The 72,089-nt window shown below is 44.3% G+C and overlaps 2 protein-coding genes across 2 annotated transcripts; one reads left to right on the forward strand and one right to left on the reverse strand.

Annotated features, from left to right (window-relative positions):
* Nucleotides 1–2,405: 2,405 nt before the first annotated feature.
* On the forward strand, nt 2,406–47,420 carry LOC143152626 (zwei Ig domain protein zig-8). Its single transcript, XM_076322947.1, has 5 exons — nt 2,406–3,386; nt 33,370–33,521; nt 43,214–43,424; nt 44,394–44,690; nt 47,232–47,420. Exons 1-5 carry the CDS (start codon nt 3,317–3,319, stop codon nt 47,414–47,416), a joined length of 915 nt encoding a protein of 304 aa, XP_076179062.1. The 5' UTR covers nt 2,406–3,316; the 3' UTR covers nt 47,417–47,420.
* Nucleotides 47,421–56,898: 9,478 nt separating this feature from the next.
* Kdsr (3-ketodihydrosphingosine reductase) lies at nt 56,899–58,853 on the reverse strand. Its single transcript, XM_076323073.1, has 4 exons — nt 58,355–58,853; nt 57,561–57,990; nt 57,235–57,476; nt 56,899–57,164 (listed from the first exon to the last, which is right to left on the reverse strand). The coding sequence occupies exons 1-4, from the start codon at nt 58,463–58,465 to the stop codon at nt 56,952–56,954; spliced, it is 996 nt and encodes a 331-aa protein (XP_076179188.1). The 5' UTR covers nt 58,466–58,853; the 3' UTR covers nt 56,899–56,951.
* Between the last annotated feature and the right edge of the window lie 13,236 nt (nt 58,854–72,089).

Genomic DNA, 72,089 nt, shown 5'->3' on the forward strand with positions numbered 1-72,089 from the left:
CGACGTTACCATTTCGATCGTCGCTTTCCACGCAATAAAATCCCAGAGACGAGCGATAATTAATAAAATATGTTTTACAATTTCTTTGCAACGACGTCGTGCTTTGATCGTAATAAGATTCCAGAGACGAGCAATAATTAATGAAATGTGTTTCTCAATTTCTTGTTTCTTTATTTTTTTTTTTGGATCGACGACGCACTTTGAACGTAATGAGATTCCAGGGGGACGAGGAATAATTAATCGAATAAAAATGTTGAAAATTTCCACAATCGTGATACACTCTCGTGTACGTTTCCGTTTATCACCAGAGAAATAATTGCATCGGATGGAACGGAGCGTTTATATATATTATACATTTTTTTTTTTAAATTAGGAAGAACGTAATAAAATTGTAAAAGTATGAAACATCTCCGGGCGAAACGCCCGAGGCGCCCCCCACGGTACAGGAACGTCGCGGAAACATCGGTATAAACAACCGAAGGAATCTTTCATAATCGACGAAAAAATGGACGCGAAATTCGCGAAACAACGGGACAAAGAGGAGTATTAAATTAGTTTCCGGGCGCGCGATCGCCGATAAAAGATCCCGGTATAACGAGATCCGACTTTTATTACGACGAAAATTAATTCGAATTCTGTTCCGGGGAAAGACCCGGCGATTAATCACGGCCGACTTTGAAACGTAAAACGTATCCCCGAATTCTAATCGATGAGGATCAATTAAATCCGTTAGCGAGGTATCTAATTCCGTTGGGGCGATCCGGTTCCAGTTGAATAAGATTAACGTCAAGGGAGAGGGGGACCGGGGGGTCTGGCCGGGGGGATGCCTTGGGAATCTACGACCGAGGAACACGCCACCGTCGTCCCTGCTGTCGGTCGCTGGGAAAAGAAGAAAGGAAAGGAAAGAAAAGAAAAGAAGAAGAGGAATCAGATGAGGAGGAAGAAGAAGAAGAAGAAGTCGAAGAAGAATAAAACAAAAAAAAAAAAAAAGGAAAAGAATGCAATAATCGTAAGCGACCCGAAAGACGACAAAGGGAAATAACAGGGACAAAGCGAACGGTAATCACGAGAGACGAAAGAGAACGAAAGAAGTAGGGAAGCGACAGCGCGGTAGACGGAAATAGGTCGAAACAATCCTGAGGAGAGTTCATTACGCTTCTGCTCTCCCCTCTTCTCTCTCTTTCTTTCTCTCTCTCGTTGCGAAGGTCGTCCGCTAGATAATCAGCGAATGATAAAAACAACGCCGTACACTCCCCGCGTCCGTGGAAGTCTGGGCGGGGACGCGCGTTTATTTTCGGAAAAATGGAATTCCAACGATCGCCACCGCCCTCCGTACCCCCACCAGCCGGGTGATCCAATCGGAGTTCCGCGTTTCCCTAATCGGGAAGTTGAGACGATACGAGAAAGGGGTGGGCGCGAGTCCGCGAATAAACGAAAGAGATTGCGGGACCGCGGGAAAGGAATCCTTCGACGGACGTAGGGCGGGGATGAGCGACGAAGGGTGTAGTTGCGAAAACGGGACGAAAGAGCGGTCCGGACGGGGTATTAAAAGCGCCCGGGTACAGTAATCAAACGAGCAGAATTAAGAATCGTAAACACACCGGGCTCCGTGGAGACCAAAGCGAAAGCTGATTAAAAGTCTTCCCCGCTCTGCTCCCTCTCGAGGAAGAAACACCGCGAGGGGGTGGGACGAGGGGCACACACAGTCGATTCGAATGGTCGTCGTCGAATCCGTTCAGACGTCCGTGTTCTAATTGGACCACCGGTTGGCGTCGATCGACGAACCGCAAATTTACAAATCGGTCCTGGGACCGCGTCGGTGACTCTCCCACCGTGCAGTCTAAGACCAACAAGGACGCCTTTGGGGATCCCGGGATCGCTTCTCGGGGTATCCACCACGGTGTCGAATACCCCGTTCGGTACAGTGGCGACGGATACGAAGGTTAACATCGTAAGAAGCGTAAAATTTGTACAGAGGGGGACCCTCGAAAGACGTGGTGCGCGGGTTGAAAGAGCAAGAGGCGTACAAGACGCTAAAGCAACCGGCAGGGTCGTCGGTGGTAGTAACACCGTGAACACCAGCAGCAGCAGCAGCAGCAGAAGCAGCAGCAGAAGCAGCAGAAGCAGCAGCAGCCAGCCAGCCAGCCAGCCAGCCAGCCAGCAGCAGCAGCCAGCAGCAGCAGCCAGCAGCCAGTGGTGACGACGACGACAACGACACCGACAACGACGATCCAAGCGGGTTGACGGTGGTGGTGGTAGCCCAGGCGCTGGTAGTGGTAATCGTGGAAGAAGACCGAGACGGAGAAAGGGGTAAGGAACGGAGGAGGAGGACGGAGCGAGAGCCGGAGGCCTGGAGGAAGGAGGAGGCTGACTGATCGGCAGAGTAGAGGAGAAAGAGCACGCCTGCGCGGAATCCCCGGGCGGGCGCGGGCAGTGCCACTGGAGGCCCGGCGGTTTCAGAGCTTCGCCCGGGACGACGAACCGCAGACGACCCGTACGCAAAACTCGGTCGTAGTTAGCCGTGTCGAAGGATCCGTCGGGATTGAAAAAGGGGGCCAAACCGCGCGACGGCACGAGCCCCGATCGGTGACGCGGTATACGGCCGGTGCGTACGCGAGCGGACTTCTTTTTTTTTTTTTTACACTATTCGTCGAGAACCACGTCGTCGACGTCGCGACGAACGTAGCGACCGCGAGGGAAACCAACGGGGACCCGGAGAGAGAGAGGTGACGGAGACACACGCCGTGGAACTGGAGGCGCACGTCTCGTGAGAAACCGAGGAGAGAGAGAGAGAGTGGGCGAGTGCACCGAGTGCACGGGAATCCCCCGTTTGGAAGACAGTTCGTTCCTCGGCTACGGGAGAATATATTATGTGACCAGTGAGACACCGTGGTTCTGTGTCCGATGTACGTATACGCGTACACGTAGATTACAAAATTAAAAGGAAACGTGCGCGACAACACCGACCCAGGGGGCCGATAGGTGACAACCCCGGTGAACGGGAGAGAAATCGAGAAAGAGAGAGAAGTAAGAGAGAGAGAAGAAGAGGAGAGGTGTGCTATGCACGAGGTCTGGTAGCACGGTGCCAAAAGGAAGGGTGAACCAACGGTGATGACGGAGGACCGGGAGTGAGAAGGTGCACCCCCGTGGCCGGAGTGTGTGCTCGGACCCCCGTGTTCCTTGAGATGTCAGTGGACCCGTCGAAGGCAACCGCGTCGTCGTCCCCGTCGTCGTCGTCGTCGTTACCATCGTCGTCGTCGTCGTCGTCGTCATCGTCGCCGTCGTCGTCGTTCTCACCGTCACCGTCTCCGTCATCATGAGGAGATCCTCTTACGTGAACTACTACGTCTTGTGCCTCGTGTGCTGGATTCTCCTAGGCATCACCGGTAAGAGCAATCCGCGGGCTACCCAGCGCCCCGTGTCGTCGACGCGCGCGTGACATATGGTTCCTCGACACCTGCCCGCGTGCTTGCATCTCGTGACGTGTTCCTCGCGCGATCCACGATCGATCTATCGCGATACCTGGACGGACGGATCAGATAGAGAAAACGTAAGAGAGGGAGAGAGAGTACACGCGTGAAGAGTGGTGTTGCGCATCGTGGTGCTACCGGTACGATCGGTGGAACGAAAGGCTATCCGGCCTCAAGGTGGTTACTTTTTTCTTTTTTTTTTTTTTTTTGGTTTCCTAATCGGTACCCTTTTCTTTGTTCTTTCTCATTCGAATTCGACGAAGAACCGTGAGTCTCGTGGTGCCGTAGATCCGGGTTCCCGGTTGACTGTCGACTCTCACTCCCAGCCTACCGTGGATAGAAAAGGGGGCGGCAAGGGGGTGTACTGGCAAAAGGATGGGGATGCGAGTGACGTGACAAAGGGGGAGGGGGGAGGCGGGGCTGTGGGGATACTTGTACTGCGGATGGATCGATCAGATTTTGGGGTGTAACTGTGCGTGCGTGAATTTTGCACGCGTGCAAAGTCCGCGGGCAGCGCAAACGTGGCTACGGGCTCCTACGGGTATCCCGACCCCGTTCGGAATCAGGCGGCGGCCGACGATCGTCCGTGAGACTCTTCCCCCCTCTCGAGCAACCGCTGTGAACGATCGATCGATCGTTCGCGAACCGTCCCGTCGCCTTGGATCCAGAATACAACCGACCGGAGGGAAAAAGCTGGACCAACGGGAAGATATTTCACCGACCGGGTGGAGGGTTAGGTGGTGTGCCGTAGAGGGGGCATAGAACTGCCTCCGGACCCTCGGAGGTCCAGGGCCGTATCTCGAACGGGGTGGCCTTGTTTGTCGCGCCGACGGTATTGTATTCTCACCCTGGTTCGTTCCTCGCTCCGATTCGTCGGTTCTTCTCTCCGGTGTCGTGCGTCCTCGTCGGGTCACCGTGTCGACTCGATGATTCCGTCATCGAGGGACGAGGAGAGAAGGACCGAGGAGAAAGAGAGGGGAGCGAAGAGCGTGTCGGTGGCCGAAGCCAGGAGGGTAGCCGCGTGTGTTTCCCTCGCGTCTTCGCTCTGACGTCGTTCAGGGACGTGTCTATCGATCTCATCTTCTCGAGCGGCTGTCCCGACGACGACACGGACCACGATACGCGGAGCTTTTCATACGAACGTCCTTCGTAACCGGTCCGGTTCGTTGTTTCCAACCCCCGCCTGGATCACGGTTCGTTCAACGACGCCGAAGCTCGGAAAAAGAGGGTATAGCGGGCGCACCGGACCGGCGAAGATAGAGATCCTCTCCCGTGGTATCTCGAGTCTCGCGGCTCTTTTCGACGACGGCTCGAGAGACTTTGAACTTAATTATATCGTTCCATTGGGAGACAGGGGGGGGGGGGGGGGCGCACGGAGGACCCCTTCCTCGCGAGCTGGCTATTCAGTTTTACCGCTCGCGCCTCGTTCACCGGGTGCTTCCGCGCCGCTATCAAAAACTCCGTTAGATAAAGGTGTTTTTCGCGCTCTTAAACGGCTCGCAACGCGATATCATCCCCAGGCAATTACCTGGCCCCGAAAACGGGGGGAGTGTCTTGGTAGAACGAGGCATCAATTTCACAGCTTACGTAACCCCCGACTCCCCACCCCGGGCTCGTGGGTGTAATACTTGTTGGGTGCAACCGTCCCTCCTCTCCCCACCTCTCACGATCCGTGAGTAATTACTCCTGTTTTCTTTGGCCCTGCCAACCCCGTTTGGCCGACTGTGCGCAACTCTTTCCGCTGATACGTTCGGAGGGTACGTCGAGTCACGGATCGTTGCTCGAGACACGTTCTATCACGACGATCTCCGATCACGATCGACCGTTTCCTTTTTTCGAGGATCGCGACGGTGCGTAGGGGTAGAGAAACGCGAACCTTCGTCCACGGAGAGTTTCGTCTCGTCACGGGGCTCTGGTGTCCCAACGCGAACCCAGTCGCGGGAAACGTACTCGTCGACTTCGATTCGTCGCCGAGCGTCCTCCCCCCACCACCGCGTCCACTCTACGGTCCCCGTGGTGGAGGGGAGAGACGGCCCCTTACGCGTCGTCCGATGATTTCTTTCGTCTCGTCTCGGGACTCTCGTCTCGTCGCGCGAACCCGGCCGAGCGAAAGGGATTTATTAACTTCGATTCGACGTCCAGCACCACCATACCCCTCGCTACGTTCCTCGCTAGGTCCCCCGTGGTGTCTCGGGCACCAGGATCGTTTTCCTTATCGATCCCGTGGAGCGTACGGGCGGCGAGCTTCCGGGGAAAAACGTTTCGGCATGCAAAGTAGACATCGACGGTATCGTCGATCGAGTCGTTCGTTGTCCGTGTCGCTCCTCGCAAAGACTTCCCGGCTAACCGTCGGTGCCGCTGTTATCGAGCGCGTTTTCCAACACGGGGTAGGCAGAGGGGGGACTGTAAAATACACACGAGGGTGCCTGCCAAACCGCGAACTAAACGACACTCGTAGAACTTTCGACGGAGCGCGAACCCGATGCCATTAGCGCAACTAACGTTAGCGCTACGGTAATTTTGTTAAATAATTTACCGAATTCCGGCGCACCGATTTCGGCCGAAACCTGTCCACCGCGACCATTTCGTCCCACCTCGTCCTCTTCCTCTTCCTCTTCCTCTGGAAGCACACTCTTAATTGATACCAACTACGCGGCCGGCCGCGTCATTCGGATCCGCAACGCGAAAACAATTTCTGCATCGGCGCGAATGCATTATGCACTTTCCCAGCCGTAACGTAATCGCGGCTCCCAGCCGCTGATTATACCGCACGGTGATTAACCGACCGACGTAGTTACCCCCAGGAACACGGAGATTTCGGGGTTCACGGCGACCACTTACACGGGGAAATCGTTTTCCTGGGACAACGGGTGGCCGAAGGGGGACTCTACGTCCGACCGCGTATCGCGAGGAAATTGTTAACGATAGTGGGTTCGATTGCTCGTTGGTTTGGTTACTCGTTCGTTCGATCGTGGACCATCGCTCAAAACATTAACCTCGATCTCTCTGGTTCTGCACGCACGAATCAGAGCTGGAAAATTCTCATTGAATTGGGAAACTTTTTTGGGAAAAGAGGGGACCCATGTATTCGACATGGACAAATTGCGATAGATAGCTTTTTAAATATATTAGTTTCGATGTGGATGAATCTACACGCACCAGTCAAACGTGGAAAATTCTCATTGAATTGGGAAACTTTTTTGGGAAAAGAGGGGACCCATGTATTCGACATGGACAAATTGCGATAGATGGCTTTTTAAATATATTAGTTTCGATCTGGATGAATCTGTACTAGTCAACGGTGGAAAATTTTCATTGATTTGGGAAACTTTTTTGGGAAAAGAGGGGACCCATATATTCGACATGGGCAAATTGCAATAAATAGTTATTTAAATATATCAGTTTCGATCTCGATGAATCTACACACGCCAGTCAATGGTGAAAAATTCTCATTGAATTGGGAAACTTTTTTGGGAAAAGAAGGCCCCCATGTATTCGACATGGGCAAATTGCAATAAATGGTTATTTAAATATATTAGTTTCGATCTCGATGAATCTACACACACCAGTCAATGGTGGAAAATTCTCATCGAATCGGGAAACTTTTTTGCGAAAAGAAGGAGCAAGGGGGCCCATGTATCCGACGTGTACAAATTGCGACACACACGCTACATGGTTTTTTAACAATATTAGCTTCGATCTCGCTGAATCTGCAGCGATCTCGCGCGAATCGAGGGTGGAAAATTCTCACCGAATTGGGAAACATTTTTGAGAGACGGGGCCACGCGTGTGTGACACGTATTGTTCTGGGGAATTGTTAACGATATTGGTTTCGGTTACTCGTTGGATTGGTTTTTTATTGTTCGGCACACTCGCTGCACGGTTTCTCAAAATCGAGGGTAGAACGTTCACACCGACACGTGACCATCGCTTGAGAAAATCGCTTTTTGTCGAGCAGGAGGACAAAAGGGTCCTTGTCTGAAGCGTATGGCGGGAAAATTATTAACAAAATTGAATTCGTCTTACATTAGTTTAGTATCTCGTTCTTTGATACAACTTCTCCGTGATTTCTCCAAATATCACATCCTGGTGGATCAATTCGAGTCTAGGAGAGAATATTCTTACTGAATAGAGAAACTTTTTCGCATAAAGAGGGTGCAAAAGGGCCCACGTATCGCCGAGAAAATTTCGATACACCCACTACGTGGTTTGTTAAACTATTAACCGCGTTCTCGTGCGAGTCGAAGGTGGACCATTCTCGCTAAATCGAGGAACATTTCCGTGATGTTGGGAGGACCAAGAGGGCCCGTGTCTAACGCGTATCACGGTTAAATCGTTAACGATATCGGTTTCGTGTCTCGTTGATTCGGTTTCTCGTCGTTTGACCCACACTCTGCCCCGTTTCTCAAAATATTCGATTCGATCTCGCGAATCGAGGGTAGAATATTCGCATCGAAACGTGACCACCGTTTGGTAAAATCGTTTTCGTCCAACCGGGTGTCAAGAGGGTGTCCATCTACAACTCTTATCGGAGGAAAATTGTTAACGAAATTGGTTTCCGTGCTCGTTGGCTCAGTTTCTCAACGTTCGACACGTTTAAAACGATGTAACGGGGATTTGATACACCCCATCCCCGGTATCGTTTTTTTTTTTTAATATATTCGCTTCGATCTCGCGAATCGAGGGTGGAACGTTCTCATTGAAACGTCACCACCGTACACCGGAAAATCACTTTCGTTGGATAGCGAGCCAAGGGGGCCCGTGTCTGACGCCTATCGCGGGAAAATTGTTAACGAAATTGGTTTCGTTGCTCGTTGGTTCGGTTTCTCGTCGTACCGTACACCCTCTTGCATCGTTTCTTAAAATATACGCTTCGATCCCGCGAGTCGAGGGTGGAATATTTTCACCGAAACGTGACCACCACTCCAGAGAATCGGTTTCCATCGATTAGGTGGGACAAGAAGGGCCCGTACCTAACACTTATCGCGGCAAATTGTATACGATATTAACCCTTCGTCGACCGTCGCTCCTAGCGGCCGTCGGCCATTACGCTTGGGTCAATAAAGACTCGGCTCTACTTCTTTTTTTTTCTGTTCTATCATTCTATCGATCATTTTCTCAGTTCTGAAGCGAATGACTCTCGGTTTGAATTATTCGTACCCGAGTCGAGGATATCTATGAAGTTTTCGCAGGCGTGGGTCAAAACAGACCCACGCTCTACAGAAAACAGATTAATTTCGTCTTTGGCGCGTTGCTGGCTCAGTTTCTCGTCGTATAGATGTTTTACCAAATTTTTGCAAACCATCCCCCCCTGGATTCTTTTCCAAAATGTACTCTCCGATCTCGCTGATTCTGCTCGCGAGTCGAGGTTAGTTTACTCTCGCCGTAACGAGTCGAGGGTAGAATATTCTCACTGAAACGTAACGAGTCGAGGGCAGAACGTTCTCACCGGAACGTGACCACCGGTTACAGGAAAATCGTTTTTGTCCGCGAAGGGAGAGCACAAGGGGCCCCACATGTCTCACGTGTATCGCGGACAAATTGTTAACGATATTAGTTTCGTTGCTCGCGCGTCGCTGGCTCAGTTTCTCGTCGTTTGATACACCGACCATCGTTCCTTCGATCTCGGTGGATCCACTTTGCTGGTCGAGGGTAGAATATTCTCGCTCGAATGTAACGAGTAGGGGACGGAATATTCTCACCGAAACGTAACGAATTGGGGATGAATATTCTCACTGGGACGTGATCACTGCTTACAAAACAATCGTATTTATCGTCCAAAGGAGGCCGTAAGGGACCCGTGTACCTTGAATGCACCTCGAGCCAATTGTTAACCGTATTAATTTCGTTTCTCAGTTTCCATTTGTTCGGTACGCTTCCTACATTGTCTCTACGATCTCGGTGGGTTCGCTCGCAAGTCGAGATTAGTATGTTTCTGAGAAAAGTAGAATATTCCCACTGTAACGAAACCAGTTTACAATATTTCCGTTGGAGCGAGTCGAAGGTAAAATATTTTCACTGAAACGTGACCACCGCTCACAAGACGATCGTTTTTATCGACCAAAGGAAATACTTAGGGGGCCCATGTGTATTAAATGCATCTCGAGCAAATTGTTAACGATATTAATTTCTCGTTGTTCGATATATTCTCTATACACTTCCTTCGATCTCGATGGATTTGCTCGCGAATCTAGATCGGAATATTCTCATTTTTCGGAAACAGAATATTCCCATTTTGACTCAACGAGTCGAGGATCCAATGTTTCTACTTTAATCGCTTAAACTTACAATATTCCCACTGTAACGAATCGAGCTTAGAATATACCGACCGAAAGCGAACAGAAATAATCGCTATCGTTGCGTTCGAGCAGCCCTGTTCCCTCGATCTCGCTCGATCGAACGAAACCGTGTAAACGGTAACCGTGAAAAAGCGTCGCGGAATCCGAGAAGCCCGCGGATGGAAGTAGTCGAACGTAAATGTTTGATGAACTGGTAAGACAGAAAATCGCGTTAGTCCCGCAAGGGACGCGAAGAAAAGCGATCCACCGTCGCCGAGTCGGCGTGGCGTGGCGTGGGCGTCTGAAAATCCAGATTTATGTCCGAGTTTAGCGTCCGATGACGTCGTAAAATTACATCGAACGCTCGTACGTGTCGTTCTAATAAAGCGGGGGTTGGAGAAGAGAAGCGCGCCCCTGCCGACGCTCGACTTTCCGCATCGACCGACGCCGTCTCTCCGGGGAAATATACGTCAGAAATCCTCTTTTTCGTTCCGAGGAATTTATTTCCACTTTCACCCGTTTCTTCCGCGGAATTTGCGATTTTCTCCCCCCCTCCCCTCTCTGTCTGTCTATCTATTTATCTGTTCATCTATTTCTCTATTTATCCATTTATCTATCTATCGATCTAGCTCTCTATCTGTCCACTGTCCATCCATCTATTTATATTTCTATCTATCTATTTATTTATCTATCTATCTATCTATCTATCTATCTATCTATCTATCTATCTATCTATCTATCTATCTATCTATCTATCTATCTATCTATCTATCTATCTATCTATCTATCTATCTATCTATCTATCTATCTATCTATCTATCTATCTATCTATCTATCTATCTATCTATCTATCTATCTATCTATCTATCTACCTATCTACCTATTTATCTATTTATCTATCCATCTATTTATCTATTTATCTATCTATCTATTTCTCTATTTATCCATTCATTTATCTATCTATCTAGCTCTCTATCTGTCCATCCATCTATTTATATTTCTATCTATCTATTTATCTATTTATCTAGCTCTCTATCTGTCCATCCATCTATTTATATTTCTATCTATCTATTTATGTATTTATCTAGCTCTCTATCTGTCCATCCATCTATTTATATTTCTATCTATTTATTTATCTGTCTATCTATTTATCTATCTACCTATCTATCTGTTTAGATATCTATCTATCTATTTATCTACCTATCCATTTACATATCTATCTATCTACCAATCTATCTATCTATCTATTTATCTATCTACCTATCCATCTATTTATCTATTTATCTATTTATCTATCTATTAATTTTTTTACTTCCCCGCACGGAGGATTTCATTCGATTGCGCAACGCCCCGGGTCCACCGAAACGCGTTCCCGTTTACACGTAATTATTCCTCGGTTAATATTCCATACGCGCACCTGGTTCCCCTTGCGCTCGAACGCACGACAAGCGTATTAACGATAATCAGAGGAGTGGGGAGGGGGGCACTAGAGGGGCACCAGGGGGTGGAGCGAGGTGAGAGGCGCAAGGAGCATATTTTGATTACACAGCAATTGACCCGTGACTTTATCAATTCGTGATTAGCTCGAATCGGGGTATAATTGCACTCCGCTTCGAACTAGCGTTCGGATCGTGTAAAACGGAGATACTTACGCCGGGACTTCGTTACCCTCGATGTTGCGTTTAAACGCGAACGTCGATCGTGGAAACGTCGATTAGGATTTTTGCATTATGGAATGGTTTTCTATATTTCCGCGAAACCGATCCCCTTGAGCACAACTCGCATCGGGTTTTATCGAATATTTAAAAAAAGAACACGGTGTACAATAATACGCCGGAAGATCCCGTTTTCCGAATAGTCTACACGATTATGTGCGTGATACAACTGTCGGAATAAATCGTAATAAATGTTTGAAATATTTAAACGAGCTGTTCATTCTCTTCGTTTCTGTCCGAATGAAGTTTAATACGAAGAAATGATTGTTTTATCATTCAAACACCCTGTATTAAATTTGATATCGATCTAAAGTGAGTATCGATGTAAAGAAACACCGGGATAATTTCTAACAAATTTTTCTCCTAGCCCAACTACGATCTTATCGTTGAATTATAAAAATCGTTGATGAAACGTACGTTCGTTACAAAATTTGTAACATAGGTGTCTACGAAAAGAACGTACGTTACGTTACGTTTCTGTCGTTGCGTTACAAACATCGTTAATCAAACGTAATCGCTGTGTGTTTGATTCGGAATTTGATCGTGTAACGCTTACGAAATTGTACAGGGAAATTTAAATCCAATTCATCGTTCGTTGTAGCAATCGGAGAAACGAATTACGCAACGCGCGCTCTTTTTCCGCTTCGAAATACAATTAATAATCCAATAAAGGGGAAAACAATTTATGAAAATTATCCTCGTTTCGCGAAGAAACGAATTTCGAAAAATGTTCAACGCCGATTCTCCATTCGCATACGCGCTCGTTAAATCGTTAAATGTGCACGACTTGTAGCGAGGATCCTTTAACCGGTTTAAGTGAAAAAGCGGGGTCGAGGAAAGCCTCGAAGACCCCATTTCTCCTTTATAGTTCTGGGAACAATATACGTCCAGATAGATATATAGATAGATGGATTTATTGGTCTGGGACGGTGTCCCTTAAGGACGTAAAATAATAACAAGACACAACAGCGAAACAACGTACACGGCGTGCACGGTGACAGGGGTAATACGAACTTAATAAATTAACCTCGACAGAGATTATAGGATAAAGACCAGCTTGATAACAATAATAATATCACGGCGGAACAAAGCACGAAGCAGCAACGGTGCGGTTTGATTACAATTTCAGAACGTACGGCAAGCGTGTAAGTTAAATTCAACTTGTTTCGCGTAATTAATATAATTTTCACATGGTCGAAAATAACCGGTGCCGCGATTTATAGCTTCGGGATTACAGCGGGCCGTTTCGGCAAGTATGGACGCGACCAGGCCGATGTGTTCGGCGTACGAAAGTGATAAAAAAAGTTTATGCGGACGTTTGTCCTGCCTGGCCTTGTTTCCGAGTTACAGATGTTTTTCTGTCCCAGTAGTTGTTCACTTGTCCCCGTAGAAAGCGTAGTTAGAAATTATCGACAGATACTGCGCTCTTATCGCTCGAACTTATTGAACTGTTTCATAGAGCATTGTGAATGTATTTACAAATAGTCGACAAAAGCGTGTACCGGGCATACATAATGCATGTAACGGTGATTACAAAACGGTCGAGGGAAATCGTTTCGCTCGAATATACAAGGAGAACGATCGAAAACTATGTAGATAGACATAATGTTTATAGATATTTTCTTTTACTTTTTATTTTTTTTTTTTTCTTTTATATTCGTGCACATGGCTCGGAATCGTAAAGTTTATCTCTCGTCGAATTTAGATTAAACGATAGAGCGAATTTATTTGATTTGTTTCTCTCAGATGCACACGTTTCTTAGTCAAACGTTCCCATGGCGAAATGTGTGCATCTTCGATGTTGCATCGTCTCGTGATGTTATTATAGTTGCAACGATGGCCTTCTTGCGCGAGTACAATAAAGTACATATTATATTAGAGAGTTATTGCACAATGTGTAAAGGCGAGGTTCAGACAAAGGCTCCTATAAACCTAACCTCAATTAAACCTAACCTCGTCGCTTGTTCGATGGCAACCAATAGCTAATATCAGTAGCACATGCGATAACAGGGTTAATTCTGATAGTAATAAACAAGCACTGACATCGTATTATGTTACACTAGACGTTATATCGGCAATCTGTATCGAAATTTGCTATGCTAAATTTCAATTAAGCGCACGCGCAAGCGATTGATTTTCAATGTCGTCCTATCACGAACGAACGAGGCTTCCCGCGCGAAAAATTTATTCCATAGTTTCGATTTCTTCTCGTTAGCGGTATCTCTTTGATTGTACGTTGTATATTTTGGTCAAATGTATCTCTCGCGATAGAAAACTGGACTCGAAGAAACATTTTAGAATCGATTTTCAACGTCTCTCTTTTGCGAGACAAAAATTTATTTCATAGTATTCGTTATTTTCAAAGTAAATCTCCACGATTGTACACTGTATCTTTTGACCCAATTTATCTCTCCAGATATGAAATCGGATTCGAAGAAAGTATCGTAGACAAATTTGAAAATTTACAGACAATTTTTGGACACGATCGGTCCTAGACTAAGTTTATACTCGTCGTCGTTTAAATTTCGAGCCTGGACCGGTCTAACTATCCATTCAGTGCGTACACGCGTCGCATATTCGCGACATAACAATTCTCGGGCCGAATCAACGTCACGTACACGTGTCGGCAATAATTTTGCATTCCGCAACGTTAAAACAAACGAGACCAGGAAGTACTTTTTTTACATTTATTCGGTGTGCGTCAGTTTCGAACGGATGTCGGTTGTACAACAGAAGTGATTTCGAATGCAATGCGTTGCACGAAATATCAAAATGATATTGTTTTTAAATATCACCGACGATATGTAGCCAGGTGTATCGATACAATTCGTTTCCATCATCAACATTTTTCGTTACCAGAAGGAAAAATAAAAATGTCGCGCGCGTATACACACGTCAGGTGGACAAAAATCAAATTACCGCCCGGTGCGAAACGCTGGAATTATTTACACAGCGATACGTTCGATTTTTGCGTAATTTCGTATCGTAACACGAACGATCATAAAAATTGGAAATAAATATTTATACGAGGGGGATATCGCGTCAACGTCGTCGCGTTGTTGATGGAAACCGCGAGATTGATAACTGGACGAATTTTTGTGCGTTTCGAAGAAAATAATTTGTCCGCGAAAAAAATTTAACGCGTCGTGCAATTTTAACGAATCTGGTAACGTGCGTGTAACATTTCCCGACTTAAAATCCAAACTACACGACCACGCGAAATTCTTGCTTCGGGGTAGAGTTTTGGACGAGTTCACCGACCATAAAATATACGAAATCTAGCTTACCGTTGCTTTTGCAACGAAGCCCTCCGGTAACGAAAGTTGTTGCAAACTGAATCCGTAAACTTTTCTGCTTCGCGCAAATTTTTAATAGAATCGTCGTTAATGGACGTATCGACCACCATTTGCTGCTTTTAACAACTCGGAACGGCAGATAGCGGCTGCACGGTTGCACCGTTCCGTGCGTTTATTTCGGTAAAATAAAGCGAAAAATATTGTACACCAGGTGGCGTTAACATAATTTTTGCATAATTTAACATAACTACACGGAAGAGCGCCGGATAACTCAGCCGGTATTACATAAACAAGGAAGAAATTATGATACGCTCGTGAAACAGCTCATTGAAAACACCCTGTTGACCTCTGCATTACACCCTTCTGTACCTAATTAAATACGTGCATCGTCTTGAATAAAGCTACTTAACTTCTATAGGTCGTAATCCCGGTTTCTCGGTAAATTGACTCGGTATTCTCTCGAGTTACACGACGCGATGCAATTAGGCTTGTTATACCGGCCGAAAATGTCGCCTAACTACTTCATTTAACGGGGAACTTCCAATGGGGAGGACCAATTTCGCGTACAGGGAAACCATTGATTAATCTCGAGGAAAAATTCTAACGATATTTAAGGAAACAGAACTACTTCGTTTTATTTCAAATCTTTTTTTATAGGGTCGTTCGAAAAGATTGACAATAGTTCTACGGTTGTTCTAAAATTATTTTCTCCCTTATTCTTGCAACGAGATGCAACCGACGTGGAAAATTAACGAGAAAAATTGAATATTGAAAACTTGTTGACATTTTTCAAAGGTACGAAAATTTAAACGCGCAAAGATTAGCAAAACTCAATTATAGAATATTTAATTCTTTCCAATCCCTGCCACGTACCGTTGTCTGATGAAAAAATTTTCCAAACCGGGCTCGAAAAAATTTTCCAAAACGGTGCAATCGTGGGCATTATTTCCACACACGAGAGAATGTCCCCTGCGTATACAGAGGTCTAGGATTAATCACGGAACGTTTCAGCCCTTCTGTTTACCTTCACGCCACTCGTCGTCGGCGTCGTCCCTGAAATTTACAAACGATATTTCACCGGCTGAAATCGTCCGTAAACACCGCGTTACATCAGCCGCGGGGATGTTTGTTCCCCGTTCCGTGACAAATCCTGCTCTTGAAAACCTAATGTTTCTTGTTCGGACCCGAGCCGCGCGAATCGAACGTATCCCGTCCGATGTAATAATCGACACGTGACAATTACAAATCGCTCTCGCACACGAACGGACGAAAACATTTCTAACGATGAAGGTGTAAAGGTATCGTTCGAGTGGTGAATCGATCGGCGTTTCGCAGAATTTTTAAACCACCGGAAGCCATTCGTTTCGCGTGAAATCTAGCTCCGGAGAATCGCGCGTTTCTTCTTCTCGATACGACTCGATCGTATAGAATACATCCCGTACAATCTGATAATCGACACGTGACGATTACAAATCGTTCTCGAACGCGAGAAGACGAAAACATTTCCAACGATAAAGGTGCAAAGGTATCGCTCGAGTGGAGAATCGATCGGCGTTTCGGCAACGGTAAATTCGTAAACGGTTAAAGCGAGTGGGAAAAACGTGTTGTAACACCGAATCGGGCGCGATCTGTCGTTGTTTATACCGTACGGAGCATCTCCGGTGCGAGCGGATAAAACTTGGTCCGTTCCCCTCGTCGAAAATTGAAACCCGATTTCCGTCACAGATACGCGACACTGGGCCCTGGATAGCACTTCATCGGTTCGCGTATGCGCGACACGTGTTAGCGTACGCGTTAAGCAAAACTCGCGAAGAGATTAAACACGAAGATACACGGCGGTCGCGCGAGGGAATTGGATCTCCGAAGGTCTATTAAGGTCGATGGTTATCGAGGAACGTCGAGGAAGAAACTCCGACGGTGATCTCGTAGATTTTGTATCATTGCCCGTGAACGATCATCGACGCGTACCGCGCGTCCAATTAATCGAACGAGGAAGCGCGAAATTGCTAGTGATCCGTCGCGACAACGACTCGACGAAACTCGACGGAAATTCAAAGAAAACTCGCGAACGGAGTAACGAAAGCGAGCGAATCGGAACTTCCAGTGTGTTAGGGTCGAGCTGTGAATGTCTGTGATTTCGTAGATGTTGCATCTTTGCTCTGGTAGTTTCTAATCAGTAGAGGAGTAAGAGCCAATAAGAACAGAATTTGTAGTGGTACAGGATTGGATGTTTACGAAAATATAGAAACTGTGAAACGAAATTGTGGAAGTGTCGTAATATTAACCAAAAGCAACGTCACGAAACGGGAGAAGAGATGTAGAAAATCGTTGGAATATATTGGAAGGAAAACGGACAAGGTTTCCAGCCACCTTCTGAAGATACTCTCATAGTTTACGTAACCGTGTTATCGCCGAATAACGCGAAACTAATGCGAACAAAATTGAAAATGATTCGTAAAGTATCGAACGTTCGAAAAAATATAAAAACTACAGAAAGAAGTCTCGAGAACCGTGTCAATTTCATCCAAAGAAACTTAAGGAACAAGTGATCGAGCAAAAGGACACTAAACGCTAAAAAAAAGCATAGAAAATTCCAAAATGGTCCAAACGACGTTTCTTAATTCACCATCCTCGACCAAGTGTAAAAACCATCGAATCGCTGTCGTCTTCGATACGAAGCAAGTCTGATTCTACGCATCTCCAAGTGTGCTCCGAAACGCGTTCGCACACCTAGAATTTGCAACGCAACGTTCCTTCAACGACCTTTTCTCGCGTTCCAGCTCTAAATCGTAGCTGCGGCTAATCCAGCCGTGAAATACGATTTGCAGGATAATCGTGGCCACGAACGGCGATAATAACGCACCGCCGTGGTCCTCGTAGACGGTGAGGAAGAAGAAAAAAGAGAAGAAGAAACGGCGAAGTCGTTGGTCGGTCGTGCGCAGCCACCGTTGATATTCTCGAGCGATTATGGTCGTTCGGTGCGTCGAGTCGGAGGCGGCGCTGTGTACTGGGTGTCGGCGTTGGCGCTCGTCGCTCGATATTTTGCATCCCTCAAGGATCCTTTTGTCCGGAAGATCGAGTGTCCTGGGAGAGGGAGGGCTTTGATTGGTCGCGCACGTCCCCGGTGCACGCGATACCGGGTCGGCGCGCACTGATTGCCAATCCAATTCGCGCCGTCTGAACGGAAACGCGTTGGCAAATCGATTCATCGAGCGTGGAACGATTGGCCGAGATACGGCTAAAAGGATATCGGCCCGGGGGCCGGGAATTAACGGGATACGATCGACTGGAAGCGTTTGTTAATCGATGGTCGAGCGACACCGTCTCTCTCGTCTTTCTTCCGCGTGCCCGCGATTATTGAGCTCGGTCGCGAACCAAGGGTGCTGTGGTGTGGGTGTGTGAGTGTGTGGGGGAAAACGAGGATACGAAACCCACGCGGTTTCGAATATTAGTTTATCGAGAACGACCGACAGATACGGGATTCGCGGTGTAAACCGGGTCAGGGAGATTTCGGTGGCTCGAAGTAAGTCGAGGATCGGGAACGAAATTACACCAGGCCAGGTTGCGCGTCTGCTTGCGGAATAAATAATTGTACCGCGTCGTGAACCTTGCGCGAGGGTTTGGGAACACTTGAAATATCACAGGATCAGTGGGTCCGCGTCAGAACACAGACACTGCGGATTCAACGATCCTGGTAAATCGATCGTAAATTAGAAGGGTTCCACGTTGAAATCTTCTCTGTTTTTTACCATCCAATATTTTATATAATTTTCTTTACCTTCTCGCTCGTGTATCGCTTTTTCTGGCCTTCCTCTCGCGTCTTATATCACTTTCACAACTCCATTTTACGTTCTTTATATTTTTCTATACATCCAAACCTACACACTTTCAATTTTCATACGATCGGTTTCGACTCTTCCAGCTATTAGAAGCTACGAGAGTTTGTCTCCTTAACAAATATACGAAATCTCACCTTCGAAGATCTACCTTCGTCAGTACTCCACAACCGTCTACCTTCTCAGACTTTCGCAGCTCGATCCTAACGAACTGGAAGTTCCGATTCGCTCGCTTTCGTTACTCCGTTCGCGAGTTTTCTTTGAATTTCCGTCGAGTTTCGTCGAGTCGTTGTCGCGACGGATCACTAGCAATTTCGCGCTTCCTCGTTCGATTAATTGGACGCGCGATACGCGTCGATGATCGTTCACGGGCAATGATACAAAATCTACGAGATCACCGTCGGAGTTTCTTCCTCGACGTTCCTCGATAACCATCGACCTTAATAGACCTTCGGAGATCCAATTCCCTCGCGCGACCGCCGTGTATCTTCGTGTTTAATCTCTTCGCGAGTTTTGCTTAACGCGTACGCTAACACGTGTCGCGCATACGAGAACCGGTGAAGTGCTATCCAGGGCCCAGTGTCGCGTATCTGTGACGGAAATCGGGTTTCAATTTTCGACGAGGGGAACGGACCAAGTTTTATCCGCTCGCACCGGAGATGCTCCGTACGGTATAAACAACGACAGATCGCGCCCGATTCGGTGTTACAACACGTTTTTCCCACTCGCTTTAACCGTTTACGAATTTACCGTTGCCGAAACGCCGATCGATTCTCCACTCGAGCGATACCTTTGCACCTTTATCGTTGGAAATGTTTTCGTCTTCTCGCGTTCGAGAACGATTTGTAATTGTCACGTGTCGATTATCAGATCGTACGGGATGTATTCTATACGATCGAGTCGTATCGAGAAGAAGAAACGCGCGATCCTCCGGAGCTAGATTTCACGCGAAACGAATGGCTTCCGGTGGTTTAAAAATTCTGCGAAACAGAGTGCCTGTATCCTGGTACAGTGTCGATTTTATTACGTATTTCAAGCGATTCCAAATGCGTTCACCGGTATCCGATTTGTTAACTGACAATGGACGTTATGGATTTTACTGTGGACGTTTAGAGTAGTTTCTACACACTTGGACACATTTTTGAAGATGTACTATTACACGTGCGTAAATTTGGTTCCTTTAAATATCTTCGAGGCAGTGTTAGAAATATATCTATGTAACGTTTCGTAGGAATTTATTAAAAGATTTAAGAAAGTACACTTAGAAGACGTGAATTGCAGTCTCTCAAAGTGAACGCTTCAAAAACGAGAGACACTATTTAACGTTACTTTTAATGACACGTTAGTAAGTATCGATAGCCCTAAAATCGTGTAGAAAAATTGTCGTAAGAGGAGTCCGTAGTATGCATAAACCTAGTCATTAGATGTACTCGAGCGATTTTCGAGTGCATTTTTCTCGGATAGGATGCATTCCACGCAGTCTCGTTATTCTCGATTATCGTCTCCCTGACCTCGTTTGTACCGTGAATTGCGAACCACCCTGTATAAACGGAGATTCTTCGAACGACTGTGCACTTCGTGTGTACGAGTATGATCACGAGCCATTAGATTAGATATCGTAGTCCGATCTGAAAGAATCTCGTGGCAGTACTCGCCTAGGAGAGAGTCGGAAACCTCACGTCGACGCACGCTGCATAAAAATATCGATTACGTACAGTGGCTGCCAAGAAAGTTCATGCTACGTAATCTGTGAACCACCCTGTACATTTATCGTGTGAAATGGAAAAAGCTCTTGGTATCGACGTCTTGCAAATAAGAAAGACTGATTACGTGCGTTTAACGCGATAGAGAAAAATTCGTGAAAATGCTCGAGCAGATATACAACGCGGTATAATTAATTAGAAATTTTTCCCTCCATTGTCTCGTAAAATATTCACGTCCTTCGCTACCGTCGATATCAATTTACCAAATCAATTCGATACGTTATCGATACTCGATTCTTTTAAACTCGATTTCTAACGTTTCTTCCGTCGCCGTGTTCTTAAATTTATTATACAAAGCGCAACGAAGATCAATTTTCTTTAAATTCACAACGCGTGGAATATTCGAGCAAATTGTCCCGATGGTTTAACAGCAATTGCAGCTGGATATGCGCGCCATCTGTTCGCGATATTCATTTGGCGCATTGTTGCGTCATCCGTAACGGATGCCAATAAGGTGTTAACACCGATAACACACACCTCGCGTTAAAAAATATTCAATCGTCGAGTACAGGTTAAGAAACACTCTCGAGGAGACACGTCGATACTTCGTATCTCAACCTATATTCCAGAGAGAGAGAAAGATCGGACCGAGATGAAAATTACGAGTCGTATTGGGTCAGACACGTTGGTCTGACCAAAAGAAATCGCACTGTCCATATTCTACTTACCCGTGAAAATACATTTGGTTTAAATAGAAACTGATCTTTCGTTCTCCTTAAAATAGAGGGTCTTTCGTAATCCATGGAACGTATTTCAGCAACGAAGACTGTACGAAAGAATAATATAAAAAATTATATTAATATAAATATAAATTCTCTAGTTGACTTTGTTCTCGAATAATAACCATTTCTGAACTTCGTTAATTTAATGCCAAGCTGAGCTGATACAACTTTATTCTCCCATTAGGATCTGTTTCTTCCAATAGAAAATGATCAATTTCTCGAGTAATCGAACTATGAAAATATTCTCACTCGATGTTGTTCTCGAACAACGAAACTCTCCAAATGAAATTATTAAGTCTTCGGTTTACTCGTTTCGTACATCGTCCAAGTCGTTTCATACATCGTCGAAGTGGATTCCAAGTGCTATAAAACACTCTATATACTCCCACGTTACTATTTAAATATATTCAATCACGACCAATGGTAAATCGGATTCGTACGGCACCGTACGGTGCTCTCGCTTCGTCCAGTATCGAAGATATCGTTGCGAAATCGGTGAGAAATCGCGAGAGAAATCGCCACAGCATCGGATCACGATTCTGTGCCGCAACAACGATTCTCTATGCTCGAGAGGGTAAAGTGTAGTCGGGTGGTATTTCTGTCCCCAAGGTCCACGCGATGCTCCTTCAAGCTTCTCGTTCTTGAGCGCTCTATAAAACCTTATCTCCGAAGCGCCTCAGCTTACGCGACATTTCTGGGACTCGATCCCGCTTAGCAGTGTTGCACCTCGAGTTGTCTCGAGTTCGTAACCGAGCCGCGACAACTCGAAGGACAATGGGGATTGAAATTTTCAATTGTTCGCTAATTTTTCGGGAACATTCTCAACATAGACGGTGCTTCGAATATCAATCGCGTACTTCGATCGATTGCCACTTTGAAACAATGCAGTTTTTATTTTATAATTACGAAACGGATACACGAAAGATTTGTCATAGAGCGTCGCTCAATTTCAGAACGTGCATTTATCGTGGAGACTTCTATTGTAAATGGATATTCGCTTAAGTGTGTAAGAAAATTTAGGCGAAAAATTCTGACTACACAAGATTTGTTTTTTGGAAGGTTTCTCGAAGTGTCTGCCGAAACGATATGAAAACTCTGGGACAATTAAAGGGGAAGATGAAAATTAGAAAAACTTTCCTGGAAAGCTTCAGAAATGTGCAAAATGCACTCCAAAAGGTTCGAATTTTATTTTCGAATATCGTTTTCAATGTTTGATTCCCAGCTTCGATGAATAATATACGTGTACATTCAATAGGTTTCTTTACTTCTTTTAGAAGTTATTTAGAAGCAAAATATTGGGAGTAACGTTTAGGTGGTCGTGTACAATGGAATGTCCTCTGTCGTGGAAAGAATTAACGATTCTTAACGCAAAATAAAATGTCTGAGAAAGACATTTTATAATGTCGATTCGTTCATTCTTCACATTCGCGAAAGGTTCGTTTTCGCGTGATATGCAGTCGCGACATTTGTCATAGTGAAAACTTAAATGTCACCTTGTCGCGACATTCCGCTCGCGGATATCGCGTTGTCCATTTACCATGTTACTCTCTGTGTAAATAATTTCTGTCGAAACGGTAAGAGCCGTTAAAAACACATCGGTCAACATCGTGCTGATACTATCGATAAACGTCATTGTGCAATAGTGTGCACTGTCGTGACTTCGCGTCGCGTGAAAACGGATCTTAACGCGTTAAGCTCCGTGTCGATCACCGACGATGAACTTTATGTTTGAACCGAGTCCGTCTATGAAACGTAAGAAACGACATCTTGATACTAGAAATAGAAATTTCAAGACAACGGAGAAAGAAGAACGTGGTTAAATATTACTTTCATTAATATCGATAAATACGTTACAATTTGATAAATTTAACGATCCTTTTAATATAATTCGTAAATGTGATTTTCGTAGTGCAATTTCTGCCGTTTTGCATCGTCTAACATTTCTTCAAAAACTTTCTGACTTTTCATACTTTTCCACTTTTTTCTCTACAGTGTGCCATGTAACGTTCGAAGCTTATCGTAGTACCGAGTTCCACTTAAGATATCTCTATGTCGATAATCTATAAAGTGAATAGTTAATGTCTACATTTCTAAATAAAATGTGAACATTTGAATCAGAAGTGTTCCGTAGAAGATTAAAAACTTTCGTTAAGTGTTCAGTGACTTGTATAGGACGATCTCGAGGGAGAAACAGGATCACTGTGAGTAGATTCCAAGAAAGTAAAAGACGTCACCAAGCACAGTACTGTATAAAGAATTGAAAAATCACTTCTTCGAAAAGTTTCGTCTCGTTCTGGATCAAACGTTCCAAGTCATCCTTTACAATCCCCAATCGAATATTACACTATTCACTCTACTCACTCCTGACCTCGCACTCCTTCACAACCACGAACTGACATCTCGTTCACCCTGCTGCAATCGACATAAAAATACTGTAAAAAGAAAAGTTACTTTTTCGAAAAAATCCATCTTCTTCTGGACGAAACGTTCCATCCTTTACAATCCCCAATCAAAGATTACACTATTCACACTCTACTCACTCGTGACCTCGCACTCTTCACAACCACGAACTGACATCTCGTTCTCCCTGCTGCAATCGACATAAAAATACTGTACAAAGAAAAGTCACTTTTTCGAAAAATTCCATCTTCTTCTGGACGAAACGTTCCATCCTTTACAATCCCCAATCAAAGATTACACTATTCACACTCTACTCACTCGTGACCTCGCACTCTTCACAACCACAAACTGACATCTCGTTCACTCTGCTGCAATCGACATAAAAATACTGTACAAAGAAAAGTCACTTTTTCGAAAAATTCCATCTTCTTCTGGACGAAACGTTCCATCCTTTACAATCCCCAATCAAAGATTACACTATTCACACTCTACTCACACCTGACCTCGCACTCTTCACAACCACAAACTGACATCTCGTTCCCCTGCTGCAATCGACATAAAAATACTGTACAAAGAAAAGTCACTTTTTCGAAAAATTCCATCTTCTTCTGGACGAAACGTTCCATCCTTTACAATCCCCAATCAAAGATAACACTATTCACACTCTACTCACACCTGACCCTGTGTTCCCTCTATCCCCGACACCGATCTCTCTTTCTCCCCGCTGCACTTCGTATCTCTTCAACCGGTCGTACATAAACGTAGTTTATTCCCCGCTGTACAACGTCCTCGAATCCTCGGTAGCGGAGAGTAGCAGTTTTCGCAAGCGTGAAGTCGCAGTCGAAGACACGGTGAGTACTTAGCACCGTCGACGAGCGTAATCGCTTTCCCGTTACCGCACGGCCGTTAAAACCTGAAAGTACTTCGAAGTCGTAGGTGTGCACCTTCCATCGCGGAGTGTTCCACGCTCTTGGTGTGTTCGTGTACGCATTCGTTCGTTCGTGCGTGCGTATACGTGCCCACCAGGGAAGCTAAGTGTTCCTACCTAGAAAATGGTGCCGTATAGCACCGCGGTGAAATTACACCGGACAATTACAGATATCGCTGGGCGTTCTCCAGACGCAACTCACGGGCACACGGCCCGACGAGCGTAACGACAAAACCCTCGAGCAGCGTTTGTCTCGGCCAGCCGATCCCAATAATGCAATAATCCGTGGCACTCTAAATGTTATGAATACCGGGGCGTTATTGAAAGGGCGTGGATTTATCTGGCCGAGATATTATTTGCCAATGCGGACGTTCGATTTTTGTCCGCCACAGCGGCGCGCACACGGTGCCCGGTGCCGCGTTTCGTTATCGATCGGGCGTTGCGGAATTTTCGATGATTCCGTAAACAGCATTAATTAAGTACCGTTTCGCAATTAGCCGGTTCCTCCTACATAGAATCTCGCGGACCGGTCACACGGAGGCTTTTTCCATTGTGTGTTCGCGATTACGTAAACCACGGCCCGATCGAGAGAGAGAATTTAATCGACGACGTTCAAATTGAACGCGGTCGAAAGAAAATATCGAAAATACGTGTGTATATGTGTGTGTGTATATATATATAAATATATATACAGAGAGATTTATATATTTTACAGGTATGTATGTACACATTGTCGACAATTTCGTACCGACGAATAATGCACCCCCGATTGAAAACCATTATCGTGTCCCTCCTTCCACTGATCGATCAAGAATTACGAAAATAACCTGGGGGGTTAAGTTGGATCGAGTTTGATGTTCCACACCGGGAACGAATCAATTAATTTTATATGCAAGCACTTGTACACGCGTGTACGTGTGTGTACGCGTGTTTGTGTATATTGGCCAGAACTCTTGACAAGAATCTCGGATAATTACGATATCCGAATATGATAAATCCACGGTTATTTTCTCAATCGCGGAACGGAAGTTTTCAAATCTTTTCGGTGAGGGATAGACGGGGGTATTATCGGATTTGTCGAGGATTTCGGAAGCAACGAACCGAGTATCCAGTCGATTACCGTCGACGACAATTTCCATCTCGGTTAATGAACTTTAATAACTTCCTCGTCCGTCGCGTTCTCGTAGCGGTCGTAATACATTCCTATTCTACTCGGGACGGTTACTGGGCGACGACGACGACGACGACGACGACGACGACCACGACGACGACGATGACGCGATATCACTTTCTTTCAGCGCCCTTTCGTTTCGTCGCTTAAAATATGTTGAATAATACGGCAATACGGCTAATGCGTTCCCCTTGTGCCCCCCTTAACACGTTTCGCCGCAGTGACGTCATTCGCGGACCGACACGACTCGACGCGAAACGACGCGACTCGACTCGACGCGCAACTTTTTTGTTTGCGCTGCAGTAATGACTGGCATTATTTTCCACCGGGCAAAATATGGCTTCGAAGAAATTGGTCGCGGCGCCACGCCGCGGATACTCGTCGCGTTGCGTTGTATTATCAATTAATTAATTAAACAGCAACGCCCTTATTGCGTCCACGCGGAGCGGAACAAAGAACGAGAAAAGAACGGAGGCGGTATATTTAACGCGGTAATAGATGTAGGTTGTGTTACGAGCGAGAGTCCATTTAGCTGGTAGTAAGCCAGACCGTGAGAAATAGCAGAAAGTAATAACGAAAATAACACAGCGGGGACGTTCTACGAATATTGCACCGCGCGGAAAGAAACGCGATGAATAAATTAATATCGTTGTCGTTCGGTAAGCGAACTTTCATCGTTCTCGTGCGAACAGCGTGGACAATTTTTGAAAAATTAGTATCTCGATGAGATTGATACAATTTCGCGAACTCGAAAGATCGTTCTCTTTAAAGTGAAAGTTTTTTTTATTTTCATTTCGAAGCTTTGAATTGGAATTCGTGCTTTGAAAAATTATCGTTTTTAATGTGTGTATGTGTGTGTGTGTTTTCTATTTTTCTCCTAAGCGTGAAATTCGAATTTATGGCGCCCACTTACTGGAACGGGAAATCTAATTACCGAAATGTTAAATTAGAACTTGTGAAATCTGATCAACGGCAACACGCGACGTTAAAACGGGGCAAAAATTATGCGAAAAGATAAAAGTGCCCCGTGGAGAATTCCGATTCTGGTCTTCCGGATCGTAAGACGGTGGTGGTTGCAACTCGGCTACCGACGTGGTTGAAAACCACCTGTAATCTTGTAAAATTGAGCAGACGTGAATCCGCGAAGTCGTTTTTTTGACTCGACGTTTTACAGTTTCTATTTTCGGAACAGTACATTACGGAACGAAGAAACGTTCAACGGTTGATTCGTGCTGGGCTTGTTTCGGATAATTAATTATCTTCTTTCATCGACACTTTAAGAATTATACGGATACGGTCTTTCGTGCAAATCTACGTACGTATGTACGTACATATATCTAACATGGTACGCAAAATTAAATTGAATTAAAAATGTTTGGTATTATAGATCCGTTTATACTTCCAACGAAAAACCAATAAAATGGTAACATTATTACGCAAATTTGAATTTATCCCAAAGTAGAATAAAAACTACTGTGCTCAGTGCTCGAGTGTATATAGAATGTTTTTCTTAAATTAAACACGTTATTACCCTCGTGTGTGCAAAACGTTTACTCATTTGTGAATATACGGACAATTTTTCTAAACTTTTATATATCTGCGACATTTGCATAGGAGTCTGTGTACAATTGCAGTTTCTATCTATGGAAATTTTCTAAATATCGATAAACTATAAAATGATCAAAATTTGTATTTTCCACGATATCGCAAATTTGTAAAGTGTACGTAGACTTTCGCGATTGACAGTACACCTCTCCGTGAATTATTACTATTATTGAACGTGTTTGTTGCACGAGTACGTAAAGTCTGTACATAAAATACAATATACAGAGTAACCTTACATAATAGGGACGTTCAGGGAGAGGCTGGTTTTAAACCTACCCCTGAAGTTATTACAGAAACGATCGAAACACGAGACAGACGGAACAAAAGAAAGGAAATAGACCGATCCACGATTACGCGGACGCGACGAAATTTCGTTATAAACTTCAATACGTACACTGTCGTTGAAAAGTTCCGTGCACCCTTTGACGTTTACAGAGATAAAACTTTTTCACATTTGCGTCCGGTGTTTCGACCTTTGTATCGAAATCGTATTCATCGGATCGCGTAACACCGATGACCACGGTTACAAATTATTGGGAGAACAAATACGATTTGTGAACAAATTGCGCACGAATTCGCGATAGATTCCCGTCTTGAACGCTTTCCAGATTTTTGCTTATTAATCGGGTGGCATCGAATCAGTTCGAAGCGTATCGCGATAAATTTTCCCAATAACGAGAAAATTGATTCGGTGTGTGTTTGCAGTGTGCAATAAAAACGAACGGAACGTTACAACGATGTATCGTATCGAATATTCCGATCGGGTACATTCACTGTGAGAATACTTTTACAAATGATGAAAAAAAAAAAAAAGAAAAAACGCCGAGAGAACGCGACTCGTTCGTGAAACGAGTCCAAAGTGTGTTCGCGACCTTTCATTGGAATCGATGACACGAAAGTTGAAATTACACTGGCAAAATGTCGCTCGACTTTCAAAATCGTTTCAGGACATTTCGTATGGGTGGAAGCTACGACGTTTTAAAATTCCTCGAACACGTTCGTTCGAGATATTTCAGAGCTGCGAGAAATCGAACGAGTGTTCGCTAGTGGAACGCGTGCGACAACAGTTTAACACGCGAACCTCGTTATTTTCGTTCGTGGCTGTTTTTCCTCGCGTGCATCTGTTCGTTCGTACACTACCATTTTGAGAAAACTGGTCAACGACACGACAGATGAAACGACGCGATTCATTTTGAACATCTTCTTTCGGAACAGGCTTACAAATTAACAGACTTGTCTATATAAAAGGCGTTTCAATTTTTTCTCCTACTGTTAAATATTCCATATTTAAATAAATGTCCTTTCAATTTTTTCCATAACTGTAAGTATTCCATACTTGGATAAATGTCCTTTCAATTTTTTTCGCAACTATTAAATATTCCATACTTGAATGAAAGTCGTTTCATTTTTTTCTCCTACTGTTAAATATTCCATATTTAAATACATGTCCTTTCAATTTTTTCCATAACTGTAAGTATTCCATACTTGAACGAAAGTCGTTTCAATTTTTTCTCCTACTGTTAAGTATTCCATACTTAAATAAACGTCCTTTCAATTTTTTCCATAACTGTAAGTATTCCATACTTGAGTAAAAGTCCTTTCAATTTTTTCCACAACTGTTAAGCATTCCACACTTAACTCGCAGCAAAGTAATACATAAATGCGGCTAACGATAGTTACAATATCTCCTCGAGTGTTCGGAAAACTGGTCTCCTACAATGTTTGAGAAACTGGGACAATATCTCCTGAGTTACATCCGTTTCGATCTGTAGCCGTTCGATCGGATACAAACTATCGCTACCAGTGCTCGCGTACAAGCGAATAGACTTTGGTAAAATGAAAAATAAATACAAACCGCGAACATCGGCTGGAAAAAATATTGAAAGCTCTTAAACTCTGGTAGATAATCGTTCCGTGAACGTTTCTTTAAAAATGTTTCTCTATATATAAAAAACAGATTCGAACAAAAGTGACGCATACTTTTACGCGCGATACAATCCTAAAACGAAAAATATAAATTTACAATAAAAAGAAAAAGAAAGAAGTTAATCTCGAAATGACCTTGAAAATGTCCACGCATTAAAAGAGCAACCCTACCGTTTGAACCCCTCCTCAAAATCATGGAAGATCTGTTCCACCTTTTTCCTTTTTCCCTTCTTGTAATAAAATAAAAAGTTGACCTTAAAATGACCTTAAAAACGTTCACGCGCTAAGAAATCAATAATACCATTCACGTCCCCTCTCGATACCACGAAAGACCTGTTCCACCTTCCTCCTCCCCTCTTCCAAAATAAAACAAAAATTCACCTGGAAATAACTTTCAAATTCTCCACCCTTCGAACACCAACCACCCGTTTGAACTCGCTGCTTAAAATCACGCGATACGTGCTCCATCTTTCCCTTTTCCATCTCACACAATAAAAAAAAACACCTTAAAAACACTCGCGCGTTAAAAGGACCAACGATACCGTTCGAATCCCCTCTCGAAATCGCGAGACCATCATTGTCCTTTGTTACGATCGGTCGTTGGCGAGACGTCTCGGTTAACGTCAATTAATAACGGTACACCCTGTATACGTGTACGCATCGGGGTATCGCGTTCGCGTTGCGGCCTACGCGGGACAAATAAAGCCAAAAGCGAAACGACGATTAATTCGCCACGCCTCTTTAAGCCAGGAGTACGCCCCCCCGGCCCGCCCACCCATAGAAATTCTATACACCGCGGAAGCCGTGCACGGGTCTCAGAAGTGGATTGAAAGTCGTTCGGCGGTCGGAGCGCGCCGGTGAGGGCGAAACGAAGTTAAATAACGCGCACGACGAGTTGCCAACGATAGCTCCGAAGTGTAAAAAGTTTCCACGAGGAGCTGTTTTATCGAGGCTCTCGCTTCTACTTCGCCGCCTCTCCTCGCGTATTCCCGGCGTCTCGTATAAACTTACGAACTCGAAGCGTCGGCCGATAAATCGGGGACGCCTCTCGATTCCCGCAGACAACGGGGGCGCGGATTTTTGCGTCTCGCTTACTCGCTCGTTCGCGTACACGCTCTCGCGCGCATTCCACGTTCTCCGTTCTCGGAGCGATATCGTTTCTCGCCCCCGCGTTTTCCGGATCCACGTCGGAGAACGACAAACGCTTTCGCGATAAACGCGACGACTCGCGGATGCTGCTCGATATCTCGGCGCTGGTAATATCCGGGGACAAGTTGATCTTCCGGGGAAGGGGGTCGTGTTTTCCTCTTCCTTTGGGCGGGGAGAAAAAAGAGAGAAGAAAAAAAGAGAGGAGAGGAAAAAAAGAAGAAGACTACGAGAACACGTACCGTATCGTATCACGTACCGTTGTACGGAGAGGGAGGTTTGATACGATGCGCGAACAAATACGTGCTTCCTTTATGGTTCGAGTCGGTGGACCGGATGTGGGGCCCTCAAGGTCGGTTGGAACGAAGCCCACGGTTGCCTTTTCGGGAGCCGAGTGCTGATCCCTCGCCTTCGGGATCCCTCGGAATCGGGATATACCCGGGATTAGTATCCATTTCCCCAAGGCGCGCGATGGCTTGGCAGAAGCTCTGATAGGATTTATTCCGAAAGGCAAAGGGGTGAAAGGGCCGGATAGAGAGAGAACCGAGCGTGTATGGACGTCACGAATACGAAATACACTATATTCCGCGGCGATCCCTTTTATTATTCCATCATGGGAACGTCCGCGCACCCCCGTCCCCGAAACCCCGCCCCCGTCCAACCTACCGGCGACCGATAGTGGATCCGTACAATGTAAATTCGTCCGTACGTAACAAGCTCGTGCTCACCCCGCGAGTAACCGTGGAATCATGTTAATGTATTCTTCTAAGACGCAGCCGACGTTTCGGGTTAAGGGGGCGAAACTTTGCCCGCGATAAACGTTCCGTGCTCCCCCGGCCCCCGCACCTTACAACGTGGAAACGATATCGTGTCGTAACACCTTTCCGTGAATTCGCGAAACGACCGCGGCAACCACGTCCAGCGTGCCAACGCGTTCGGGCAGCCGACGAATCGATTCATTTTTCGTGGCAGAATTAACACTACGGGATATATTAATTCGTATTACGAACAGACACGATCTGTTTCACGATCGTTCAACTCGGTGAATGTGATTTTATTATTAATTGCGCGGAATTGACATTTTTGTGGGAGAATCAACACCACGGGAAGTATTTATTGGTATTGCGAACAGATAGTTTCATGGATGTTTGAGTCGGTAAATTTTAATTTGATTTTATTATAAATTGCACGGAATTTTTGCGGGAGAATTAACAATACGGGAAATATTAATTCAAATTACGAACCAATATGCTTAATTTTACGATCGTTCAAGTCGGTAAATGTTAATGTGATTTTATTATAAATTGCACGGAATTTTTGTGGGAGAATTAACAATACGGGAAATATTAATTCAAATTACGAACCAATATGCTTAATTTTACGATCGTTCAAGTCTCTAAATGTTAACGTGATTCTATTATAAATTACACGAAAGACGTCAAAGAAAGTTAATAGGGAGGAATTGGAAAACGAGTGGATTAATCGTAGCGAAAGAACGATTAGTGTGATAATTATTGGGATCAAATTACGAAGAGATTCTATAGAAATAACACAATCTTATTACAGATCGCACGTTAAATATTAATGAAAGTTAAAACGTGACACTTTTTCGAGTATTCGCGAAACGACGATGTCGCTTTTGTCGTGCAACACGTTGCAAAACAACGAATCAATTTACTTTGTCGTAAGAATTACAAGTATGAGAAATATTAATTCAAATCACAAACGATCGTTTAATTATCCAGAAATAATACAATTTTATTGTAAATTACACGGGGAAATATCATCCTCTAATATTTTTCACTCCTATCGAGAGATAATTATTTTCGTTCAATTCGATAGAGTAATACGTAGATCGTGACAAAAATGAAACGGATTGCATTATCGTTCAAACGCCATCCACGTGCCTTCTAATTGATTTCAATTTTTATAACGGTATATTAACGATCGACAATATAATATTCCCGTCATAAAACGCGTTGCACGGCAAAGAACATTTCTACCGAACTGTAATTTTGAATTTAATCGAATAATAATTTGTAAATCGTCGCTGCTGGAAAATGGAATACGTTATTGGTCGAAAGCATCGTTTAAAGAGTCCTTTTTAACTGTAATAGTTTCGATTCTTACAACGGGGCTTCACCGACCGGGATCTATTTGAAAATAACAAGAAGAAAGTCTTAAACAAGCACGAGTATATTTACTTTTAGACATGAACCAAAAAATTGAAATATAACTAAAAAAACATACACTCCTGTTCAACCCCAAAGTGTTCTTTCTTCAGCTTCTTTGATCACTCTTACTTTTTGTTATTTTCAAAAGTATTATATACGTATCTTTCGGTAAAAATATCCCGAATATAAAAAACTTATATTTTTAGCTGTACGATGCACCGAGGGACCCAAGAAAATATCGCTCAGTCTCGTTTGCTGTAACATTTTCGATCGTAACAAAACTGAATCGAGAAAGATCCGACGAAACGCGTTAAGGTTCAATCGTTCGTAAGTTTCGTTGATAGATCTAAAATCGAAGAGAACCGTGATCGAATTAGGGGCAATTCTGATCCGTGAAGTATCACGAACGGTGAAACGTTGCAATGAATTTATTTCGTAGGAAAATTCGCGCGTGGGAAACGCGCCCACGAGAATCGCTGGGGATGATTTCAAAGTGGACGCGTTGTTCCGATTTTCACCGCTCGGCAGTCTCGAGAGTCAGCCGTCTGTTACGCTTCACCGTCTCGAGTGTACTAAATCCTTAAAAAAAGGAAAAAATAAAAAAAGAAAGAAAAAAGAAAGAAAGAAAGAAAAAGAACATCGTCGCGATACGTCCCCGTTCGAATCGCGCGACTCGCGTCAAAAAAAAAAAAGAAAAAAAGAAATATATATATTATATATATATATATTCCCCGACTCTCGCGGTCTCGGAGATATTTAAACGGCCACGGTGGATTTATCGACCCGCCCTCTCCATTTACGAGGAATCTTTATTTTTAATATCCTTTCGAACGAGAACGTTTAATTTTCGTCCGTCTCTATCGCGCTCGAAACGCCCGTGGTGCGAGATATTCGATTCGTTGGAAACTCGCATGGTTAAAAATTGATCGAATCTTTCAGGGGTGAGCACGAGGTCTCATTCGTTGGTGAAGAGGTTCGACGGGATTTACACAGGGCCGTACTTCGACGCAAACACCCCCACGAACATCACGGCCCAGTTGGGAAGGCATGCTTTCCTGCCGTGCAGAGTGCGGCAGCTCGGTAATAAATCGGTAAGTCCACCATTTTGCCCACGGACACGCTCCAACTTTCAGAGTAAACGATACTACCTTGCCGTGAAAACTCGAAGCTTGTAAATATCCAGTTACGAATCTTTGAGAATTTTTAACGGGAGAGAAAGACAGAGAACAAGAAAATGGGTAGGTTCGAACACGAGTTTGAGAACACCTAGAATATCACGGGTTAATTTATATTTCATCGAGAAGTCGATTAACGTCTCGAAATTGAGTCGACGGACACGGGGGAAAAAATCACTGCTCGTTTAATCGATCCTCGGAAAATTTTAAAGTTCGTACCGTCTGTTCATAAATACAAATCGTATTAATTGACCGACGAATATTCCAGCGAGGTCTTTAATCGTCACCGATCGTTACGAACGAGCTCACGAAGGATATTAAGTTCAATTTTCCAAAAAAGCTCTCCTGAAACATTGATCTCGAACTAGAGTTCTTACTTATGAAATACCTGGATAGATAAAAATTGCCCGGGTAATCGATCATTTATAAGATATGTAACATACGCGAGATACACGACGAATTGAAATAGCAACGTTCACGCATTATTGGTTTATTCTTACGTTTCGAAGGCCGTCTATTCGTTTTCATTTCATTTCCTATGATTCGGTGGTTTCGAATATTTCACCTATCTCAGGTATCGTTTGAAACGTCCGGATAATTTTTGAATACTCTAGTATCGGGCATCTCAGACATTCGATTGAAATCACTGGCTCTGTTTTAAATATTCACCTATCTTGGACATCGTTTGAAACTCACGGATAATTTGTTCACACTCGGATATCTCATTGGTATCTAGGTATCTCAGAGGTTCAGTCGACATCGCTGACCCAATTTTAAATATCGTATCTATCTCGGGTATCATTTGACACAACCTGGTACTTCGCGGATACTGTCTCAACGTTTCGGGTTGGAAGCACCGGCCCTGTTTTAAATATTTCATCCATCTCGAACACCGTTGAAGACAACCGGGGTAACTTCTGTACACTTGGACATTTCATCGATTCCTCGGTATCTCGCGAGCGCAATCTCCGTTGACATCGTTGGTTCTATTTCGAGGCAATTACGAAATACGAACGATTACGAAATACCACGATCGATCGACCGACCGAGTCGGTTTCCCGAATTTTCGTCCACGAGAGATCGATCGTAGGTCGTTCTCGAACCAGACGCGTCCGCGCGTAACTCTTCGTCAGTTTTTTCCGCGCGCAGAATGGCCAGCTGACGCCACGGGACGCATTCCTCTCGGAAACGCTTCGGAACGAACGAAGATATCGCGGCGAGCACGAGGAAGCGGCACGTGCTACCGCGGACAAATTACGGATTCCTTAATTTCCTGGTCGATTATGAGGTATTCGCGAAGTTCCCAGCGGCGCGTTATCTCGTCCCCGTTCCTTGCGGAGGGTAGGAAAAAAAAGGAAAAAAAAAAAGAGAGCCCCACCACGACCGGATACCGCCCCTGCGCCCAGATAAAGCAGATTTATTCGCACGCGAATACCCAGTTTTCTGTTGACCCAACGTCGATGGTATCGCGCGTTACCCGTCGACTCGTCGGTTTCCATGAACTCGTTGATCCGCCATCGAAAGTTCCGCTATCCGTTCGAGCTCTCCGCAGGGCCGCGTCCCGTCGATATTCCGCGCGGCAGAAACGTCCGATTCCCGCGCCTATTACAATAATCGAAATAGCGACGATAACCCGATACACGCCTATGGGCCCCGCCACGCCCCCTTACGGTATCTCCTCGGTCGAGGGGAATTTACGCCAACTATAAAAGTCTAATCTGTCCAGATTCGTGGCCGTTAGGTGGGGATTATACGGGCCGCATGAATTTTACGATTCCGCTAGAGAGAGAGTAAAAAAGAGGTTGAGAGGGTGGAACGAAAGAGATAGAAGGGGAGAGAGAGAGAGAGAGAGTAACAGAAAGGTGGTGGTGGTGGAAGGGAGGAATGAAAAAAGTAGTGGTAGAGAGAGTGATAGGAGAGGTATTAGTAGAGAGGAAGTAAGAGAGAGATAGGGGGAGAGAGTGAGTGAGAGGGATGTAACGGTAGAGAGAGAATAGAAGAGAAGTAGTGATAGAGGAAGAGTAAGAGAGAGGTAGTGATACAGAAAGAGTAAGAGAGAAGTAGTGATAGAGGAAGAGTAAGAAAGAGATAGTGGTAGAGAAAGAGTAAAAGAGAAGTAGTGGTAGAGGAAGAGTAAGAGAGAAGTAATGGTAGAGAAAGAGTAAGAGAGAAGTAGTGGTAGAGAAAGAGTAAGAGAGAGGTAGTGGTAGAGAAAGAGAAAAGAGAGGTAATAAAAGAAACGTAGAGAGAGAGAGAGAGAGAGAGAGATAATTAAACAGATTAAAAAGAAGGTAAAGTTGGAGAGAGCAAAGGGTTAGCGGTGGAGAGAGTAAAAAAAAGGTTGCGACTGAGAGAGTGAAATAGAGGTAGTGATTGAGGGGAAGTAAAAGATAGACAGTGGTAGAGAGAAGGAGAGTAAAAGAGTCCTAGACACGGAAGAGAGTTAGGGGCGGTGAGAGAGGAAAGAAAACTGGAAAAGGGAGAATCCAAGGGAGTAAAACGGAGGTAGAAAAAATAGAGAGAGAAAGAGACGGTAAAAAGGAGGTAGAAAGAGCGAACGTCAGAGAGGGAGGACCAGGAACGGCCACTTCCCCTCTCCTCCCTCCACCACCTGCGACAAGGTAACCCAGATCTCGTCGTCGACGGGGGAACGAGTTCGGGCCTCGTAAGGGCGCGTTTAAGGACCGTCCCTTGAAAAGCAACCCGGGGACAACGACGTTGCGCACGGGGCAGTAAAAGTCTTGTTTTTCTTTTTTTTTTCTTCTTTCTTCTTCTTTTTTTTCGTACGCGGCCCCCGTATCGCTCGTTAGCGAACTTTTAACCCGCCTACCCCGGCCCCCAGGTTGCCCTCCTCCCTCCACGGTCCGCCGTCTGTGTATACAGCAACGAAAGTTGTACATACGTCGAATGAGAGCCGAGGACTAAGTGTCTGGCGACACGCGACCCTTGTATAATCGTCCGGTTGCGTACTTAAGGGTCGCGAACCCCCGTTACCGGCGTCGACCCGCGCGCACGACCCCTTCACACCCCCTCCGATACTTATCGCGCGCGGAATTAAACGTACTTTTACCGCTGACTTTCTGTCAACGGCCATTGTGCGACACCCCTCTCCGCGCCGCACTCGGAAACACGATTGAAAGCGATTGTTCTTTGTGGACAATTCGCGGAACGCGCCCCCTAACCCCCTCCCCCTTCCCTCGTCCCCCGCCGACCCACCCTGTTTGCATTTCCGTGTTTCGTTCCGGGAATCTCGCACGCTGTGCACAGTATTCCCGAACCGCGTGACGAAAACTTTTCAACCCGTTCGTCGACCAACGAAACCCAACCTGAGAAACCTGGAGATTCTCGACCATCGCGCGTACCCGACAGCATCATCGTCCCCGTTTACCGATAGAGTCGAGAGATGTCAAAGTTGAATTGTCTCGTCCGTTATCTGCTTCCCGAAGAGCAAATTAACGTCATCGAGGATCGTTGGTGATACAAACGATGAAATTGCTTCGATCGTAGATCCGTATTCGGTCACACTTGACCCTTGAACTGTCCACTTTACTGTGGACTCCTTAGTTGTGTACAGAATGATCGAACGCAACGTGACGAACGATCGAAGATTTTTGTAGCCTGTACTCGTTATTTACACGGATTTGTTGCGCGTTACTATTGGTACATCGGTATATTGGACAAGTGGACACGATTGGGCACGGTTGGGTTAGTTTTGCGTCGAAAGATGAGGAAAGATAGGAGTTTTTCCTTCTCGATGTCTAGCTGGAGTTCTTGGAAACATTACTCTGACGACTTCTGGAGGATGTGATAAAGGAAGAGTGAGCTGGTGAAAATAGGAGAAGGGAAAAGGTTTCGTCCCGAGTCTGCTGGTACATTCATCGATAAGGCATTCTAACATGCCTTGTACACCAAAAAGTTGGGCAGTTTCCTTCTAGTGGAAAGTGCGAGAGGTGCAGCCACTTTATTAATAAAGATTCAAGATCTGGAAAAGATCCTCGGTTGCTTTTCAGATATTTCGCAGCTGTCCAAAACCACCCAAGTTACGATCACCGTCGACCAATGTGGAAAATGAAATACCTGTGGTACTGTTCGGCAGTTCGCTACGCGAGTTAATCCTGTCGCAAATTGACGGATACCGAGAACTCGCGCAGACCGTAGGTAGGCTTCGACAGTCTCCGAATGAAAGATTCAGGAAGCTTTACACACGGTAACTTATTCCGTTCGTCGATAACTCGCCAGCTGGGACTTTTGGACAACGATATCCGTGCGCTCCACCTGCGAGTTGCCCGCTCGTGCAACGAGTTCCGCGATCGTGTTACACTTGGCGAGAAACGATTTCCAAGAATCCCAGGACACGAGGTTGGAACTAGCGACTCTTTTTTCCCTCGTTTAGAGAAAGAGAGCCACGATCGATCACCGGTCTCCGCAAATAAATAATTTCCACGTACGAGCGAGTATCGATGCCACGGTGGGTCGTTCGCTGAAAAACCGTGAGCGGATCACGGGGTCGAAACTAGGCGTGAAGGAAATTAAAATTAGTTCACCACGTGACGGTGTACGCGTTTCGTCGAAACAGGAAAAACAACTCGAATTGAAACTTCGGTCACTTCGGTGAACAAAGTAGAATGGGAACACTTCCGAGCTGATACGTGTACAGTTTGGAACATTTGTAGCGTTGGTGGGTGAAGAGATACCTCCCTGGGGACGCCGTGTAGTTAAGGAAACGTTTCTCCGATGCTTTCCTGCGTCTTGTTGTGCACTCGAGGAGTGTAATATCAACGGTGCTCGATAGATGGCGCTGTTTAAAGACCGCTGGCAGTGCGCGTTGCTAGTGGACGAAATTCTGACCAATGAGAGCCGCGTTCCTTTCGAGACAGATGGTTTCATCGCCCAGCAGTACATTTGGTCCGTTAGGTCGATTCTTCTGTCAAATTGTATCGATCTTGTAACCAACGTGATTTGAATCTTACATCGTCGATTTACCACGAGACGGAGCAATTTGCGTTTGAAATTTCTACGATAGCGATCAGATTTTTGTAACCAATGAACTGTCGCGCAAACGTTTAAAATTGCTCGGTTGTCGTCGACGATAATAGTATCGTTTCGCATCTATCGCGATATCGATGGTACAGCTCGGGAAAGGTTCCAACGTTCCTTTAACTTTCGATTTCGAAGCATACTCTATAGAAAGAAAAACATTTGCGTTTGGAAGTTTGCGCGATATCTTTTCGTCGACGCGATTAGTGTAACAGCCTCTGGTAAAATCTGGTCAAAGAGTTTAAGAACACGAAATTATAATTCTGTGGTCTTGGAACGCGGAATCTGTTTTGATAAAAGATAGAGTCGAAGTGTACAAAGCCCTCGGGGCTTTTATCGGGTCCCTTTGCTAGGCTTCGCGTAGTTCTTTGTGAGAACCTTTGAGAGGGAACACGTTGGCATTCTCGAGATATCGCGCGTTCCAGGGCACGTGAAATCGAAACAAAGAGACGGTGGGTCGCTATCGAAAATTCAACGCTACGTTGGACGTGTCAATGAATCCTAATACGGTAGACATTAGGATTATCCCGATCGGATGAACGATCGATCGGTTGAACCAAAAATAAAAACAATAATACGGAATCCAGAGCTTAGAAATTTGATAGGATGAAAGACGAGCTTAACGAGAGTAGAATCGTGTATTTAAATTACGACAAATGTAACAATGTATGAATTTATTCGAGTGAATTTATCGATCTGTCGATTGGTTTTCTTTCGTATTAAAAGTAAATTGTGACCGGTTGAAGCAGAGCTTCTTTATCGTACCGGTAAACTTTCAAATAACGTTACTGTCGTTAGGGATTCTACGAAATAACAAATACGAATCATCGAATATTTCTATCGAGAACATTCTCGTACGTGGAAAACTTTTTACGGAATTACCACTTCCGTTCGTCTCGATCGTTTCCTTTCACAAGTCGTCCAATTTACACCCGATATACGTTCCATTCTCGCGTTCACCGAAATCGATCGATCGAGATCGCTCCAATGCCCGCGAACGTTTAAACGACCATTCGATATTTCCATTTTTCACGCCACGGCTGGAACAATTATCGAGAATCATCCTCGAACATGGAAAACCATCGACGCGTTAAACACCTCGAGACCAATTACCACTTCCGTTCGTCTCGGTCGTTTCCTTTCACAAGTTGTCCAATTTACACCCGATACGCTTTGTTTTGTACCCACCGAGACCAATTGATCGAAACCGAGCAATTGTAAGTTGCTCGGAGCCGTGGAGCTACACCGCGACGATTACTCGGCGCGCTTAAGACGACTCCTCGATTTCAAGGTTTTTGTGCGTCGAAGATACTCGAAACTCGGTGACATCGTCGATCCTACCGTTCCGATATTATTTATCGAAGCCAGCCCGGAGTAAACCCGATATCACTTAGTTTCGAGTTTCCTTCCCCGATAATAATCACGGCTCCGTAGTCGACGATGAAACCGGGTTCATTAGTCAACCGAGGGGAAGGAGTCGTCGTTGTCGTCGTCGTCGTAGTCGTCGTAGTCGTCGTAGTGGTCGTAGTCGTAGTCGTTACGCAAACAAATTTTTCTTCCAGTCGAAATTACCAACGATTTTCCCCGGCGTCGACCTGTATTACTCGAGAGCCACCACCCCACCGTCAAAGAAGCATTTACTCCATTTTGTTGATTACGACTCCGTCGGTTCGAGTACGGTTCGTCGTTACACCTGTGCAAAACACCACCCGCGGTGTACGACGCGTGCTGAATCGACCCGGTGCAAGTCGTTCGCGATACTTATCGCGGAAATAAATTGAATGTACTCCTAATACGCTTTCTTGCCAGGCAACGTCTCCGCTGCGACGAACGGAGAAGAAACATTTCGCGAGGCCGATCGACGGGCGATAAATTAACCGTAGACAAGGGAGAGGGGGGAAGATTGATCGACCCGAGATCGTAAAGTCGAACCGTAGTAGAAGGAGGAGTCGTTTCTTTTTCTATCCCCCACCCCTTCCCTTCCTTCACCCCACTTTCCATCGTGGGGCAGCTTTTTCCGTGCTTTTTCGACTCCTCTCGATTCGAAGCTCCCCAACCGTCCCCCACGTATTCATCGCGGCGGGGCCTCGCCCAGAATCCGCCCCAGACGCGCGGCTGAATTTCACTCGGTCGCTAGAAAACGTCCCTATCGCTTTATTTCCCCTCCACGTTCCTCGAAGAAACATCCGCGCTTCCGCGAGAGAATATAACAATGGAGCGCGGCGGGACGTGCGGCAGAAAAGATTAATACCCTCCCGCGCGGTGCTTCCACGTCGAGAAAGAAGAAAGAAAGAAGAGAGAGAGAGAGAGAGAGTGGGAGGAAGAGGAGAGAGAGAGAGAGAGAGAGAGGGGAGAGAGAAGAAGGAAAAAAAAAGCACCGGTATTGACTTTTCTCGTTGAAACTGATGAGAAAAATATACGACCGCGAACGGCTGTACTCCTTTCTTTCTTTCGATTCTATTTTTATTCCGAACGATCGCTCCGCGCTGCTTCGTTTCGTTGAAAGAATTCCGCTGGCTGACGCAAAAAAAAAAAGAAAGAAAGAAAGAAAGGGAAAAAACGTGGAGAAACGGAGAGTGGGGGAATAAACACACACGTACGTACACGTACGCGGTGAAAAAAACGCGTTCGCGTTGCAGATGCGCGGAGAAGCATCGAATTATGCACGATGTGTGTCGTAACGCGCGAGCGTGTTGCGTTCTTTTTCACCGCTAGTGGCAATTTTCAGATCGCGCAAATTATTCCATTCGTTTCGCTCCGGTGACTATTAACTTGTTAATTATTTAGAGAAAAAAAATATATATATGTGGCCGCGCGAAAGGTAAGCAACCTCGTCGAATGAAAAATTACACCGGTAGAAAATACGGCATCGCGCCTACTGCGGTAACAATTTTTCTCTACGGTCGCTTTTGAGGTATGCAGGTCACCTTTGTGTTCTCAAATGCTGTACTTCCTGTGTTCGTCTTCTGATACCGCCCCGTTAAGGGTAAATACAACGACCTATAACGGAAGGTCGCTCGAGGTCGGGAGGATCAATGATGAAAAGGAACTACTTATCGGGACACGTCGATGGTTACCAATTAGTATACCCGACGTACGAGCATCGTTACGAAGACTAAACGCGCGAACGGCGCGTTGATAAGGTCACGTGTCGATAATATTTTTAAGCGATCGATTTTACGGTACACACACGTTCGTTCGGGAAGCGTTTGTACGATTTGCGAAACAATTCGAATGGAATTCAACGAGAATCGAAGTAATCTCTGTGCATACTTTATCGCGCGAACTTACAAGTATGTTCCTCGAACAATGTTTGTTATTTTACGCATCGCAGTATGGAAAAAATTCTGTTTCTTTTAGAGAGAGTGAACATCACTGTACGCTGATAAATATTTTTTCGCAAAACTGGTCCACGATGACCCCGAGTGACCCTCGCTATCGATGGTAAATAAATATGGAAACGCAGAGATCGTCGACAAACTTCTATTGCTTGTTCTTTCAAAATACTCTAAAATTAGAATTCTACTAATTTTCCGAATCGACCGTATTTAGAAGCGTTTAAATCGAATGCTTCGATCTCCAAACATCGTTTGCAAAGAATCGAGCGAAAGTACTCGTACTACAGGTGTGACGTTACAAACTGTCCGTTCAAGGTCACCGAGGTGCTTCTTTCACCGCGTTGTGCATTGCGGGGGAAAAAAAAAGAGAACAGTCTCGAATTAGGGGGAATGTCGTACCACTCGTAAGTAGAACGTGGACAGCCTCGAGTCAATTCGCCTTACGACGACCGACTATAACGTCTGACCCAATACCAACCCTCGCACGAAATTTCATTTTTTTCCCTCGCAGAACACCACTACTCCGTCGTTCTATTTCCCGTCTCTTCTCACGAACCTGGAGACACAGGCATAACCAGGGATCGTAATTAACTCGATTCGCGGTGGGGGAATAGCCTTGAGCGGCCAATTGATTTTTTTCCTGGCTACATTTTAACTACGACGTAACGTGTACTCAACTTTTATACGCGCACGGTTTACATACATCGATATTATTAGCTACCAGTGACGTGTTTCCCACCTACTTTCTACGACGTACTTTTGCCAATTTTCATTCATTTCTCGCCCGATACCCACTCACTTCGACGAGTAAAATAAGTATCTTCAAATTTACTTACAACCTTCGACAGAAACCGTGTACTTCAAGATTGAATACAATTTACTAGAAGAATTCTTGGTACACGAAGTAGTGTACAGTGTCCGATCTCGATGATTCTCGCGAATGTTATTCGCTGCAAAGTGGTCGATGAGATTATTTACATCGAATAATATTCCTCTCCGATTTCTTCGAAAACGTATTTTCGATACGTTCGATTTTCGAGGATCAAATAGAGCGCGTAATTCCCTCGTTATTCCCGCGTTTCGATCTCCCCCGTGTACCCCCGTACTTGTTCACCCTCGTTGGAATAAAAAAAACGAAGCGTGATCCGATGTAGAATTTAAGGGAGTAAAGGTACGATAATTGCGTAGTTCCAATGATCGATTTGTGTCTTGTTTGTTCTCGGTACGCGAAAGGTGGCGTGGGTCAGAAGAAGGGACTCGCATATCCTCTCCGTAGATAGAACCATGTTTATCCCGGATGAAAGGTTCCAGGCGTTTTTCGTGGACGCGGTGGACAGCTGGACGCTCCAGGTGAAATACGTCCAGGAACGCGACGAAGGCGAGTACGAGTGCCAAATCTCGACCGATCCGAAGAAGAGTCACATCATCAAGCTCAACATCGTCGGTGAGATGGCGCGGATCACATTTTAACACGGGACGGGGACACTTCTTTGTCGCGCACCAGCGTTATTTTTATAACGCTATGGAAGAGCTCCGCCATCGATCGTGCGATGCACAGTAGAACCTCGATAATTGTAGCAAAACGGGGCTGAATATTCCCGCAACGAAGGTGCCGACCGATCCAATAAGACGTAGTCGTACCACTTGCACGATGCATCTCCGCTACCTGTGGTTACCGCTGTTCCTTTCACCCGCGATTTCACTCGTTGCCAAGTAACCGGCCCTTCCATCTCGACGCAATTCAACGAACAAGGTTCTCGAACGATCCAGCTTGTATTTATCGAGGTTCCATTGTACCGCCTGGATGAAATTCCAAGGTGACGAGTCGTTGAATCGAGAAACGGTACAAGTACAAAATTAACCGCCCTCGAATCGTTTCGAAACAACGCGTAAAAGCGTAGCAACCGTTTGCGAATAGTCTCGAAACGGTATGTAGAATGCACGGTTAGCCATTGCGAAGTAATCTTTTATTGTATATAAAATACATAGTAACCGGTGTCGAATAATCTCCAAACGATATACAAAGTTCACGGTAGTCCCTTTCGAATAATCTCGAAACAATGCGTAAAACCGTATACTCATACCTATCTTTGTACCATTGAGTCTAACGAGTACCCAAAGCTGTTTTCTCGAATATCTCGAAATGTAACAGTTAAATTTGCACGGTTCCTCGATTCATCGATTCGATTCTACGAACGTAAGAGTACAGTTATAATTAATTTTTACACGACTTTTAGACAGTCGTTTCTCGTTCGAACACTTGCCACTCGATTTGTAAGTAATTCGTCAGGTTCGTAGATAATTTACAATCGACGAGTGAACGACGAGATTCGTTGTCGATCGTTCGCTGATCGATACGATCGATTCGTATCGGAACACGGATGACAGATTTCGCTCGTCGATGATTTTCCAGTGCCAAAGATCGAGATCATAGGCGATCGCGACATGTACGTGAAGACCGGGAGCACAGTCGCCATACGGTGCATGATCAAACAGTCCCTCGAGAACCCGTTCTTCGTCTTCTGGTATCACGAGGGTGACCGCGTCCTGGACAATCAGTTGGGCAAGATCGACATCCAGACGAAGAGGATCAATAACGACACGGTCAGCAGTCTGGAGATTCGCAACGCGAGGCCGGAGGACTCGGGTAATTACTCTTGCAGCCCGAGCAGTTTGGACAGCGCGAGCGTGCAGCTTCACGTGTTGAATGGTAAGCGTTTTCGCATTCCATTAACGTAAATCTCTTTCGCGTTTCAGCGAAGAAATATGTAGTACCATAGCTGTGTCACGGACCGGAAAAAATGTTCCCTTAAGTGAATTTGAGCCGAAGATTCATTTTTAACCCCCAACGGGGAGAGGTCCACGACCTAGATCAGCAGCATCGTTTTGGACGAACAAGTTCTAGAATCCTGGCGGCCAATGGCCAGACGTATTTATAAAAAAAATTGCTCTAGACGTTTTTACGTACCCCTAACTTTAACGGAAGTATCCGTGGTTTTCGATCCTCGCGACAACCGAGGTGTTTGAAAGTCCGAATCAAACCTCCAAAGGAGAATTGTTCGCAATATTTTCATAATTTTCCATTCGGAGTTCTAACGCGAAACAGTCGAATTTTGTAGTCGACCGGAAAAGTAGATACTTTTATTATTTACGTTATACACTGTGGAATATTATATTTGAAATTGTATTTAATTTGTTTCGTACGATAAATTTATCATTCATTTTGAAACGATAGCAACGAGTTACCTCGTTCTCGCAATTTGCAACGCGTGCAACATTTATACTTTACGTGTTTGCCTTCTTCGTGTATCGGAGGGTTGTTAAAACGGAGCTATTTAAACATTCATCGGAAGCGGAAAACAAACATAAAAGTGTTGTACAAATTTAAGCACTTAATGGATGTGAAAAGTAAGCGAAACAACTGACAAAATTTCGGCATTTACCGTAAAGGAAAAACAACCAAAACGAACTGATAAAATTTTACTGTAAGCGAAAAAAAATAACCAACCGTCCGTCGGTACGATAATTGCAAACACGTGAATAAATGAAAATATTTTAGAAAAGTAGTATTGCCAATTTCTAGCTTCGATTTAATCGCGTTGGAACGTTCGATTGAGAAAATGTTATTAAATGTAACGAAGAAAACGAGGAGAAATCGAAGAAAGAGGATTACGTAACGTAGACGTAACTCTTACGTTATAGTCTGGAACGTTCGCATCTTGTTCATGGAAATGAATGTTTAAACCCATTTTTTGTCAAAATAGCCAGCCATTAGCATCTATTCTAGGATTTATGTATACTCATCGGCCTCTCTTTACGATCAGTTCCACCCAAAAAGGGCTTATCTGGGTCGTGACCTCATCTTGTGAGTGTATCGTTCGTAGTAAGTATGGCGTTGCTCCGAAAAATATCAATGTTTTTGGACGCGCTATTGCGCCAAAGATAATATTTTCGTAACGTCGGTTTTACGATTGAAAAAGTTTCTCGATTCCCGTGCAGTTGCGAACGCGAGCCACAAAGAAATGGGAAAATTCCAACTCGAATGAAAAGTATTAAGCTTATTACGGTATCGCCACGTTTCAATTACTTAAGCAATCTTTACGCGTCGAGAAGTAATTTGCTAAAATCGGTATACACGGCTCGATTTCTAACGTCACCGTGACGTAACCGATATAAACGTTACATTGTCCACTTTTACGAGGTAAATTTCCAAAGAATTCGTGTTCCGTGTAAAGTCCGAAACTCGACGGATTTAACCTCGGCCGCGAACACGGACATTTTTGGAAACTTCTGCGCCCTCAAAGACATTATTCGGTCGGAATTACTGCGCTAACCCCGTCATCGGGTTCGCAACAGTTTCAAAGTCACTTTGTAAAATGTCAGCCGCAGTTGCGGAAACAGACGGCGAGCTCTCGCATTTCGTCAAACGGAACCGTAACTTTTCAACGTTTCAACATTTTTGAACGCGGTAACGCGAAACGCAACGCACCGTGAAATTCGTTTACAAAGATTCTATTTAACAGTCCCCTAATTCGGAACTCGGTTGCGAATACAAGCCCGAGGAAAAAGTGAAACGCACACGGTGTCCCAGCGATGCGAACCGCGACAAACACCGTGGCGATTCCGCGGTGCAAAAAACGAATCGAGAACACGGAACAACAGTTTTTCTCTACGGTGCTCCGTTTTTCCGAGGAAACCGACTTTGAATATACATGATCCGCGACGCGCCTTTGAGAATCTGAAATTCACCGTGCTCTCCGCGCATAATCTGCGAGCAATATTTCCGATTATAAATACACGGTGGAACGTGGAACCATCCGCGGGTTGCGAACTACGATCGTTGGAATTAATTTACCGGGTGTCTCCGCTGGACAAACGATAAAATACCACGAATAAAAAAAAAAGAAAAGAAAATGATTCGAAACACGCGTGAAAAATACAAAAAATATTCTCTCTTGCAAAATCGCCGTGGTGTCCGAGACGCGGAAAAAATTTACAACCGGACCACCTCCGGAGTTGGACCGAATTTTATTAAACGCGCGCGTGCCCCGAACGACTTCCGGGTGAATTTCCTCGAAAAGCAGTGTTCCGTCCGGGGAAGAAAACTCGGTTTTTCCGATTCCGAGATTCCCCGTTGTTCGATTCGCTTTCGCCCCGTTGCATCGCGATCTCGTTGATTCCCGTGGTGTCGCGGCACGCGCCACGACACCAAAACCCAACACCGTGAAGTAATATCAATTCTCCACCGTAGGCGAACATCCGGCCGCGATTCAGAGAGGGATCAGCTCGGCACCGGGTGGCTGTCCGACGCTCTGGTGGCTGGCGGGCGTCGTGACGCTCTACTCGAGTCACGGTAGCCGATTGTTCGTCCTGGTATTGCTGAATCTGATGGTCCTTTACTCGAAGAACCCGTCTTACTTCGCGCCGGAACGATAATCAGGAACGTGACCGTAGGACTGGTGTGTCTGCAAGATGATCGATTATCTCCGACTACGAGAACCGGGAACACGACCACCTCGAGGAACGCTCCAGCGATCGGGACACGGGAGGAGGAGGAGGAGGAGAAGGACGAAGACCAGCGCCGCGCGGCTGGTGATGAAAGGCTTCCGCGGAAAGTGGAAACTTCGCGAAGACAACCCTTCGAGTGAACGCACGGGAGTCGGGAGAGTGGGAGGCACCGCGACGAAGAACCAACGACGCGAAGAAGAGAGTCGGATCGAAGTCGTCGGTTCGCGCGAGGGAGGGGTCAGTTGGCCTTCACGGCCAGCTATTAGAGCGTTTTACTTCACCGCGTCGAGTCGGCGTCGAGACGAGCAAATGTGTCGTTCGATCGCTCCACGGAATCGGAGTTTTATCATCGCCACGATTCCTAGCGACGATTTCGTAACCGGTCCGGTCCCGCGTATCGATCGATCGATCGGCGATTACATCGATGCGAACATCGAAGAACCATCGACGATCCAGTGTTTCGTAGAGCGCGGGATGTTAGGTGACGAGATTAGATTCTCGCGAAGAGATTCTCTCACGCGTTGGAACCATGGATCATCGAGATCGTTGAACGTAACGCGATACCGATTTTTCTCTCGGATAGAGCACAGCACGACCCGAGAAAAGGGGGTGGGGGAGGAGGGAGGAACGAGAAACGCGCGCGTGTATCGGGGAGAATGTGATCCGGCCGTTAGTAATTTAGGGGTTAATTAATCGCGTACGAGTGGCAAAGGGGAGGTAGGGGCTTAATTGTAAAATCGGGGCGAGTTCTTCGCGCGCGGTCGAGGCCTGCGAGCATGCGCGTGTGAACGCGCGTCAGTGGGGGGGAAGGGAGGGAGAACATGGAACGACACGAAGCTCGCGAATGCATTTCCCCTCTTCACCGAACGGAAACGAAACGAAACGAACGAAACGAACGAACGAACGAACGAACGAACGAACGGGAAACGAGGAAATATGAAAAAATTTACGAGGAAAAATGGAAAAAAAAGAACACGAAACGCGACAGAGAATTTTTTATAGGAATTATATAATATATAAAATACGATCTTCCACGAAAAAAACTCGAACGTACGATATATAGCGTCTTTTTGTATTCTCATCGTTTGAAATCGATCGTTTTAATAATCTCTGTATACGTCACGCGAGATCATTGTACATATTCGTCCAACGAGATAGCATCGAGAGAAAGAGAAAGAGAGAGAGAGAGAGAGAGAAAGAGAGAAAGAGAGAGAGAAAGAGAACAAGGTAAACAAATGGAACGCGTTAACGAAAAAAAAAACAAACAAACAAACGGTGTCCCGGCCACATCGATGGAAGACGACCGAGTACGCGGGTTCGAAACCGAGTTACACACCACCGACCCTTTCTTATTCATTGTTCGTCATTGTCGAGAAAAGAAAAGAGAAGCAAAATGAAAGTGTTTTTCGCGATCTTCGTGTCTATCTCGCCCGAGGAAGCCAAACGAAGTAACGAAGTCGCTGCGTGATCGATCGGCGAGATTCTTGTCGAGGAACATCGGGAGGGTTTCGTAGTTTCTTTCGCATCGTGTGAGATTAACTCGACGGTAACGCGCGCGCTAGTGTGATTCCAGCGGGAAGAAAGCCGACGGGAGGAGGGGTGGGGGTATACGGGGAGATCGGAGCTCAGGGGTGGGGGTATACGGTGAGATCGGGGCTCAGGAGTGGCGGTAGCGGTGACGCAACGAAACGAAGCGCGGCGGAGGAGTGGGGGCTGAGACTCGCGGAATGCCAACGGAACTTCGTCCGCGCCGCTCGATAGAATTGAAACTTGTTCGATGAGTGTATTTGGAAACGATGTTGATTGATATCCGAGTTAAGTGAACGATTAACGTAAACGTGTCTACGCTCGACCGTCCACCGCGTTTCACGAACGAAAAGAAAAAGGATCGTCGCGAGCAGGGACGACGTTACGACGATCCGTCGAAACGATTCGACGCACGTGGTACACACAACCACGTGCACGCGATTAACCTAACCTTTCGCTTTTTCCTACGGTCTTACACGGAAGCATCATATCCTCGTGTTTTTCTTCGTTTTCCAACCACTAACGAGAAGCGACGCGTCCGCGACTGCGCACACCTCGCGACGAGAAAAGGTCGCGAGAGTCGTTGCGAACTGTGTCGCGGCTTTGTTGTGTAATCTTAGACGCAACGATGGAGTAGGGTCACGGTGACCAACCGAGGGAAAATGAAAACACGATGCGCACTGGTAACGATCGAGAAGCAAACGCGAGCGAATTCGTCGACACCGAACCGGTATTAGACTTTTCGAATGCGACGATAATAATTTTGTATCTCTTTCTTTGAATATGTAACAATTACGGGGCCTTGAAGACTCACCGTACGCGATAAAAATATGTATACGTTGTATGTAGAACGTTCGCGTCGTTCATTTACCGATCGTTTTCTTCCTGTTCTCGGTGAGTCGAATATTTAAAGATCGTCCAAAAGTTCGACCTTGGTTAAACGAACGGAAACAAGTCTTGTTATCGGATTGACTCTGTTCCATACTTTACCGTGCGTTTCAATCTCGGAGGAAGTTACGTTAAAATCGCTTCTTTTCGTTCGTCGAAGAACCGTTCATATCAAAACGACGTGGTATCGAGACCCCCTCCATATCAGATTTTCACGCAGTTCCTGGAATACATTGGCGTCGGATCAAACCGGTAAACGCGATTGGTCGGTCGCGAGACCGGCTCCCGCGTCTGTCGAAATGTCATTTACTCTACGAATCACTGCCTGTATTGCTGACACTGCCTTGGATTGTTTTCTCGCCGAAAAGAAAGAAAAATTTAGAGAGAGAGAAAGAGAAAAAAGCTGTAAAAGAAGCGTAAGGCGAAGCGTGCACCGAATGTCTCGCGACGATCCACGGTGACGGAAGTTTCACTGCACGAAACGTATTGAGTATAGACACGAGCCAATGAAAGATATCGCGTACATAGTATGTCCGTGCATGCGTGTTCCGAACGAACGGGTCTCGTGAAAAGGAAATTTACGAAACGACCGATTGAAAAGACGACTTCGACGCAAAATTGATCGTTGACTTTGAAAAAGCGATTTCAGTGCACAATTTCGAGGACAAACGAACCCAACGAGACACGATACAGCTTCTGTTTCTTATCGACGCAAATTTTTCGAAACTATCGACAAACTCGTCCCCATCGTCGATCGATAAACTCGTCGAGCTACGAATACGAAGTAATACTTCGTAGTTTTGCAAGTTCTCGTCTACTCCGCGTGTCGTCTTTCAGATTTTATCGATCGATACGCAACGATGGGGCAATCTCGATGAGGATCCACCCGTACACGACTCGGACTCGTACCGTTTCCATCGTTCCGCGTGTTCGGCCGTATAAACATACACGAACGGACGGCGGCTTTAATTTGCTTTTTCTCACAGGAATTAGGGGGTACTGTTTTTTATGATATTATATATATATATATAAATATATGTATATGTATGTACGTGCGCGAATACGTTGCACAACGGTGTTGAAATATTGAACAAGTTTCAGCTCGACGCGAAGAGCGGCGCACAGATAACACGAGAGTCACTGTGGTTTAGCGGGGCTTGAGGAGGGGGTTATAATTAGAAGAAAAAAAAAGAAAACAAAACGTTTCGCGGGGCGTTACGCGAGGACGTGATCACGGACGGGGAACTGTGTGAATAATTGCGTAAGAAAGTGAAAGAAACGGAGAGATGAAGCGAAGAAACGGAGTGCGGGAGGAGAATTGGAAGCTAGTCGAACGAGAACGAGAACGATACGTTAGAATATCTACGATTCATGTGATTGTAAATACATAGTATATAAATAACGTAACGTTAATTAACGATATGCCGTACGTGTTACACTAAAGAAACAAAAAAAATAAATAAATAAATAACGTTACTGTGTAATTTTTCGGATCGTAAACGCATTCGAATGGGTCTGGCCGCCCGTGCTAACCGGCTCGAGATCGTGTTCGATAAGCAACAGCCGGCGATGAATCGATCGAGCCGAATGGTCGAGGCTCTTTCGATCGTTTCGGACGCTCACCGAAAATACGCGTTCGATGTAACCATAGGCGTCACCGTTCTGTCAAATTCTCTCGATCGTAACGAGCGAAACAGTCCGCTGAAAACGTTTCACCGTCAGACGTACCAATAATCATTTCCCAGTACGAACGGTGTCCTCGATTTTAAATATTTGGAAATTCTGTGCAGACAACGTTACGTTTCCGTACGAACAATGTAAATTTCTTTTTTTTTCGCAATACCGATAAACGATTTTCAGGTATAACCTTCTTCGAGGTAGAGTACGTTTAACAGCGCCGTATCGTACGAGGGTTTTTCCTAATTAGAAATAATCGTGCTAATTGTATACCAATTGTATGCTAATTGATGCGTGTAACGTTACACGACGGAACTACGAGGAGAGTCCGTCGCGGGGATTCCCCGAAACTGTGCGAGCGGAACACGTGGTAGGACGAACGAGCGAACGAGAGTGAATACAGATGGCAGCACCGGCGCGCGTGCTTTTTCCGACGCGTCGATGCTACGAGGCAACAAAAAGGAGCGCGGCTGGGCGACTGGCGCGCGTTCCTGGATAGCACGGGCCGGCCACACGCGACTAAATAGATGTAACACTAATTAACGCCTAGCATAAGAACTAACAGATATAAATGAAGGATATATTGTCTGACATAATAACCAAGTGTGAACGTACACGCGTATACGTGGTAAGGGTCCGCGAGTAAGCGCGGTGAACGGTGTGCTTGTGTGTGTGTGTACGCGCGTGAATGCGTATTGCGTGGATGCGTGTTGCGTGATGCGTGCGGTGCGTGTATAGACGAGAGAGAAACGGTGAAGCGACGGTGAGTGTACACGCGAACGAGAGAGACAGCGAGTCGTGCGAAAGAATAAATAAGAGGTGAGAAAGGGAGAGAAAGAGAGAGAGAGAGAAGAAAAAGAAGGCTGTTCGTTGGACTGACGCGCTGAGGCGTTGGTCGAATGACGCACTTTAAAATAAAAAAGGGGCGACCGGGGACACACACGTTCTTTCTTGTACCGTTTCTTCCCTTTCTTCTTCCCGCGCCTCGCGACACCACTCGTGGGCGAACGACGAAGAGAACGAGCCAAAGATACACTGGCTCGCCTCGAGACCACGATTCGTAGCTACAATCTCCGCGCGTAACCCCCCCTCAAACCCTTTTCACACCCTTTCTTCGTGCAACAACCCGGTGAGTCTCACCCTCTCGCGAGGTGGAAGAAGAAAGTTGTAATTTTCCGCGCTCGTCCTCGTCGCTCCTTTGTTTGACCGAGAGACAACAAAAAAGAGAGAAAGAGTGAGACGGTGGCAGGACGAAAGACGATGGGTGGGGAGGGACGAAAGACGAAGGGAGGGGAGAATAACGACGACGACGACGACGAAGACGAAGACGACGACAACGGTGACGATTATAACGATGATGATGATAATGATGATGATGATGATGATGATGATGATGAATTAAATAAAAACGTCGTCTAAGGTATACTAACGTCGTGTAGACAGCATTGAATTTTTGTACCATTGTCTATAGTAGCTCTTAAGTGTCGCGGAGTTTTCTGTTCTTAGGAGTGCCCGCCTGCGCAGACTTCGAATACGTACTTATGTATTCTCGGTTTTGTCGATGGCCTCGCGGGGCGGATATCGGTTTCGTATCGCGAAGCTCGAACACTCGAACGACGCTCACCTCCCTCGATCGTATTACACTCGTGGAGCTTGGCGTCGTACGAGTGCGCGTCGTTCGCGCTTCGTTTTGCAAAATTTGTAACTTTGTTCGATTCCGGGTGCAAAAGTGCGTACCCACGATCGGGAGATATTCTAGGTTAGAACGTGGATCGAGAACCCCTGAGAACCTTCGCGAATCCCGCGCTCTCGACCGTACTGGTAAACTTAGTATGCACGACAACGGAGGATCTTGTTCAGAAACGACGAAATCTTCCTCGACCCGTGGATCTTTTTTCAAATGTTGCGCATTCGTGGATCCACGTGGTCCTCGTAGACCCACATCGTAATTTTCCTTCGTTCTTGATCCGTCTACCGTATGCTTGAGGAGGGGATCTTCGACCGAGCACAATGACGACGTGGATCTAGAAACTTGCAAAATTTAACCGTTTGCGCTCGAAAGGCGACGCCGGGTGTCGCCGTAGAATTTAGCTCAGCAATTCGCGTCGTACTGCGTCCAGGAAGAATTGCAAGACCTCGCGAACGAAGGTTTTCTCTTTAAATTGTAAAAATGTACGAAACATCCACGAAGAATTTAAAATTACCTAATTTTGTTGAAGATTGAACGTAATTTTGTCAAAAATTGAACGTAATTTTATTAAAAATTGAACGTAATTTTTGTTCGGAGAAACATCGTCGAACGACGCGAGAAAAAAAAAAGAATAATCTTCGAGCGCAAAGAGGTTGAAACGAATCTTGGAAGCGAAGGGGATTTTCGAACAAGGTCCTGTCTTAACCTAACGCAACGAACGACGAATGTGAACCATAATTTGATCGTGTACCGTATCTCGGTTCTCGATGAACAGAAACGATTCGTAGTAGGTGTTAAAATCCGCCCCAGCGACAAAACGCGCGCCCGTTCCCGAGAGTCGCGGTACGCGAATATCGAAAGAAGGATCCTTTTTCGTGTGATGATTGACCGTCCTGACAGTTCGTCGATGTGCTCTTACGCGTAGAGATACTCGAGTTAGTTTTTTCGATAGTAGGTAAATACGTAAAATGACAAGAAGGGGGCGTTGCGATTCTAACGGAGACAAATCGGGGATCACCGAACCGGGGCAAGCGTTGTTTTTCTCGGCCGAAGCCGCCGATCGGTCGATGATCGAAAGAAAGAAAGAACAGACGAAGAAAAACTGTCGAAGACGCTCGATTCTACGCGAAACGCGCGATCGGTGGCGGAGACCGAGTCACCGGTGAGATGATTCGCGGAGGAGAGCATGCAATGAGGAAAAAAGAGAAAAAAAAGAAAAAAAAACAAACAAACAAACGCATACTTCGTCGGTGAAACTTGTAATACCGCTGCATGCGCGAGTAACCCCGCTGTTTCGCGCGACCGACGGATGAGAAATAGTATTTCGATTCCACGAAGAGTGTAATTATGTATGATCATTGTGATTTTAACCCTCTACCGCTTATTGCCGCTGTCAGCCATGGAAGGTGTCATAGGGTACTTATTTGCGACGATATCGTGGGCGCCTTGTAAGTGTAGATAACTTTTAAGAGACAAAACCAAGTATGTACCTTAGATAAATCTTTCTGGTGTAATTGTATATTTTTTCTTTACTTCATCGGACTGTAACGTTATTTTCGTTTCACCGGGCACGTATCGGTAATGTTTCGTCATCGTTCGTTACGTGTACATACATATTTTCTTCGTGACCGTATTTAATCATTATATAGATCCATAGTTACATTTGTGTGCTCTATCGACGCGTTATCGTTTTCCGTTCCATCGGACATTTTCCGTGCTTTCGATTTCCATCGTGTTCGTATTCCGTGCACAGAGATACAATAGTTTGCAGAAACGACGTAGAGAACAATTTTAGCTGTGGAGGGTTAGAAAACGAATAAAGGGTGTATGTATATATATATGTATAAATGTACGTATATATATATATATATATATATATATATATATATGTATATATATACGGTCGTCGATCGAAACCCTCGGGACGGCGAAAGTTTCATCAATCCTTTGTAATCGGTGATGTTATTGTAAACGGTTCGTCGCGCTTCTCTTATTGTGCTACGTGTAAACGAACGAACCGCCATCTAGACTCCCGAGACTTCGTTACCATCGGGTTGTTCGGTTAGAAGTACACACGGTATCGGTTTGTTTCCGTTTCGCGACTAGATTCCCGGAAATTGAGAAACTCGGGAGTTTGGATCGCGACAATGAAACGACCCACTTAAATCACCGTGACGGGAACGTTTCAGTTTTTCGATGATGCAACAACAGCAACAACAACAACAACAACAAGAACAACAAAAGCAGAAAAGAAAGAAAGAAAGAAAAAAAATAAATAATACAAAACCTCCCCTTTTCAATGCGCGACAGATCACACGTAGCAATGGGTCTAATTAATCGTTAACGCGTGCCGTTTGCCATTTCGAACGTTCGACGAAGCTGATGACAATTAATTATTACGCAACGTACAATCGACTAATACCAAGAACGATGAAGCGAAAGAGAATGTTTCGGGGGGTGGGGGAGAGGAGAGAGAGCGGTGGTAGGAGGGATGGAAGATGGAGTAGGGATAGCGTTTGTCGAGCGCACGAATGAGCGAACATCGATTTAAAATTAACATAAATTTAATCGACGAAAACATTAAAGAGAAATAATAAAAGTAAAAGGAGAAACGCAAACGAAACAAAACATAAGCAAACAAAAAAGAAAAAAGAAAAAAAAACAGAGATAAGAAAACAAATTGAAATCTCTCGAAGCAAACCTCGTCTCGTAGATTCTACGGCAGCACACACCTTGAGCGCTTTAGGGTAAAACCGGAATAGAACTTTAACGAATCTGCGAGATGATGTCGAGGATAAACGATTGTCTGATCGAGCGCGCAGTTGCGAGACGAGCGGAAGTACGAGTGCGTGGGTGCAGTGCCTGTATGCGTGAGAGACAGAGAATAAGCGACGGGATGAGAGAGATAATAAATCAATGTTAAACCGATCATTAACGAATTTGCAATTTCGAGAGACACATCTTCGTTATCCGCCATTTCTCTGCATAAGTTCAGCCTCGGTTTCGAAAGCTGGACGCCGGCTTCCACGGGCATAAATCGCAGCCGAATCGACCGATGCTCTCTGCGTGGGGTTTTACTTTTATTTTCATTTCTTCGTCCTTTCTTTGTAAAAGGGCTAACATAACCGTTCGAGCTACCCGACATCAATGTGCTGGATATTTTTAACGCATCGGAGGGGAAGCCAGATGCGAGCATTATTACCCACGAGGCAGCATCGTCCACGATCGAACTACACATTACACACAATTCTCAGCGTTTCCGTTTTTTCAAGGTATCGTGGCAACCAGGGACAAGGAGAACTGTCCCCGTTCTATGTGTGTAAGAACCATAAAGCTTAACGAAGAACATTATACTATGAACTTACGGGATACTAAATAAAAAGTAAGCCAAACCGTTAAGTTTTTTCCAACGTGTCTTTCTTCCTTCGCGACCAAAACTGACCGCTCACGGAATCGAGTGGCCGGCCACGATCGGTTTGTTCTTGCGAACGAATTTCACACGATTCGTTAAAGAGGACACCAAGAAGCTCGATGAATGTACCGGATCGTATCAATAGGGATAGCGGAGGATAATTTTGTGATCGGAGATTTATTGCGCAGTCACTGGAGTGATTACAAACACTGTACATATTTTGCAATCGCATAAAATTTTATATTTGAGTTTCTCTTACACAAAGTACTTTATTCGGATTTCTTGTTTTTGTCACGAATCTTCATACAATTCCGTATGATTCTTTGGAAATGAACGAGGTAACAGGCACTTAAAAGACGCAAGAAACCAATTAGCATCGATTGTACAAGTAATTCCAGAACCGAACTAAACGGTGACATTCCACAGCATACAGCAGTCAATATGAAACCCTCCACGCCAACCGTGGAGAAGAATTTTCCGGCCTGTAAAATTTGTTATTCCATTGATCGCTTGTTTTCAATCGAATCTACGTGCAGTTTAAACTTTACCAACCAATGCATCCTTAAAGAGTTTGTTGGCTACCACTTCTGGACTGACCAGAGAAATGGTCTCCGATATGAGTTTTGTTTCTAGAGGTTTTGATAGCGTTTCTATAGCGAAACCTGGAGTATCCGTGTCGGGCGGTAAACTAAGAGTTACGGAAATATTATAAGGTGCTAGTTCCATGCATATACTTTCGGCCAAACCACGTAAAGCAAATTTTGTACTACAGTAAGCCGAATAGCCAAATATACCTAGATGATAAAAAATACGTATTAAAAGTAAACTTAAATCGTGTAATGGGAATAAGTTTAGGTGAAAAATTGTTAAGTACGTACCTAGTAGAGCAGCTTGAGAAGAAGTTAAAACAATAATTCCCTCCTGAGAAACTTTCATTCTTTGGACAACGGCTTTGGTACAATAATACGATCCCAAAAGATTAATATCGATCATTTTCTTTAAATCTGCTATCGTGGTATCTTCGATTTTGCCACAAATCGCAGTACCGGCACAATTAACTAACATATATATTGGACCCATAGTTTTTTCTAACTCGGTTAAAGCTTCTTCGACCGCTTTATAATCTTTGCCAACATCGAGTGATAGATATTCAACTTTCTGAATGTCTTTGTTTTTGCAAGCATGAATTATTTCGTTCCTTGCCACTTCTAATTTTTGAACATCTCTCGCAATTATTGTCACATGCGCTCCACATCTGGCAGCAGTAATTGCTACACATTTTCCTATACCGCTGGATCCACCAGTTACCTAATAAAATACGCTAGATAAACAAACAGGTAAATACAAAGAGGTACAAAATATTACATTTTTACAAACTTCTACAATTTTTAAACAAATGACAATAAATCCAAAATGTATGATTAAAAGAGACAGTAAAAGCAGGTTAAAGAATTAATACATGAAACTTACTTATTATTCTGCGTTTTCAAATTAATTGCTAATCGAAAAATTAAAAATGTTTACAAACACATCGACGAGTAAAATAATAAAAGTAAACATTGATCATTTTACTGTTTCCATAAATGAAATATTAATCTCATTTATTTTACAAAACAAATAATACGATGAATCACTTTTAGAGGTTAATGTTGGTTAGACTTCTATTACTTACAACGACATGCTTGTTATTAACGCTTTTTAAACGTCCTCGCCAAAAATGCCGTTTCACAAAGAAAATTATGATTAGTAAGGCAATTATTATTAGTACTATGATAAGTATCATTGTAATCGTTCTTCACAAAATGGTTGGCAACACTATTATTCAAATATAAACTAATTTAATTTGTTTATTTAGCTGTACATGAATTTATTCTTGATCGAGAAAGCACAGCGTACGTTTGTAAAGTTTATTAATTTGTTACGATCGTAGAAAGTTATTTGTAAACTCTTTGTTGTGGCACGCGAAAATCCGTGCGGTCCGTACGCGCCCTGGCGGTTATGGCTGGATTAGCGCGGGTGCCGAGCACGTGCTCGGCACGCAGGCAATCCACGAGCAAACTAACAACCCTACTTGGGTTCTTGGAGGTCTGCTAAGGAGCTGCCGGGTCATTAAGGCGACTTTCGCATCTTTATGGTTTTTAACAATTTTCACTTCCAGGAACACTCGGTTTGCAACTAACAATCCTACTCCAGGCTTCCGTTTCCTCCGAAACAGTTGTCCACCTCCCAAATTTCTCAGCCAATCGGATTTCAAACCGAACGCATAAAACGGAGGGTTGACACGTGCAACAGTGCAACAGTGCAACACTCAAAACAGACTGTGTAACACAGTGCAACACAGTAAACAATCAGACACAATTCTGCCAACAAGTCTGACACAGTTCACTCAACTAAACAATTTTGCCAATCAGTTTGACACAAACTCAAACAAGCGAACATTTCGTCATCAGTTAAACACTACAAGAAACATACAAGTTCGACAGTTATACAAGACACAAGAGTTCAACACAAGTTGCAAGAGTTCGACAAACAAACTACAACAAACCAGAGATCGGTGGCTAGAGTTCCGTGGGCAGTTTACACAAAATATACAACCTAACAACTTTTGACAACTCTACGCTGAATACAACACTGTTAAATACCACAACGAGACTTCGTTCTTTAAATTTCCAACGATCTCGACACCCCTAAAAAGCTGTCGAGAAGTGCGGACGACGAGACGCTTCAATTCAACACCACTTCACTATTCTAGTCACATCCCGGGCTTCGCTCGTAAAGAGCGGTTAGACGACTGAAAACATTCTTCGTGCGTGATTTATATATTGCAAATCAAATTTTAAACACTTATGCGTCATGCCTTGCATTATTTAATAAAAACTAAAAGATATTGGTAATTGGGCTCTAATATACGATAATTGTTCCTTATTGCTTGTTTTACCGGTAATTGCACATAATGCCTAACGTAAAAACTATTATCTCAAATACGATAAGGAAAATACTCAAGTTTTTGCATTGGGCTAAAAAGTTACAACAAAGGCTGTCGTATTAATCAAACAAATTTCAATAAGTTACAAATATAGTAACGTATCGATCAGCGGGCTATTATTAGAAAAAGTAACACGCATGAACGAAGATATAAAATTCTATCTAAACCTTAATCTTTACCCGGTATCGTGTGAAAAGAAATACAATATTCTCCTGTGATTCTTTACGATATCATAATTTTTCCAAAGTTTTTATCAAACTGAGGACAATAAATTCTTATCTAATCATCACCGACACGTGGCGCCACACGGCCATCTTGAAAAGTATATCGAAGTATCACGCTACTCTTAGGATAATGCTTATCCCCGGATAATGAAAATGATTGCGAATAACGATATTAACTGCAACCTTTTCTTCATTTTTCTTACGAAACAGTTATAAATCACACGTATCGGTAAATCCGTGCTCCTCGAATATAAAATAATTCGGAATTGCCAAGTCGTTCGCAAAGAATGGACAAAATTGTATGAAAAAAAAATCGAAAGGAAAGAACGAGAATATTTCCGTGAAAAAAAAAAAACAAAAAAAAAACAAACAACAATAACAAGCGTATTTTGAAACAAATTTAATATTCGACCGGTGACCAGAATGCACCGCGCGAGGAAACAGAGTCGAGATGAAAAAGCCACCGAAACGCGGATCGATCCTGCGCTCGGTGCACCGCTCCAGGGCGGGTTGCATACAAATAGGTTCCAACGAAATGCGACAAACCTAAGAAGTTCCTGGAATTAGCCTTTTGTCCGTGCATGGCCCGCCTTTTTCTCCTTGCCCGCGGACCGAGTGCTGCTGGCCCGAAAGATTATTAATCAGCCAACTCGGGAACTTTAATAGTTCGGTTCTCCTGGAACGGAGTGGGGGCAGATGGGTCGTACGTGCATTCACCCCCGTTACCGAGGGGCAAAGTCCCCGCTTCACCCCTGCCGTTATCCTTCGAGCAAAAGGTCACGTACCACCACCCTGTCGATCGTTCACCTCGTCCTGGGAGTCGCTCCTGGCAGCCAGGTTAAAGCGGAAGGTACGAAGGACCTCTCCGTACTTTAGATACGAACGTGGAAAGACGCGAAGCGCGGAAAGAAGCGAGCGACAACAATCGTGGCAATTTTTACCGTATCGAACGGGAATTTTTCGGAGAGACCGAAATACGAAAATTCGAGAAAAATTTTTCTCGAATTTTTTTCTTTTTTTTTAATTCAACCCCCAGAACAGATCGATACGAGTTGACGCTTTCGTATTTACAACTTCCTCGACTCTTTCGTTCTCAAATTGTTTGCGCACGTTGAAAATATTTTTTTCGAATTTTCCTGCGCGACACATAACGGACGCGCGTAAATATTTTAATATTTTGGAAACCTTCCAGGTTACACTTCGTACACGATGTACATTAATTTATATACGACAAATACTCGAAGGATATTATATTGAAAAATGTTATTTTATTAATCACTCCTGTCACGAAACGAGTAATTACGTTTAAACGATCGATGGAATATTTCAAATAGGTAGAATGAAAATATAGCTTTCGGTGATCCTTTCTTTTTCATAATTACAAATACGTTGCCGTATTTGTTGTACTCCGTTTATCAAACGGAAAAAGAATACTACGAAATTGCAGTGTTCGAGATACTCGAGACGATACTATATATACCGTAGTCCAACATCGTGCAATTAATCACGTAGCCCGTGAATGTTAATCAGAAATTTATCACATACGATTCCTAGTTATTTTACACAAACGGCGTAAAATAGTTCGTGTCGTAAATTAAGTTTAGTTCGCGCACATTATACGAAAGCGTAATATGTCGGTGCTTCGGAGCGATATAAATGTTTCGCGGTACGTCGTGTAATAAATTATGATCTATATTTCAGTGACAATGAAGGGAGATGTTTTCCGGCTTTTTATCACATGTAAATTAAATCCTTACGTCGACCGTTACACACGGAACGTAATTAAAGTGACCAAACAAGAGGTCCACTCCGAACATTTTCTATAATATGCAATTATCAAGCCTCTTGAGTTCCGTAAAATAAATATCGTATATTGAATTCAGATTTTAATCGAACGTTTACGATGTGATATTTCATTCAATTTTACAACCATTGTAAAATATTGACGGCAGAGATTCAAAGGAACGGTTAACATTCTGTGCTTTTCTTTTCTTCTTTTTCTCCTTTTTTAATTCTCGAGTCGAAACGTACCTTTTCACTCGGGAAGAACACCTATTCTCGCGGTACGCGCGTGAAATTAAAAAAAAAAAAAATTATTCCCGCGAAAATTTTTCCATTTTTATTACAAACTATACGTACACGTCACTCTGAAAATAATATATTTACAGGAATCGTTTTATAACCCATTAGAAAAGTTCCGTGATCGTACAGACTTTTATCGAGGACCTTCTCGATCAATCTCGAATCATAACCTATCGATCGTTCTCGTCGCGAGGTATCGATCTAAAACGTTCTTGAACGAGGTTAGGAACACTCCCTCGCGCCACTGAGATCAGGGAATGAATTTATCTTTCACGATTTAGTTTTCGTCGACAACGTGGAATTTATTAAGCGACGAATAACAACGAGTTTCAGAACGATGGTGTTCGATATCGTGTTTCGTTCGACGAACGAGTACGGAAACTCCCTCGACGGGGGAGACAAAGGCTGCGAGCAACAAACGAATCCCCCGGTGCAATATTATGTTCCACGTTTCGACGAAAGGAATATCCAGTGTCGTTCGTTGGCCACGGTGACGAGCCCGTGACGCGAGAAAATTATCGCACGGGTCGATCGGGGCGTCGAGTTTCATATTTGCCGCGCTACGATTTCGGCGCGTTCGTACCGCGATCGCGCGTGTTACGCGAACCCCCACCACTCCCGGGCGGGCTCGTGGTGGGGGTTGGTCGACCGGTGGAAAAATTACGCAACGTCGACGGTAGCGTGTAGCTTCGCGCACCACGAATCGAATCTCGCGTGCAACGAGCTTGTATCCTCGAGGAGTCTACAATTCTCAAAGAGCATCCGGTTCGCGCGGATCGTAAGAGAGTAAAACTGAAAACACGGTGTTTAAGCTACTTCTTTTGAACGGTTAAGCGGCTTAAAGCTATTTTTTGTTTTCTTTCTTCTTTTTTTTCGAAGAAAGTGGAACACTCCAGAAAGGAGGAACTTTTTTACGAAATTATTTCGAAACTTCACACTTTTATTTCGGTGTTTCGTGTATGTTTGTTTTGTTTTGTTGTTTTATGGAAACAACAGTTTTCTTTCTTCTATTTTTTCGAAGAAAGTGGAACACTCCAGGAAGGAGGAATTTTTTACGAAATTATTTCGAAACTTCACACTTTTATTTCGGTGTTTCGTGTATTTTTTGTTTTGTTTTGTTGTTTTATGGAAACACGATATTTCGACATTTAGAGAAATTAGGGTACTTTGGAACACGAGGCTCGTACCTCGAACGCAAAGAGTTAACCTTTCTCCGTTCATTGTGTTTTCGTAATATACTTAACTCTTTCGTAACACGGTACTCCGAATGTACGGCTTGGATTTAACACGGTACGACAATTACGAGTCCTAAAACACGATTCGGTGTACAGTATTCGGCAACCCTCGCCTAACACGAATGTTTCGCACTGTCTAGGTTTCGTTTAACACGGAACGAGGTAACCGTGTTGTAGGAAAATTGAGTGTATAATATTCTTTTATAATTAAAGTTGGCGTAATGGACTGAATGTAAGTGTATTTCTTCGATCCTTTGGTTGCATCGTAAAGTTAAAAGCAAGAGTTACCTATATTCGTGAGATTTTCTATTCAAAGACTTTGAACGTATATTCGAACGAAGAAACAAATTGAGCTTGCACAGTTTTAATTTTTGAACAATTTGAGCTATAAATACGATTCAGTTGTTGGAAAATGGAATTATATTTATTGAATTTAACCATCAATTTGAGTTTCCCAAGTGACGAATTCAGTGTCGTCAATATTTAAAGTTTCGTCTCGCTGGATCGTCTTGTAGAATTGTTTATCGATAACGTTGAACGAAATGTCAATTTTTTAAGGAAACGACTGATCTCCGATGCTAATTGTTCGGTATCTCAATTGATGTCCCGAGTTGATCGATCCGTGAACGATATCTGCTGTGTGTATTGCATTGTTGCTCCAAGGAATGTCAACAAACCCGTCTTGCCAACAATAATATACAGTTCGATATCTGTTTGACACCGTAACACGATGCTTGAGAATTGATACGTCTCGGTATTCATCCACTACGCCCTTTCATTAATAACAGTACTAACAGTTTTAACAACAATGGTAACGTCCTTATCGACCCGAGGACCTTGACAATACAGGACACGACACTTGGAAAGAACCCACCGCATGACCAAAGAATCCAAAACGATGTAAAAAAATAATAACAACACCGACAACAGTAGTGACATCCTCATCGACGCGAAAACGGTAGAAAGGGGTTCGAAAGTCGAGGTTAAGGAGAGAATAAATAATACAACGCCGGATCGAAACGAAATACAGTATTCCCTTTCAGGTTGTCGCGAAGCGCGGGACCTGAAATAACACGAAAGCGAGACAAGGGAAACTTTATCGTTCTTATTTCTCGCCTTTTGGGGGGATCGATGGGCAATGTCGATCGATCACCTCGCCAACTGTGACTCGTTAAAAAATCATATTTCCTCTTCCGGTCGTGGCGCTCCTTTTGTTCCCGAATCTGGTCGTCCTGTTCGATCTCGCGCCTTCGAATCACGGCGTCCTCGTCACCCGTAAAATCCAGAACGCGTCTTAAACGGCTCGCGGCTGTTAACCCCGGGGCGTCCACCGTGCAGTTCCGTCATCGAAACGTTTCAATCGCGCGTAACATTCACCGGGAAGCGATCCCGTGGTAAATTCGCGAAACGCGAGTCCCTTGTCCCACCATGGCAACCCCCTAGCAGCCGAGCGGGTAGCGATCCGAGCCAGACCGGGCCACGGAGGATCCGCGTAGCCACGATTTCGGACAGAGGTAGCGTACGTTGCACTCGCCAGAAGGGAGTGTCCCGCGCGACCCACCCCACAGCCCCCCACCCCACAGCCCCCCACCCCCCGCCCCTCCGAACCACCCAACGCCCACCCACCGACCCTCCCCCGCGCGTCAGTGCCCCTCCTGTGATACCCTAGCTACGACCCTGGGTTCCGTGTCTCCCGGGCTGCACCGGGGGGTGAACGCCCTCGCCTGACCCAGACTCAGAATCGATCTCCATTCGTTGCACTGTTGGCAACCCTCACCCCCGACCCACCCCACCGCCCGACCACCCGTCCACCGCCCAACCGCCACCCTACCGAGTACGCCGGGAGGCTCGTCACACTCGTGGATTTTCCACGGGAACGAGAGACCCGTAACCTTAGAAAAAATATAGCCACGGTGGTTCTGGCCCTGGTCTTCGTACCGACAACCTAGCCACCTACGTAACCTCCAAGGAGGGGAATTTTCACCGGTGACGGGATCAAGGGTGTACGGGAGTTGCATCGAGATCTAGTTCGGGGTGTGTTTGAATTCCAAATGAGTATTTTGAAAAATAAGAATGAGAATTGTTGTTTTAGATATTTGAGTTTAGATGAAATTTAACCTTCTTTGCGTCCTTTTCTTTATGGAGAATTTTTACCGGTGACAGAATTAAGGATGTAGGGGAGTTGCATCGAAATCTAGTTCGGGGTGTGTTTGAATTCCAAATGAGCGTTTTGAAAAATAAGAATGAGAATTGTTGTTTTAGATATTTGAGTTTAGATAAAATTTAACCATCCTTGCGTCCTTTTTTTATGGAGAATTTTTACCGGTGATGGGAGTTGCATCGAAATTTAGTTTGGGGTGCGTTTGAATTCCAAATGAGTATTTTGGAAAATAAGAATAAGAATTGTATTTTTAGGAAGGTGTATTTTCAAGGTGAACATATACGTGGTTATCGTAGGTTATGTACTGTAAGTACCGATACAATTGCGAGTAGTTGTAAAAATATTGTAGAGACTATAACTAAGGACACTCTAATTAAGGTTAGAAAATCCTAAGGTTAGGATCACTTTGTTCCTTTGTTTTTAGGAAATCTGTAGCGATAGAATCAAGGGTGTTGCAACGAAATCTGCCCCAACTCCTAGTGGGGTGTATTTCGATCCGATACGACTATTTTGACAAATGCAGTAAAAACAGTATTTGCAGGTTATATTTACAGGGTGAATATATTTGAGGTTATCGCAGATCATATCGTAACTACTTAAGCAACTGTGATAAATGAGGTATATTTATAGGGTGAATATATTTGAGGTTATCGTAGATCGTGGTGTGAGTATTTACGTAACTGCGATAAATGAAGGACAGTATATGCAGAGACGAAAGCTTAGGAATAAAATAACCTCGTTGGTTCTGGCCATTGTCATCGACTCCCAACGTGGCCATCTTGCTTCGTGTCCTTCTTTCCGTGGAATGACAAGATGAAGAGTTTACGAAGTTGCATCGAAATTTGATCAAGAAATATTCAAATTGAATATAAGTATTTTAAAAATACAACGATGACGATATTTATCAACGCGTAATTTTAAAAAAAGCTAACCACCTCGTTACTTCTTTTCTAGGGAATTAACAGTGACAGGATCAAGAGTGTCCGAAATTTGCATCGAGATCTAGTGTAGTGTGTTTGCATCCAATATGAGCTTTTTTAAAAAATACAAGTACAGTATTGCAGACACGTAACTTTGAAAAAGATATAGCCACGATGGTCCCAGTCCTGTCTTCGACACGCCAACCGTGCTACTTTAAAATATGGCCACGATGGTCCTGGCCCTGTCTTCGACACACCAACCGTGCTACTTTCTTGTCGCCTTCTTTCTAGGGAATCTGTAGTGATAGGATCTAGAGTTGCATCGAAATCAAGTGTGCTTGAATTCAATTCCAGTATTTTAAAAAACCACGGTAAAAACGGTACTTGTAGATTACATTCACCGGGTGAATATATTTGAGGTTATCATAGATCATACTGTAAGTACTTACGTAACTACGATAAATGGAGGTTTCATTACTGTCGTAATAAATACCGTGAGAGAGAGGATAGGAATCCTTTATCAGGGTATTCTGGTCTAGACTATTGCACTCGAGGTAATTTTTACAAGCTGAAAAAGGAAGCTTTTTAATATAAATAATTTAGGTTACGTACAAACGATTCTTCGATCTTTAACCAATTGTAAATAAAAAATTTTAGCTAACTTTCTCCGATGTTCCGCGAACCGTAGATTATTTAATAACAGTGTATTAGAAGTTCAAATTTAACAATCAATAGATCTCGTTGCAGACCTCACATATTGTTAATCGTACGTGTAACATAGGCGTAGGCAAAATTCTGACCAATAGAATTCGTATTCTTCTCGAAACAAAACTACTCCTCCTCTAACGATACACGAATCCTTAGAATGTATACTGACTGATCCTAAACGAGACTTAACATCTATTTTATCTCACTAGCTATTTTTACGTATCGAAGAATTCTAACAATTTAAAAGAATTAAGTATACCGTTAAATCTTCAAATAATTTTAATTTCGGACAGATGTTCATTCATGTACAAACTGATCCTAAACAAATTTTCGATTTATCTTGAACATTCTGCAACCTGGAGACCCTGCACATCGTGCTCCAAAAGCTCTGCGCAAATGGCGGAATTGATCGAACCCTTCCCAGCTACCCCGTTCAAAAAGTTTTTCTTTTAATTCGTACTAGTGTAGCCATAGTACGAGCTGAAATAACGTTCAACAGAACGTCGAACAAAATGGTGGTACTCGAAAGGATGACGTTCGATTTTCAACGTCAATTTTACGCCTTTTTTCGCGAGCTCCGCGCGAAAAAAAATAAAAAAAATATTGCGGATATCAACCTAAACGCGGTTCTAGGAACTAGGGAGACGTTCACTCCGTATGTGCGCAAAAACGCATGTCAATCGCTCCAGCGGTTTCTGTGATAACTGTGCCGCTGATTCGAAAAACATCGTTTTGAGAAAAAGGCGTTTGAGGTTTTTTGCACAGGCACAAAGTGGATAACGACCAATTTATGGCACTTACCGTTAATCTACTATATCCAATCCGCGGGCAATTGCTTCGCCGGAATGAATGTCTTCCTGACACTTTTTGCGCGCAACGAGTGCACCAATGGCCGAGAAAATAGGAACAAAGTTAAGAATAAACCTCCGTAAACTTTACGACTTGTAGCCATTGAACAACGAAACTGCTACAACCCCTAACAATTTTACGAATTTTGCGATCGGACATTTTCAGATCAAAAGATTTAACAAGGAAAAAGTTGTTCTTTTTTTTTTTGAAGAAACAAAAATAGAGTTTAGAATAAAATACCTTCATAACGCAACTTGCAGCTATTAAAGACACTCGGTACAATTTCTAATAATTTTACAAATTTTGTCATTGCGTTTTAGAAACGTAATTTTGAGATACAAAATTTTACTAAATATAGATAATTCGAAAATCGATTCGTTGAACTCGCCAGACCAAGGTATGCCCTTAAATTAGTGTACAGTGTACAAACGGATTAAATACAGTCTCGAAATAAATACTCGTGAATAATTGCAACATATAATTATGTACCCATCGATCGAAACTGGTTGTAATTAATACCCGCGTTGGAGCTCGAGGGGGCTTTAATAATTTTGTGTAAACGATGATAAATTGCAAACTCGTGATTTTATTACGATAATTAATACAAGGAGCAGGCACGTTCGTCGCACTTATTTCTCTAGAAATCGTTTCTTCGGTATTGAAATTTTTTATAGTCATCGTGGAAACCAATCCGCAACTTTTTGCCTACGAGTGTCTTGCATAGAGTATAGATAATAATGTTAACACCATTAATAAGCGATAATGCTATGTGTTGGGGTACTTACGCGGTGACTAATCGATTGTTGCCGGATAATATACAAAGTGAACCGCGTAACTCGTCCATACTCGATTAATTTCGTTATCGGTAGACCGATGAAAATCTTTGTAGCTCGAAAGATCTTTCATAATTTGACAGTCACGTTGTTGTAACTCGTCAATGTCCCGATGCATGCTAGATAACAAACAAAGAAACTACCAGAATTGTAAGCAAGAATATTAAAGGTGACCTCGAAAATTAAAAAAAAAAGAAAACACATAAAAACAGTAATGTTCTCTTTGAAAAATTACCCTTTATTCTATCTACATTCGTTCTCCCTTTTTCACCATCAATATCTATCCATAACCTATCCGTATATCCATAATAAAACCAATAAAACAAACGAATCTTAAATATCAAATCGATAGAGTTATAACAGTATAGAAAACAAACGATACTGTAACAGTTAAGAAAACTCAAGATAACCATCGTAAATATTTTCATAAAAACGTGTACTCCCTTTCTATCCAACAACTGTCGTCAAAGACATTCATGTTACACATTATAAAGTTCGTGAGTAAATTTCCGCGAAAGAGTAAAATTGCAAACACTTCGAGATCGGTTTTACAATCACGTTCCAAACGCAATATTTCGAAACGATTTTTCAAAGCCGAATTTCCACGAAAGGATAAAATCTGAAACACTTCGAGATCGTTTCCCGATCAGGTTGCAAACGCAATATTTCGAAACGATTTTTCAAAGCCGAATTTCCACGAAAGGATAAAATCTGAAACACTTCGAGATCGTTTTCCGATCAGTTTGCAAACGCAATATTTCGAAACGATTTTTCAAAGCCGAATTTCCACGAAAGGATAAAATCTGAAACACTTCGAGATCGTTTCCCGATCAGGTTGCAAACGGAACGTTTCGAAAGGTATTTTCAAACCCGCCCCGGTGTCTTCGATGATCAGTTTCCGGTTTTTAACGGCGAAGTTTCAACGTTGATCACCGCCCCGATGTTGTCGCAGCTAGTTCGTTCAACCCTTTCGACGTTCAACGAGAGCTAACCGTGGAATCGTGGTGAAATTACATCGGTGTAGAGAGTCGTGGAATTGGCGGTTGTTTTCTCTTTCCCCCGGTTGATTCGAAAACGTTGATCTTGTGATATTAAAGACGCTCGGTGACGGTCGGTCGGTCGGTTGGTCGGTCGGTCGGCCTCAACGGGAAAGAATTTTAATGCCCGATCGCGTAGGTACTATTCGAATACCTCGAGGGCTCATGAATTCTTGACAACCTGCTATTTCCGTAAACGCTCGCCTCTTATAGGCCTGGACGGCTGGAAATCCTTGCCAGGATCTATAGCACCGCGCGGCCCGTGGAAACGTACTCCGGTTTATTTTCCAAACAGTTACTATACGCAGTTCCACGTGTCCGTATCGCGGAACGACCGCGTAATTTCAGACCCCTGGGGTCCCTCTCCACGCTTTGACAAAACGCCTGGTAACGACGGAAAGCCTATGGCCTGCTAGGCAGAGAACGTTTCCATCCACTCGGTGCGTATCTCGGAATGTCACGTTGTCACGCGATTTCAACGACGGTCCTCGCGCCCCCCCAACGAAAGTAATCGAAGGTTCATCGTTTCTCTAAAACGAAACAGACAATGGAGAGAGAGAGGGTGCTCGAAGAAGATTACCTACGAGGATGATGGATCAATTTTCAAGGGTATCGAGAACTCATAGCAGGGGAGAAGATATCGTTTTCACGCACACGAGCTCGTCGAATCCGTTCGGCTGTTTTACGCTCAAAGCACTCGGTGTGAGACGATTGGCGGAAATTTGGTACGATGTATCGTGTGGACGGAGCGGTGGTAACGCTTTTGGTGGAGAGTTTTTAGCATCGTGTGTGTAGCAGAGGATTCTGTTCTTTTTTCAACACCTTGTACACCGAAGGTAAACTTTCGACGGGACGATGGGCGGTTTAGACGCAACAAAGATAACGTATTTGGTAAAAAGTTTCTCGAGATTGGGCAAAGTCGAGGGTCTTCTTTTTATCGGGCCACCTTGTATATTGAAGTTAAATTCTTAGCGTGGGCGGTGCTGATGAAAGATAAACTTTGTGGACAAAGATAACGTCGGAGTTTGTAAAGAGATCGCAAGATTGCGTAAAATAGGGAGTTCTAGTTTTATCGGGCCACTCTGTATATTAAAGTTAAATTCTCGACAGAACGGTACGTAGGTGGTTTTTGACGAAGCGAGGATAATGCGTCGGTGTTACTTAAGATTGCGTGAAATTGAGAATTTTATTTCCATTGGACCAACTTCTGCATTAAAGTTCAATTCTGTGTAAGACGATACGTGGATGGTTTTGATTGTGATATTTGTTCGTTTAAGATATTTTTATATACTATTTGAAGAGCATATCGAGCAAAGTACGGGTCCAGTCGTTTCTATTTCTCCCCCATAATTTCTCTTCGATTTTCGTATCGAAAACATTTTTCTTTCGTGTCAAATCACCGTTACTCGTGCGCCATCTTAAATTACTGCCTGGCGCCGCTATCTCCCGATGTTTATAGAAATCGTTCCAGCTGGAAAATTATACTAGCATAAAATACGATATAGATATAGACAAATGTACCCACTTATTTTCTTTCTTAGGAAAAAAATAATATTTTTGTATTCGTAAATCATTCTTTGTCATTACTTTGACACACAAAATTAAACGGGCACCCATTTTGTGGAGTATATATGTATCCTTTCATTCTAATTGCATTCTTTCTATACGTATTTTCCAATTCTAATTGCCTCACCCTGTACATCGATACACAAACAACAAACTCAAACTCAAACAATAAAATTCTCGTCGTTCTCCTCGAAGCAAGAGAAACAATGAAAAATCGGCGCAGATCCGAAGAAAAACGAGATTTTATTGCAAAAAACGTAACATCGAACTTTGCGTTGTCCCGTGTTCTAAATTGAACCATAGAAAATTCAATCATTACCTATTAATTCTCTAACTCAGTTCCCTGCACTGATAAAGATAATCGTATCCCTTCGCGTTCCAGATGTCGATCGTGTTACTATCGTTTCGAGAACGTAACATGATCGATAAAACAACGCAGAAAAGAGAAGAAAAAAAGAACCACGCACACATTGTTACACACATCCGAGAGCGAAATCCGATAAAACAAACCGATCATTCCCGTCGGGTGACTCGAAGAAGAAACGCGAGCGTCGAGGGGTTAAGCGAGAGAGAGCCGAGGTACACCCGGGCAAAAGGAACGCAAAATTTCCACGACCACTTATAACGCGCAAGCGAATGACCGTCCCCCCACTCCCGCGAGTCATTGAAACGCGCGGCGGCGGCGGCGGCGACGGTGGCGGTGGTGGTGGGGGTTACGCGTCACGCGTTAACCGCTGCACGACGACCACGACCGAGAGCGCCTCAAGAGAGCGAAGAAAGGCCGGCGTTGGCTTTCTACGCGGTTA

Source organism: Ptiloglossa arizonensis, chromosome 11 (assembly GCF_051014685.1).
Source record: "Ptiloglossa arizonensis isolate GNS036 chromosome 11, iyPtiAriz1_principal, whole genome shotgun sequence".
NCBI lineage: Eukaryota > Metazoa > Arthropoda > Insecta > Hymenoptera > Colletidae > Ptiloglossa > Ptiloglossa arizonensis.

Bases quoted from the DNA above. Each gene is read 5' to 3' on its own strand.
- LOC143152626 (XM_076322947.1), top strand. From the start codon at position 3,317: ATGAGGAGATCCTCTTACGTGAACTACTACGTCTTGTGCCTCGTGTGC. The intron at 3,387-33,369 runs GTAAGAGCAATC...CGAATCTTTCAG, and splicing joins GATTCTCCTAGGCATCACCG to GGGTGAGCACGAGGTCTCAT. The intron at 43,425-44,393 runs GTGAGATGGCGC...ATGATTTTCCAG, and splicing joins CATCAAGCTCAACATCGTCG to TGCCAAAGATCGAGATCATA.
- Kdsr (XM_076323073.1), bottom strand. From the start codon at position 58,465: ATGATACTTATCATAGTACTAATAATAATTGCCTTACTAATCATAATT. The intron at 57,991-58,354 runs GTAAGTAATAGA...GTATTTTATTAG, and splicing joins TTAATAACAAGCATGTCGTT to GTAACTGGTGGATCCAGCGG. The intron at 57,477-57,560 runs GTACGTACTTAA...TTTATCATCTAG, and splicing joins TTCTCAAGCTGCTCTACTAG to GTATATTTGGCTATTCGGCT.